Below are 72,089 nucleotides of genomic sequence, written 5' to 3'. Positions count from 1 at the left end.
AACCTGCGAACCCCAGGCCACCGAAGCAGAGCACACGAACTTAACTACTACACCACTGGGCCGGCTCAATCCTTTTATTTCTTTTTCTTGCCTAATTGCTCTGGCCAAAATCTCTAGTAATATTTTGAATAGGAGTGGTGACAGTGGGCATCCTTATCTTGTTCCTGTTCTCAGAGGGATGGCTTTCAGTTTTTCACCATTAAGTATGATGTTGGCTGTGGGTTGGTCATATATGGCCTTTATTATGTTGAAGTCCTTTCCTTCTATACCCATTTTATTCAGAGTTTTTATCATAAATGTGATGTTGGATCTTGTAAAATACTTTCTCTGCATCTATTGAGATGTCATGTGGTTTTTATTCCTCATTTTGTTAATATGGTGTATCACATTGATTGATTTGCGAATGTTGAACCATCCCTGTGTCCCTGGTATAAATCCCATTTGATCATGGTGTATGATCCTTTTAATGTATTGCTGTGTTTGGTTTGCCAATATTTTGTTGAGGATTTTTGCATCTATGTTCGTCAGTGACATTGGCCTGTGATTTTCCTTCTTTGTGCTGTCCTTGCCTGATTTTGGTATCAGGGTAATGTTGGCCTCATAGAATGACTTAGGAAGCATTCCGTCTTCTTCGATTTTATGGAACAGTTTGAGAAGGATAGGTATTAGATCTTCTTTGAACGTTTGGTAGAATTCTCCAGAAAAGCCATCTGGTCGTGGACTTTTATTTTTTGGGAGGTTTTTGATTACTGTTTCAATCTCTTTACTTTTTTTTTTTTGATTACAAAAATCGTTTATTGATGATTTATTGTCTACTACAGGCAGTCAATTTTGGAGATATAAGAGTGAATAGATAACATTTTCCTTTTTTTTTTAATTTTTTGTTTATTGCAGTAACATTGGTTTATAACATTGTAAAAATTTCAGGTGTACATCATTATACTTCTATTTCTGCATAGATTACATCATGTTCACCACCAAAATACTAATTACAACCCATCACCACACACAAGTACCGAATTATCCCTTTCACCCTCCACCCTCCCCCATTCCCTACTGCGTTATTCACAATAGCCAAGACTTGGAAGCAACCTAAGTGCCCATCAAGTGACCAATGGATAAAGAAGATGTGGTATATATACACAATGGAATACTACTCAGCCATAAGAAACGATGAAATCCAGCCATTTGTGACAACATGGATGGACATTGAGGGTATAATGCAAAGTGAAATAAGTCAGAGGGAGAAAGTCAAATACCGTATGATTTCCTTCATTAAGTAGTAGATAATAACAACAATAAACAAACACACAGGGACAGAGATTGGATTGGTGGTTATCAAGCTCTTTACTTGTGATTGGTCTAGTCAGATTCTCTATTTCTTCTTGATTCAGTTTTGGGAGAGTGTATGAGTCTAAGAATTTCTCCATTTCTTCTAGGTTATCTAATTTGTGGGCATATAGTTTTTCATAGTATTCTCTTATAATACTTTGTATTTCTGTGGTATCCATCGTAATTATTCCTCTTTCATTTCTAATTTTATTTATTTGAGCCTTCTGTTGTTCTTTTGGGACTGGCTAAGCGTTTGTCAATTTTGTTTATTTTCTCAAAGAACAACCTAGTTTCATTGATCCTTTCTACTGTTTTTCAGTTTCTATTTCATTAATTTCTGCTCTAATTTTTATCATTTCCCTCCTTCTGCTGACTTTAGGCTTTGTTTGTTCTTTTTCTAGTTCTGTTAGGTATAGTTTAAGATTACTTATTTGAGATTTTTCTTGTTTGTTGAGGTGCGCCTGTATTCCTATAAATTTCCATGAGAGTTGGTATGTTGTATTTTCACTTTCATTTGTCTTCAGGTTTTTTTTTTTAATTTCTTTGATTTCTTCATTGATCCAAAGGTTGTTCAGTATCATGTTGTTTAGTCTCCACATATTGTGACTCTCGTAGCTTTTTTCTCGTAGTTGATTTCTAGTTTTATAGCATTGTGGTTGGAAAAGATGCTTGGTATGATTTCAATCTCCTTAAATTTATTGAGGCTTGCCTTTTTTCCCAACACATGGTCTATCTTTGAGAATGGTCCATGTGCACTTGACAAGAATGTGTATTCTGCTGTTTTTGGATGGAATGCTCTCTATATATCTATTAAGTCCATCTGATCAAGTGTTTCATTTAAATCCACTATTTCCTTGTTGACTTTCTGTCTGGACAATCTATTCAATGATGTAAATGGGATTTTGAGGTCTCTTTTTATTATTGTGTTGCTGTTAATGTCTCCCTTTAGGTCTGTTAACAGTTGCTGTATATGCTTTGGTGCTCCTGTGCTAGGTGCATATGTATTCATAAGTCTTATGTCCTGTTGGTAGAAAGTCCCTTTTATCATTATATAGTGCCCCTGTTTGTCTCTCATTATCTTTATCTTGAAGTCTACTTTGTCTGATATAAGTATGGCAACACCTGCTTTCTTTTGTTTGCTATTTGCTTGGAGTATTGTCTTCCATCCCTTCACTCTGAGCCTATGTTTGTCTTTAGAACTGAGATGTGTTTCCTGGAGGCAGCATATTGTTGGGTCTTGTTTTTTAATCCATCCAGCTACTTCGTGTCTTTTGAATGGAGAATTCAATCCATTTATATTTAGAGTGATTATTGATATATGAAGGCTTAGAACTGCTATTTTATGTCTTGTTTTCCTGTTGTTCTATATTTCCATTGTATCTCTTCCTTTATATTTCTGATGCCATTTCATTTTGGTGGTATTCTGTGGCGGTTTTCTCAGTTTTCTCTTTTTTTTATGTATTGTGGTTCTGCTGATTTTCTGTTTAGTGGTTACTGTGAGGTTTGTATCAAAGATCTCATAGATGCGATAGTCCACTTTCTGACAGCCTCTTATCTCCATTAGCCTAAGCATGTTCCATTCCTCTCTTCTTCCCCCTCTGAGTTATTGTTGTCACAAATTATTCTCTTTTGTACTGTGAGTTTGTGACTAAGTTAAAGTGTTTATAGTTACTTTTGAGGCTTTCCTTCCCTTCATCTTTTAAGTTATCATTAAGTATTTGCTACCCTGTTCTGAAAGAGAGGTGCAGTTTTCTGATTTTGTTTGTCTATTTATTTCCTTGCTCAAAGCTTTATAGACCTTTGCCTTTTTGTTTCAGGTATGAGGGTATCCTTGATCATTTCTTGTAGGGGAGGTCTAGTGGTGATGAACTCCCTCAACTTTTGTTTATCTGGGAAAGCTTTTATTTCTCTTTCGTATCTGAAGGATAGTTTCACTGGATAGAGTATTCTTGGCTGAAAGTTTTTGCCTTTCAGTATTTTGAATATATCATTCCATTCTTTCCTAGCCTGTAAGATTTCTGCCAAGAAATCTGCTGAAAGCCTGATAGAGGTTCCCTTGTAGGTTATTTTCTTCTGCCTTGCTGCCCTTAATATTTTTTCTTCGTCATTGACTTTTGACAGTTTTACTTTTATACGCCTTGGAGAAGGTCTTTTAGCATTGATGTAATTAGGAATGCTATTGGGTTCATGTATTTGTAAGTCCGGTTCCTTCCCAGGTTTGGGAAGTACTCCCAAGTACTATTATTTCTTTGAACAAGCTGTCTGCTCCTTTCTCCCTCTGGAATACCTATAATCCTTATGTTGCTTTTCCTAGTTGAGTGGGGTATTTTTTGAAGAATTCCTTCATTTTCTAAAAATCTTAGTTCTCTCTCCTCCACCTGAAGCATTTCTATATTTCTATCCTCTAAATCACTAATTCTTTCCTGCATAATGTGAGCTGTAATTTTTAAGGATTCTAGATTATTTTTTTTTCTCATTAATAGTGTTCCTCATATCCAGAATTTCTGGGTTTTTTTTTTTTTTTAGAGTTTCAATCTCTTTGGAGAAGTATTCCTTCTTCTCATTAATTTTATTCCTGAGCTCACTGAAGCGTCTGAGTTTTCTTGTAACTCACTGTGTTTCTTTATGACAGCTATTTTGAATTCTCTTTAATTTAGATTGTAAATTTCTGTGACTTCAGGGTTGGATTCTGGGGACTTGTCATTTTCCTCTTGCTCTGAATTGTTGCTGTAGTTTCTTATGGTGTTTGATGAACTAATTCTTTGCTGGTATATTTGTGCTAGTATCAGTTTACAGATTTTACTTCTTACCGCTGGGGGGAAGCAGGAGTTGTGTTTCTGATCCCACTGCATTTGCTGGAAGTGGTGGGGATACGGTGGGCAGTCCCACTGGCCAGAAAAGCATTTGTACATGGGCTCAGTGCTGCTGCTACATTTGCACTGAGGCACGTTCCCAATTGTGGGGCCACAGCAGTTTTATGGGCACTCCTGCCAGCTGAGAAAGCATTCGCAGGTATGCATAGACCTGCTGCTGCCTCTTCTTAAGGTTGCGCAGGATGCTGTGCTTGGTGGGTGGGTCTTCTTCATGGGGTCTGAGCCTGCCACTTGTTGGGACCACAGTGGCACAGGGGGCTCTCCTGCCAGCCGGGAAAGTGTTTGCATGTGAGCTCAGGGCTGCCTCCACCTCTTCTTACAGTCACGCCAAGGCAAGTTCCCACTTGCAGGACCACAACAGCACTATGGGTGCTCCCGGCTGGGAAAGCATTCACATGCATGCACAGGGCTGCCAGGGAAGGGTTGGGGAGGGCTCACCTATCTCCACTATATCCCTGAGGCACAGTGCATCCAGCATCAGTTGTATAGCTGCGTGGGTCTCTCAGGCATTCTGTTGCACTGTGTGGGTATCCTCCATTGGTCAATGAATTTCCACATAGTTGTAGTGCAGAAGGGGAGATAAACGGAACAGCTAACTCTGCCATGTTGCGGACATCAGCCCAAACTCTTGATTGTAACCTAGAGTAGCGCCTCACATTGTAAGTGATGGGATACACATCTCCCTCTCTTCCCAGCTGTGTAGACACACTTTTTGGCAAAAATAGAGGAACATTTCAAATTCATTTCATTCAAAGACAGAGGGTGGATGGGGTCAAAGGGTTTAAGGCAGTGTAATTCATAATTTTTCAAAATCTGAGGGTTTTTTTTGTTCGTTTCTCTTTCATATGCTAAAAATATTCTGGTCAAGGGAAACAGATAAATGCCTTTACAGAATTATTTACAAGTTGACATTGAATACATTTACAAAATTAAGTAAAATGTATTTTGGTTTCTGTAAAAGGACATTTTTTCCTCCTTGTACTTAGAATGAACAGATTCTGTGATTATTTCCCATTGGGCTAAAAAAATTTCCTCACTTTCCAATCACAGCTGCTAGAAGTTAGTGGAAGCTACACAGTTTGATAAAATGACGAGGGAGACATTACTCTACTGGAGTGTACGTCAAAGCAAAAGCCATTAGGAATGTTATGTTTAGAACGGGAATGGTAGAAGAAAACACCAATCACTGAGCAAAGGCAACAGGACTCTGAGTGTCCTCTGATGTTTCCTGCCCACATATCTCAGCTCAGGCCATTGCTTTCTCAATGTTCACTGAATATTTTCCAAAGAAACGACATCTCTGAAAAGAAACACAACAGGAAGCAGATACCTTTTAATGATAAAAGCAAACCTTTCTCTATCTCTTCTCAGAGGGAAACAAATTGTACTTCTCTGTGGCTCTCACCAGTTAGGTAAGTGCTGAAGGGAGGAAGGGAAAAGGGCTGAATATAAAAGTGACATCAAACCCAAAGGCAGCGAGAGTGGCATAATACGTGGGGTCAAATCAACGACAGAGGAGAATGGAGGTAAAGCTGATCATTAGGTTCATAAATTAAGACTTCTCTGATTCTCACTTAGGAATTTGAAACAGGAAGTTTGTGCAATAAGCTTGGAAATCTTATATATTATACAGCAGATAAACCAATTCTGAATTTCTGTGCAATCTGTTTATCTCTGAAACCTTTTAGCCTGAAGTGAATAATGTAAACTCTCTCTCACAGAAAACAGACTGTGTGAGAAGGGGTCCTGGTCTCTAGCACCTTATTTTGAGGGAATACACAGACCATATATTAAATCCATGTAATATTGTTTTGGAAATCAATTTTATGACAAGTTGTACATTTTGAGATGCACCTGGACTTTTGCATTGAGTACAGTTTCTTCCCGGGCCCATTTGTTTTCAACCTGAGGAAGATCACTGTAAAACATAGTATGTGACGTCCCATTTTTCTGGGACAGATCTGAATTTTGTAAATGTGCTATTGAAACTAATTATAAAATCTTTGTTATCTATTAATTTTCTATTAAAAATTTTTTGAAGAGTTTGTTGAATGCTCAAGAATTTGAGAACGAAGTAGAACAATGTTCAAGTTAACTGGATCCTTCAATTTTTTGCTCATTATCATTATACTCACCACCACTTGAAGTGGCCACTATATATATAAACCAAAAAACTTTTGTAACATTCATTTCAGCAGACAGCTTAAAAATTACAAAGTTATTGAATTAGTCATTATTCATATAACATTAAAAACAGGTTTAAGGTATAACACATAATAAATAACCTTGATGGAAAAAAACAAAACCTATTTAGTCACAGGTAATAAAATACATAAATTATGCTAAGAACTCTAAAGAAATGAGTGAATTCTCACTTATCCAGGGATGCTTTAAGCGGAGTAAAGAAAATCATGCATTTATGGAAAAAAATCTTTACAAATAAGTGAAAACATTAATGTAAACTAAAGGCATCTGTCTCTTGGAATCACACAGTCATGACATGCAAAAGAGGACTCAAGCAGTAGCAAAGGACAGGGAAGGGCTGTGGATCCCAAGACTAGAAAGTAGGGTAGAAAGATCAGTGAAGAAAGGACAGCAGAAAGAAAAGGGACGGAGCATGTATGTGGGGCACATTTGAGACCAATTGGGATCTTATTCTATTCTTGGTCGAAGAATAAGAATCAGAGAACTATAGCAGGATACTTTAACCTTGTGACCATTTTTCATCAAGTAATTTAAATATGTTTAATGGTCTTAAAATGACTACTTGTACTATTTTTGTACTGTGCTATGAAGGATGTGGAGGGGTAACTGTGTTTCCAAATCATCGTAAGTACAGTTTACATCAAATCCATTTTGTACCAAGTTATAACAGGAATCTGGGATTATCTATGCCTGGTACCCTGCTTTCAGAAGTACCCCTAGAAATAGAGAAGTAACTGCACACATTTTATAGTCTTGTAAAGGAGTTTCTCAGGCAACAACAGTCAATTTGGGGAGAAGATCATGGACATTACATAGTGCAAAGAACATAATAAAAATCCTGACTTCTTTTAAGGAAAAGCAAATTAAGTTAAGCATTACCCCATACTCTTTTACAAAACATACACATAGATGAGGAGTCTTTAAAAACTCCAATTATCTCAAACAGGAGAAAAATTTGCCAATAAACTGGATGCTGTTTCTTCACATTTCAAGAACATGGCACGTCAATAATAGTCTACACCCTGGATCCCTAAAGTGACGTCCAGGCCCAGCAGCAGCGTCACCTGGGAGCTCATTAGAAATGGACTCTCAGATCACTGATGCTACTGAGCCTTTAATCTGGCGGAACAACCTCAGATAATTGTTCAGCTTTAAAGGGTCCTTTAAGCGGTACCTAGACAGAGTTTGATTAGTACTTAACAAAAAGGACCTTTAAAGATTCTGACGCAGTGATGTTTTAAAAAAAGAAGGAAAGTGAGGAGCAGGAAGCTATTTTGTTTTAGGTTCTTGAGAATTCATTTCTACACAAACACTTTGGACTTGTAAAAGTATTCCACCCATAGTACTTCCAAGTCAGACTGCTGTGTATATGTATTTTTAAAAACACACTACTGATAGAGAAATCAAATATGCATATCATGTGTTCCACAAATATAAGATTTAAGATTCAAATGAAGGCATCTTGGGTATTTTAAAATGACAATGAAGTAATATAAAAAAAAGTCTGAGCTCTTTATGAGTGAAGAATGTACGTGTATTATATAGTCCAAACGTAGTGATTTTTTTTTTATTATTTTCTTTTTTTAATTTTTTGTTTATTGCAGTAACATTGGTTTACAACGTTGTAAAAATTTCAGGTGTACATCACTACACCTCCACTTCTGCACAGATTACATCATGTTCACCACCAAAATACCAACTACAACCCATCACCACTCACATACTGAACCATCCCCTTCACCCCCCTCCCTCCCCCCGGGCAACCACCAATCCAATCTCTGACCCTATGTGTTTGTTTATTGTTGTTATTATCTACTACTTAATGAAGGAAATCGTACGGTATTTGACCTTCTCCCTCTGACTTATTTCACTTTGCATTATACCCTCAATGTCCATCCATGTTGTCACAAATGGCTGGATCTCATCGTTTCTTATGGCTGAGTAGTATTCCATTGTGTATATATACCACAGCTTCTTTATCCATTCATCCCTTGATGGGCACTTAGGTTGCTTCTAAGTCTTGGCTATTGTGAATAACGCTGCAATGAACACAGAGGTGCATGTACCTTTACAAACTGGTGTTTTCAAGTTCTTTGGATAAATACCCAACAGTGGAATAGCTGGATCATATGGTAGTTCTAACCTCGATTTTTTGAGGAATCTCCATACAGTTTTCCATAGTGGCTGCACCAGTTTGCACTCCACCAACAGTGTATGAGAGTTCCCTTTTCTCCACATCCTCTCCAACACATGTTGTTTCCTGTCTTGTTAATTATAGCCATTCTGATGGGCGTGAGGTGATATCTCATTGTAGTTTTGATTTGCATTTCCCTGATAGTGATTTTGAACATCTTTTCATGCGTCTGTTGGCCATCTGTATATCTTCTTTGGAGAAATGTCTGTTCAGGTCTTTTGCCCATTTTTTAATTGGGTTGGTAGTTTTTTTGTTGTTGAGATGCATGAGTTCTTTATATATTTTGGAGATTAAGCCCTTATCAGATGTATGGTTTGCAAATATCTTCTCCCAATTGTTAGATTGTCTTTTCGTTTTGTTGATGGTTTCCTTTGCTGTGCAGAAGCTTTTTAGTTTGATGTAGTCCCATTTGTTTATTTTTCCTATTGTTTCTCTTGCCCAGTCAGACATGGTGTTTGAAAAGATGTTGCTAAGACCGATGTCGAAGAGCGTACTGCCTATGTTTTCCTCTAGAAGTTTCAAAGTTTCAGGTCTTACATTCAAGTCTTTAATCCATTTGGAGTTAATTTTTGTGTATGGTGTAAGGTAAGGGTCTCCTTTCATTTTTTTGCATGTGGCTATCTAGTTTTCCCAACACCATTTGTTGAAGAGACTTTCCTTTCCCCATTGTGTATTCTTGGATCCTTTGTCAAAGATTAGCTGTCCATAGATGTGTGGGTTTCTTTCTGGGCTTTCGATTCCATTCCATTGATCTGTGTGTCTGTTTTTGTGCCAGTACCATGCTGTTTTGGTTACTATAGCTTTGTAGTATATTTTGAAATCAGAGAGTGTGAGACCTCCAGCTTTGTTCTTTTTTCTCAGGATTCCTTTAGCTATTCGGGGTCTTTTGTTGTTCCATATAAATTTTAGGATTGTTTGTCCTATTTCTGTGGAAAATGTTGTTGGAACTTTGATAGGGATTGCATTGAATCTATAGATGGCTTTAGGAAGTATGGACATCTTAACTATGTTAATTCTTCCAATCCAAGAGCACGGAATATCTTTCCATTTCTTTGTGTCTTCTTCAATTTATTTCAGAAATGTTTTATAGTTTTCGGTGTACAGATCTTTCACCTCTTTGGTTGAGTTTATTCCTAGATATTTTATTCTTTTTGTTGCAATTGTAAATGGGATGGTATTCTTAATTTCTCTTTCTGCTACTTCGTTGTTAGTGTACAGAAATGCAACTGATTTTTGTATGTTGATTTTGTATCCTGCAACTTTACCATATTCGTTTATTACTTCTAAAGTTTTCTGGTGGATTCTTTAGGGTTTTCTATATATAAAATCATGTCATCTGCAAACAGTGACAGGTTCACTTCTTCCTTTCCAATTTGGATCCCTTTTCTTTCTTTCTCTTGCCTGATTGCTCTGGCTAGGACTTCCAGTACTATGTTAAATAGGAGTGGTGACAGGGGGCATCCTTGTCTGGTTCCTGTTCTTAGAGGGATAGCTTTCAGTTTTTCACCATTGAGGATAATATTAGCTGTGGGTTTCTCATATATGGTCTTTATTATGTTGAGGTACTTTCCTTCTATACCCATTTTATTCAGAGTTTTTATCATAAATGGATGCTGTATCTTGTCAAATGCTTTCTCTGCATCTATTGAGATGATCATGTGATTTTTATTCTTCATTTTATTAATGTGGTGTATTACGTTGATTGATTTACGAATGTTAAACCATCCCTGCATCCCTGGAATAAATCCCACTTGATCATGGTGTATTTTCTTTTTAACGTATTGTTGTATGTGATTTGCTAGTATTTTGTTGAGGATTTTTGCATCAATGTTCATCAGTGATATTGGCCTGTAATTTTCTTTTTTTGTGTTGTCCTTGTCTGGTTTTGGTATCAGGGTAATGTCAGCTTCGTAGAATGAGTTAGGGAGCTTCCCCCCCTCCTCAATTTTTCGGAAGAGTTTGAGAAGGACAGGTATTAAGTCTTCTTTGAATGTTTGGTAGAATTCCCCAGGGAAGCCGTCTGGTCCTGGATATTTATTTTTGGGGAGGTTTTTGATTACTGTTTCAATCTCCTTACTGGTGATTGGTCTATTCAAATTCTCTATTCTTCTTGTTCCAGTTTTGGAAGGTTGTATGATTCTAAGAATTTATCCATTTCTTCCAGATTGTTGGATTCGTTGGCATATAGCTTTTCATAGTATGCTCTTATAATCTTTTGTATTTCTGAGGTGTCTGTTGTAACCTCTCCTCTTTCATTTCTGATTTTACTTACTTGTGCCTTCTCTCTTTTTTTCTTGGTGAGTCTAGCTAAAGGTTTGTCAATTTTGTTGATCTTTTCAAAGAACCGGCTCTTGGTTTTATTAATTTTTTCTATTGTTTTTCTGGTCTCTATTTCATTTATTTCTGCTCTGATTTTTATTTTTTCCCTTCTTCTACTGATTTTGGCCTTTGTTCGCTCTTCTTTTTCCAGTTCCTTTAGGTGCACTGTTAGATTGTTTATTTAAGATTTTTCTTGTTTGTTGAGATAGGCCTGTATCGCTATAAACTTCCCTCTTAGAACCGCTTTTGCTGTATCCCATAACTTCTGGCATGTAGTATTTTCATTTTCATTTGTCTCCAGGTATTGTCTTTTTTCACTTTCATCCTTATGAGTGTATGGTGAAATTTTCCAGAGGCTACAAACTGTGTGATAATGCAACAGACTGAACCCAGATGTCATCCTTTAAGAAAGATATTGAGGAGATTTGCGATAATGTAAAACACTGCCACTATTACCACTATTTGTTTTGGAAAATTGATGTTTCATAAAAATATGTTGCATATGGTAACACGTATTGAGCTTACTGTTCTTAAAAATGAATTAACAAACAATTATTTAAAATACATCCTAGTTTTAATTCCAATATAATGAATGTCAAGATATAAATGACATAAAGGAAACCTCATTGGGGTCTTTGTTAATTTCAAAGGGGAAAAGGGTTCTGAGGCCAAAAAGTGTGACAACTGCTGCTCGAAATTCTAAAGAGAGAATACACTTACCTTGACATAATGGGGGATTGTCACTCCAACTTGCAATTTCTCCAAGTTCACAATATAGAATTTTTGGTCCAACTAAGTTAAAACTAAAAGAAAAAAGAAAAACTTACCGTGTTCTTTACTAGTTAACAAGATGCAAATAATAATGAACAAAAGTTTTATATGGTTGTTTTCCTGCATGACAATAGTTTGAGAAAAAGTTTGTAAAACAATGAAACTGCTAATAAAACCTGCAATTTAATTAAAGAGTTTCTGCATTTGAACACACATTGGCCAAGAGGAAAAATGACTAAATAAATCTGTCATAGCTGTGCGTCTGCACTCTTTGTTATCTCTGGCAATCACATCACACATTCATTTCTGTGTCCTTGCTCACGCTATCTACTCAGTAAGGACAACAGGTGAGTAGAGGGAACAGGCCCAAAACCTTCCCCCTCTGGATTCAAGTCCCAGCTCCATGACTGACTTGTTATTTGAGCTTGGCCAAGTCACTTAATGTTTCTCTTGCTCAGGTTCCTCATCTATGAAGAGGGGCTATAGTACATACATCACGGGGTGTTCTGAGGACTAGATGAGGTAGCATCTGGCACACAGTGAGTGCCAGGTAAGTTTTAGCTCTTACTAATGTCCCCTTTAGATCAGAATATCTAAGAATAGCTCAGGAATACTACTGAATGAAATCTCTGATGGTTTAAATTCACAGTACTCTCTCCTCCTTCTGGACTCGCATTGTAATGATCATGAGTAATTCTATGTATTTGGTACTTCTCATTTTTGTTTTGCTTTGACATCTTTCTGGTTATATTGTGTTTCTCAAGAAGGCTATAACTTCTTGAGAAAAGTCTCTGTCTTAACCTTTGGTATTCCTCAAAGTGCCCAATAGGCTCTCTCTCTATAAGTATTACCTGGATGTTCAATATCTTTACTTGATCAAATTAAAAAATAGTAACTAAAACGGACTGTACAGACTTCCAGCCGACTCTTCCCCCAAGTCTCACTCATTGATTCTATATTAGAATATATTAGGAGTGGATTCAGGGATGATGGCAAAGTAGGAAGCACCACAAATCTGTTTCCCACCTAGACAACAACTGCACTGGTAGAATCGGCCTGATGTAACTATTTACGAAGTCTGGAGTCTGTTGATAGCTTGCAATTTCCCGGGGAAGACTTAGACAGGTAATTAGCCTTAATGTCCTTCAATATCAACTCCTAGCACAGTGGCAGCTACGCAACCCGACTCCTAACAGGCAACTGTGCATGTGTCCCTGGAGCAGCTAAGAAGCAGCCTGTAGGAGCATGGCTGGGCAAAAAGGACTCTGTCCTCCAATTATCGGGGATCTGTGCTCTTAACACTGAGTGCTGCTTCCGATCACAGAGAAGCTGACAAAGGGGTGGGAAGCCATTGCTGTCACACCTACGCACACTTTTGCAAGCCCCTTCCACGCTGGCTGAAGTGACCTTCAAGGGATTTAAAGATCCAGCGCCTTTTGCTGCCCCCTTCATTTTTCACTTTTTCCCCCTTCAGGAGCCAGACATTACAAACTAGAACATTGACAAGCAAATGCATATGAGGGGAAAATTAGACAGTGACTATACAGGTCCAGGGAAAGGCTCAGAAAAGACCTGAGAAGACCTTCAGTTTATACGTCAGGCTGATCCTCAACACAGAGACACTCTACAACAATAAAAAAATAAAACCAAGAAACAATACAACATCAAGCCTTAGGAAATGGGGATAATCTCTCCAGAGTACCGCATTATTAGATTCCAATATCCAGTTCAATGAAAAATCTAAAGGTATACAAAGGAACAGTAAGTATGGCCCACTGAAAGGAAAAATAAATCAACAGAAATGGCCCCCGAAGAAGACCTCATGGTAGATTTGCTAAACAAAGACTTTAAAATAACTGTCTTACACAGGTGTTCTTGGCCACAAATCAGTCGTTTCCACTACTGCCACTATCTTTTTCTACAGTGAGGGGCTGAGCGGCAGACACACAGATGTAGATCTTTATGAAGACCCTCATGGGCAAGACCATCTCTCTTGAGGTCGACTCCAGTTACACTACTGAGAATGTCAAAACCAAAATCCAAGACAATAAGGGCTTCCTACCCAGCAACAGTGTCTGATTTTTGCAGGCAAACAGCTGGAGGATAGTCGCACTCTCACAGGGTACAATATTCAGAAAGAGTGCACTGCGTACTTGGTGCCAGCTCACCCAGAAATACTACTGCTACAGGATGATCTGCAAGTATTACGCTCGCCTATACCCCTGAGCTGTCAACTGTCGCAAGAAGTATGGACATGCCAACAACCTGTGCCACAGAAAGAAGGTCAAATACGGGCTCTCCACTGGCTCCTCCTTTGCCTGCAGGGTGGCCTCCTGTGTGAGCCCCAAGGACCTGGGGCCTCAATAAAATTTGAAAGAAGAGAGAAAACACTATCTTAAAGATGCTCAAAGAAACAACAGAAGAACTGCAGAAAGTCAAGAAAACAATGTGGGAACACCATGGAAATATCAATTAGGAGATAGAAAACATAAAGGAAACCAAAAGTAAATTCTGGAGTTAGAAAGTACAATTACTGCAATGAAAAATGCACTACAGGAATTAAATGCAGATTTGAGCAGGCAGAAGGAAGAATCACTGAACCTGAAGATAGGAGAATGGAAATTACTGAGCCTGAGGAACAGAAAGAAGATTGAAGAAATGTGAAGAGAGCCCAAGGGACGCGCAGGACACCAACAAGCAGATCAACATCAACACTGTGGGACTCTCAGAAGAAAATAGAAAGAAAGGGGCAAAGAGAACAGCTGAAGAAATAATGGCTGAAAACTTCCCAAGTTTGATGAAACACATGAATATAAATATCCAAAAAGCTCAACAAACTCAAAGTAAGATGAACTCAAAGAGATCCACACTAGGGCACATAATAATCAGACTTTTAGAAGCCAAAGACAAAGAGAGAATCTTGAAAGCTGCGAGAGAAAACTGAATCATCATGTCCAAGGGATTCTGAACAAGATTATCAGAACACTTCTCATGAGAAACTCAGAAGCCGTAAGACAGTTGGCCAATAGACTCAAAGTGCTAAAACAAAGAAAGTGTCACCCAAAATTCCTCTATCCAGCAAAACTGTGTCTCAAAAGTGAAGGAGAAACTCAGGCATTCCCAGATAAACAAAAGCACATGGAGTTCTTGACCACTAGACCTCCCCTGCAAGAAATGCTCAAGGGAGTCCTGCAAGGTGAAATGAAAGGACTCTACAGTAACCCAAAGCCATTTGGATAAATAAAGCTCTCCCTAATGGTAAATATATGGGCAATTATGAAAGCTAGTATTACTGTGACAATGGTTGGTAACTGCAATTTTTGTTTTCTATCTGATTTAAGAGACTAATCTTTCTAAGTAAATAAAGGAATTATTAGTGTAGAAGCTAGTATTAAAATTATACGGGTAGAGGCTAGTATGACATGAAAATCCAAAAGGGGTGGGGATGGATCTGTTGAAGAGCAGTTTTTATAATTTATTGAAGTTACGTTGGTATACATGCAAATTGGAGTGTTATAACTACAGGATGTTAAATGGAATCCTCCTGGTAACCACAAAGAAAATAGACAAAGAATATACACAAAAAGAGATCAGCAAAGAATTTAACCATTTCGCTACAAAAATCAACTAAACAGGGCCGGCCCCGTGGCTTAGCGGTTAAGTCCGTGTGCTCTGCTACTGGCAGCCCGGGATCGGATCCCAGGCGTGCAGCGATGCACTGCTTCTCCGGCCATGCTCGGTCCACGTCCCACATACAGGAACTAGAAGGATGTGCAGCTATGACATGCAACTATCTACTGGGGCTTTGGGGAAAAAAAGGAGGAGGATTGGCAATAGATGTTAGCTCAGAGCCAGTCTTCCTGAGCAAAAAGAGGAGGATTAGCAGGGATGTTAGCTCAGGGCTGATCTTGCTCACACACACACAAAAAAATCAACTAAACACAAAAGAAAACAGTATTACAGGAAATGAGGGATAAAAAAAGCCAGAAGGCATATTGAAATGAAATAGCACAATGACAGAAGTAAGTCCCTCCTTTCAGTAATTACATTAAATGTAAATGGATTAAACTCTCCAATCAAAGACAGAGCTTGGCAGAATGGATAAAAGCACATGATGCAACTATACACAGTCAACAAGAGATCACTTGAGATCCAAAGATGTAAATAAGTTGTAGGTGAAAGGATGGAAACAGTTATTCCACGGAAATAGTAACCAAGAGAAAGCAGAGGTGGCTATACTAATATCAGACAAAATAGACTTCAAACAAAAAAGGTTACAAGAGACAAAGAAGGACATTATATATTAACAAGGTTCAATACTGCAAGAAGATATAACAATTATAAACAGTTCTAAATCTAATGACAGCCTATCAAAAAATATGAAGCAAAAACTGACAGAATTGAAGGGGAAAATACACCTTTCTATGTAATAGGCATTTCTATGATAATAGTTGGAGACTTCAATACCCCAATCACAATAATGAATAGAACAACTACACAGAAGATAAGTAAGGAAATAGAGGACTTGAACAACACAATAAACCAACTAGATGTCACAGACATATACAGAGCAGTCTACCCAACAGCAGAATATACAGTCATCTCAAGTGCACATGGGACATTTTCCAAGATAGACCATATGTCAGGCCAAAAATGAATAAAACAAATTAATGTTATTAATAATACAATTAATTATATGATAAATAACATAATTATGTAGGCTACAAATTAATATAAATTCATTCACAGATTTAAAAAGACAGTTATTGTACAACATATCTTTTATAACCACAAGGGAGGAAGTTAGAAACAAATATCAAACAGAAAACTGGAAAATTCACAGAATTGTGAAAATTAAACAACATGCTTTTAAACAACCACTGAATTGAAAAAAAAAGAAGAAGAAATCACAGGGGAAATTAGAAAATACTTTGAGATAAATGAAAATGAAAACATAACATACCAAAACTTATGGCATACAGCAAAAGCAGTGCCAAGGGAGAAATGTATAGCTAAAAATGCTTACATTAAAAAAATTGAGAGATCTGGATCAGCAACCTAACTCTACAACTTAAGGAACTAGAAAAAGAAGAACAAATCCAAAGCTAACAAAAGGAAGTATATAATAAAGATTAGCGCTGATATAAACAAAATGGAGAAGAAAAAAACAACAGAGAAAATCAATGAAACCAAAAGTTGGTTCATTGAAAACATCAAAAAAATTGACAAGCTTGTACCTAGAGGGACTAAGAAAAAAGAGAAAATTCAAATTACTGAAATCAGAAATTAAGCAGGGACATTACTACTGATTCTACAGACATAAAAAAATATTATAAGAGAGCACTATGAAAAACTTTATGCCAACAAATTGGATAACCTAGATAAAATGGACAAATTCCTAGAAACACAAAACCTACCAAGACTAAATCACGAAAACATAGATAATCTGAATGGACCCATAACGAGTAAGGAGACTGAATGTAATGTAATCAAAAATCTCCAAAAAAAGAAAAGCCCTGGACCTCATGGTTACACTGGTGAATTCTACCAAACATTTCCAAAAAAACAATACAAATCCTTACTGAATTTTTCCAAAAATTTGAAGAGGAAGAAACTCTTCCAAACTCATGCTATGAGACCAGCATTACCGTGATACCAAAGCCAGACAAAGACACTACAAGAAAAGAAAGCTACAGACCAATATCCCTAATGAACACTCATGTAAAAATCCTCAACAAAATCCTAACAAACAACTTTGCAGCACATTAAAAGGATTATACACCATGACCAAATGGGAGTTATTCCTGGAATGCAAAGATGGTTCAACATATGAATCAGTCAACGTATTATGCCACATCAACAGAATTGAGGGAAAAAAACCGATGATCATCCCAATTGCTGCAAAAAAAAGCATGTGACAAAATTCAATATGTTTTCATGATAAAAATACTTAACAAATGAGGAACAGAAGTAAACCACCTCAAGATAATAAATGCCATACATGAAAAATCCACAGCAAACATCATATTCAACGGTGAAAAGCTGAAAGCTTCTCCTCTAAGATCAGGAACAAGGCAAGGATGCCTGCTTTTACCATTTCTATTGAACATGGTTCTGGAAGTTCTAGACAGAGCAATTCGCAAAGAAAAAAAATAAAAGGCAACCAAATTGGAAAGGAAGCAATAAAATGATCATTGTTTGCAGATGATATGCTCTCATATGTAGAAAACTCTAAAGATTACAGGCACAAACAAACACACAAAAAATTAGAACTAATCAATCAATTCAGCAAAGTAGCAGGATACAAAGTTGATAAAAAAAATCAGTTGCATTTCTATAGTGTATTACATTTACCCTCTAAATGCACATTTTTCATAAATGCCCAGTATTCCCAATACATACTATTAAAAGAGCCTCATAGAACAAAGGTTATAAATAAGTATTAAAAGAGCCCCATAGAACAAAGGTTATAATTAGGTGCTCAGTACCTCTTTTTTGAGATGCTCTACTCCTTTGCAGCAGTCTCAAAGATAAGGTTTGCCAACTTAGAAATCTTGATGAACATTATGGTCCAGGCTAACCAGGTCTATTTTGCTCTGCTGACACCTTACACAGCTATCTTGATATAAGAATATCTTTGGATGGCAATGCTACTTGCCATTTCCATAAACCCCACTGCAACTCTGACAGTTGGCCATTTTAAATAGGGTGCACTTTGATGTCAAGGATAAAGTCACCATGGTTACTGCATTTTTAATGCTTGTGACAGGCTTATTATTACATACAGTATTATACAATTTTGCTTTCCTTCAATTTAAATTTCTTTCTATTAATTACACATCTTTTCAGTCTCCATAAAATGCCCAAGAGTTGTCCGGCTACAAGTAGAACTTGTCACATAGTAAGCAAAATGAAATCAACTTTATGGGAATGCTTAAGAAGAGAAGCGAAACAAAAATGGAATTTATAACATTTACCTTATTTCCTCTAAGGAGCAACTTACTTACCCCTCATTACAAACATAGTGAATCTGTGAACCAAACTCCAAAGTTCCATTTACATATTCTACTTTGCCATTTATGGGTTCTCCTGGCTGTGGACATGATTTTCCTAAAAGGTAATTTTCAAATTCATTCTTTTATGTGAATTTTAAAACAGATTTGAATCCAAATCAAAACTCTTCTTTTGAATTCATGGGACTATTATTTATTTTCTTTAACTATTCTAAGGCCAAACTTAAGATTCAGATCTACCTAGGTAACCAACTGCCAAGAAAAAGATTCTCTGGAGATTTTTCAAAGCCTGAAAATATACATTGCTCTCTAAAACCTAAATTCACATGAGAAAACCATCATTGCAGTAGGGGAATATGCACCCTAAAATGTGTGACTATCTCTAAAGCAATAAAAAAAATACAAAATGAGTTTTGTTTGCTTACTTCTACAAGCCTCCTGGAGAGGTTTCCATATGTTATCAGACTGACAGACAGTAGAGGTAGGAGGAGGAGGTCTCTTGAGCACGTATCCTAGACGGCACTCATATTCTATTGTGTCCCCAGGACTATAAGAGGATTGAGCGACACCCTTCAGCTTCATAGAATTGAATCTTGGTGGATCACCACAGGCATCTAGAAAGAAGAGGATAAGAACACAAAAATAAAGCATTTTACCTCTTTCACCAGCCTGGCAGCAGGTAGGTAGCACAGACTAAATGGAAAGGTTCTCGTCAAGACGTTACATGACTGGCCCATGCTTTTACCCAAATGGTGACACTTATAGATGATGTCTCTCGCTTTATTTTAAATAACATTCTATCAGCTTTTGGTTTGTTGGGGAATAAGGTGACTTTTCATTCAACAGTAAATTTAAGAGACAACATCAATGGTTTTAGTTGGAAACTATATAGGTATGCATCCTTCTCCACTTTTTCTAAATTCATTCCAAAACTCACCTCTCACCTAAGTCTTCTATAGTATGTAACATTCTGCTGGGATTACGCTTGCATAGTTGGAAACACAAACTCATGACCACCTGTCACTTCGGGCTCAGTCTCCTCTCACAAGGCAAGATCCTAGAGGTCAGGGACCACATGCCTTCTTTTTCTACTACACCCCGCACCCAGTGGGTGCTCATGAAATGCTACGGTAAGAGGCGAAGATGAAACGAGCATCGTGGATTTCATGGATCAAAATAAATATGGACTGCAGAACTTCCAAATAGAAGACATGATTTCATAATAGTGAAATGAGCGTTTTATAAATGAATAGATGCCATTTAAATATCACAAATGAACTACTTTGAATAGCCTTACATGAAAAAGTTTTGCTTTCTTGGACATTATTTTACATAATTTAATCTTCCTTTGCTGATCTATGGAGCGTGCATTCCCTCAAAAGCTCCCTGAGGTAGCTGTTTGAGCTGTTTATCCAATATATCCCTATAGTAAAACTACTATATTGCTAGGCTTTTACATAAATTTTTTACTTCTGGATTTTTTTTTTTGGAGGGAGGGATTTTTTCTCCTTAGAATAATGTCATTTCTACTTCAGCAACTCCTCACACTGCAACTAGAATAATATTGATGTGATACAGTGACCAACCCTCTTCCAAGTCACATGCCTGTGGATGGCTCCCCATTGCCCTCAAGATAATGTCTAAGCCTCCTTAACACGGCTAACAGACTCTTAAAACCTGTCACTATCAGGATGCTGCTCACTCTTGCACACTATTCTGAAGCCATATTCCATTCCATGTCGAGCCCGTCAAGTTACTTAAATGACATTAGCACTCTCGGCCTCCATGCACCATTTTACTTCAGCTTTGACCAGAGACCCTGCCACTCCTCCCACCCGCTCATCCTTCAGTTTCATCCTAGATGCTACTTCTTCCTCAAACCTCTTGACATCTCTCAATCAAAACACTGGGCTAAGTGTCCTCATGCTGCCCCAATTTACTTCTTTCATAGCATTTTGCATATTGTAATTCTTTATTGTTGATACTCCTTGCGAGACTGTCACCTTCTTGAAGACCATGTCTCACTCATCACTGCATTTCTAGGACCTCGGGCCAGAGCTGACTGAGCACGGGTATCAGTTCTATACACTCTAAGGTCCAAAGTCAATTCTTTATTGTTCAGTCAACCTGTTCCAGAGGTATTCGCAAACCATGACTTTTTTCTTTGCTGCTTTTATGCCTGTCTTCAATTTTATTTCATTGGTTTAGTTATAGAGAAATCCCTTTATCTGAGTTTTAAATTTCTTTCATGTCAAAATATTTATGTTTTATTATTTCACTATGAACACATTTTTCATTACTGCTATTATATGAAATGGTATTTTAACATTATCAAAGGTTAACACCAAATATTGTGGTTTATATTTTTGCCTAAAGTATGGTAATGAAAGATTCCAGTAGTTGATTCTTACAATAGTGATGACAGTAATAATTTTAGAAACAGCAAATTTAAGCACTACTTGGGCCAACCATATTGTATGTGCTTTTAAACTAACTTAATCTTCATAATCATCCTATGAGTTGAGATTACTCTTCCATAATAGTTCCACAGGTCCTATTTCCCCCTCCTTAAGATGCGCAAACTGAGGCACAGTAAGGTGAAGTAACTTGCCCAAGAAACATTCCCGTAGGAGCAGACCCAGGAGCCAAGCCAGGCAGCCTGGTTCCTACCAACACTGCTTCCCGGCCCGGCCTCCCATCTGGACCCTCGCGTGCTTACACCAACACACTCTGTCTGCAAGTTAGTCCTCAAGAAATGGTCTTCTACTGAGTCTGGGAAATTAAAGCAACCCTAGTCTAGATCTGCGTTGTGCTAAGTCAAAGAGAAGGGCTCCAGGAGCCCTAAAAGGTCAGGTAATAACATCGTGTCTGAATTTTATGATGGTGATTGTTCATTCCTGACTATCTTGCTGCTTTTCACAATTATACACTCTGTGATCTAGTCCTCTCCTTTCTTTCGCCTGCTTTGCCCTACTGCTGCCTCACTGCGTAGCCTGGCAGTCCATGAATCCCCGGGCCTTGTCACATCTCTGAGACTTTGCTCACACTGCTCCCTCTGCTCAGGACACCCTTCCTTCTTGCTCAGCAGCAACTCCTGCTCAACTCTCATCTTCCAGAGAAGAAGATAGTCATCTTAAAGCTTTATGCACTGGAGAGAGATTTGGCCACATAATTTCTTCTGTTACCCATCTCCCAGGATTCTGGTAACCTAGCAATTGACCAGATAAGGACTGCTCTCTGCACTGTAATATGCAGAGGAAGGAAACTAAGTAACTACTGTGTAAGCACTTATTGATCTTGGCTTCCTTACTGGAAAGAAAGAAAAGACCTAAAGTAGACGGAAGAGATCTCCCCATAACACGAGATTGTGGGTTTTGTCCAAAAAAGCAGACTCCTTCTGGAGGAATGAGACTGCTCCCAAAATTCGACAAATGTTCCCTTCTGCGACCTCAGATATGACCAGCCTCCCAGGTACAATAGTGTCTGCTTACACAATTTTCTCTTCACGAGCTGCTTCAAAATTGAAATGTTTAGGGGCCACACTTGTGGCATAGTGGTTAAGTTCGTGTGCTCTGCTTCAGCGGCCCAGGAGTGGACCTACACACCACTTATCAAGCCATGCTGTGGTGGCAACCCACATACAAAATAGAGGAAGACTGGCACAGATGTTAGCTCAGGGCCAATCTTCTTCACCAAAAAAAAAAAGAAGAAGAAAATTTTTTTATTTTTCCACATTCTTTCCTGCCCAACATAGCGACTTCTCATTTTTACTCCTCTAAGTCTCACACCTCTCCTGATTTTACCTTTCAACCTTAACCTTAACACTTTGTTTTTCCTCCTCTTCATTTCTAGTTTTGTTACCCTCCATGATGCATCCTATTCATTTCAGTTATGTATTTAACTCTATTTTAAATAACTTTCAAAGTCTCCTTCAACTTCTAGCTTTAAGCCTATTCTAAAAATTATTCTTCGGGGCTGGCCTGGTGGTGCAAGCGGTTAAGTGCGTGCACTCCGCTGCGGCGGCCCGGGGTTCGCCCGTTTGGAACCCCAGGTGCGCACAGACACACCGCTTGGCAAGCCATGCTGTGGCAGCGTCCCATATAACGTGGAGGAGGATGGGCACGGATGTGAGCCCCAGGCCAGTCTTCCTCAGCGAAAAAGAGGAGGACTGGCTTTGGATGTTAGCTCAGGGCTGGTCTTCCTCACAAAAAATAAAAATATAAATAAAATAAATAAATAAAAATTATTCTTCTTTAACAATTACTTTTATGCTCTTTTCACTACCACTGTTCCACCACCCACCCCCCTCCTACATAGAAATGACCTTGTTCATGATCTGTAACAAGCAAGTCTGCAATACTGTGAGACCTGGAGAGTCTACTAACAGGGAAGACAGAGCCTCTCTGACCTCAGCTGTCCCAGCCTTAGCTTTTTGACACCACAGAAAGGCCATCCTAAGCATGGCACTTTAAAAGACCTTCCTCTTAGAGGCATGTTTTCCTGAGCTCTAAGCTCCTGCTGAATAGTATACTTAATTTTCTGGTATTTAATAGTAATAAAAGAATGTTGACATGGAGGCAAAAAAAATGGGCGTTTGCAACCACAAGTGTGACAAGACAGACAAGATCTCTGCATTCTAGCGGGGAGAAAACAGAAAAGATAGTTTTGGAAGGGTGACTACAAGTTAGGGGGGATTTAAGCTGGAGAGTGTGTGGGGGTCCATCTGAGACAGGGTGGTCAGAGAAGGTCCCTCTGAGGGGGTAGCATCTCAAATGAATTTGAAGAATAAGCAGGAGCCACTTATGCAAGAGGCAGGAGGACCATGTTCCAAGGCTGAGGGAATACAAGTGCAGAAGCCCCAAAGTGGCAGAGTCGGCCTGTGTGATGAGCAGAAAAGTCTTCCCTGCCTCCAGCCACTTGTTAAATGCTCTCAGAGACTGGTTCTCCTTTCCTCCAGAGCACCTCTCTTGGGTTATACCATACTCATTAGTATTATGTATTGGTTACTGTCTGCCACTCCCAATAAATTTTAGCAACTATTTCTTGATTACCTACTGGGATACAACAGTGAGCAAAACACAGTCCCTGCTTATATTCGTGTGTGTGCGCACAAACAGAGAAATAAAGATCATGAAAACAGGAATGGTTTGTCATTGTTAACCAGTGTATCCTCAGGACCAGCACAGGACCTGGAGCAGCGAAGGCAGATCTTTGTGGAATGAATCCTGCTAAGGAAACAATTCAGCATCCAAACTATCTAATAGGACCCTGAAAATAAGTTGGGCATAGAAACACATGTGCATATGAAGACAGAAGAAATACACCAAAGTATTAAAAATGGTTGCCCTTTGACTAAGTTTTATACAATAAGCATTTCTTTTTTGCCATATATATTTTTAAAGTACTTATTTCCATTAAATGAAACACGAAACAAAGTAGATGGGCCTTCAGCTATAGTTTTTGAGCTGTAGGGGAAAACCAGATTAACATTTATCGTTCATCTCTTAGGATAATCATTTCTCACTAGGTTTCTCTACCAATGATTTTTAGGTTACTTTGGATATCCCCTCAAATATGATCCAACCTAATGACAAGAAGGGAACAATGCTAAAAAGCCATTCAGTAATAAAATTGGCTGTCTGTACTGGATGGGAACAGGAATATAACTACACGGCCAAAAAAAAAAAAAAGAAAAAAAGCAACAGCTTGCAAACGGATACCAACACGATCTTGCGCAACAAGAGCCTGTGATAGTCAGGTACAAAAGCATGGCGCCCTTCCTAAACCCTCTAAACCCCAGGCCCCCAGAGCCTGCTCTCACCCCAGCGCTACAGGCACACCACGCACTTCCCAGGCCCCTTACAAAGCGAGCAGCGAGCCTCCTTGCCCCACACTCGGCACCGCGGGGCTGGCCACTTCCATAAAGCCCACACCCGAGAACACGCGCCGGGGCTTCCGCAGCCCAGCCCAGCGGGGCACAAACACCCCTCTCAACAAGGCACCACCCTGCCCAGGGAACAAGGACAAACCCTCCCCACGGGCACAGCCCGAGTCCTAGCAACAGCCCCGCGCACCCGGGCACTCCAGAGCAAGCCCTCGCCGCAAGCAGCGGTCCGCGCGCCCATCCCGACTTGGCTCAGCGCGGGCACCGCCCTGCAAGCTTTGGCCAGGGACGCGGCTTGGCCCCGGTAAACGCCGGCCGCACCCACCACCCCGCCCCGCTCAGTGCCGACCACCAAGCACGCCTCCGCCCCCCGCACTACGCGGTCCTCACCCCCCCGGAGCCCCGCACAGCACCACCCGGGGGGAAGCCTGGCCACGGAGCGCCAACTCCGCACGGCCCGGCTCGACCCAGCCCCGCGCCTCCCACCCGACCCACCGAGCGAGGCTCCCCCGCCCTCGGCTCCGGTCCGCCCGCTCCCCGACCCGCTCCGTTCGCCGCCAGAGCGCACACCCTCTCCAGGCTCCTACCGGAGAACACGGGCAGCAGGAGCACTAGGGCCCCCAAAAGGACCCCAACGAGGCCCAGAGAAGAGAAGTGGCTCTCGGGGCGGCAGGGAGGCGCCGTGCGCGGCGCGCAAGACGCCGTCATTTTCGGGGAGATCGGCGGGATTCCTGAGAGCCGGCCCAGCGAACCTTCTGGAGTCTGGTTATGAGACACAATAATCTCCAGGCTTGCAAAGTGTCAAGTGTCGGAACGGCCGGTGGGCGTGGCCTGTGTCGGGCGGGGCCAATCAGCGGGCTGCAAGGCGGGGCATCGACGCGCGGTGACGCGTTAAGCCTGGATCTATAAAGACATGGATCCATTCAAGACTCCAGGACCGCTTATTTAGAAAGTGTCAACGCATGTTTATTACCTTAATAAATTCCTAAATGTCATGCTTTCTTAGTTAATTTGGTGTATTTTGAATCCAAACGAAAGGAAGCTAGTTACTTTTAGTATAAAAAAATTATTCTATTTAAATATTAGTATGTTTTTATACAGAGCATAGATAGTACAAAGTGCTTTGGAAATAGGGCTTAAGAAATATCCACAGTTTAATTTTTTCCCAGATATTTCTCTTGACTCCTCTCCTAAAATCATTTCATGCCTTTTACATAAACAGAAGTTACCTTTTTCCTAGAGAAAGTGAAAACTGATGTAGCATAAATTTTAGTCCAAAAGGTCTAAAAAGAGTGGGTTCGGCCCTATCAAAGAAAAAGAAGCTAAGACAGAAAGACATATAAACAGAAATCCTAAGCAACAGCTTCTTCCTTGAAGTAATGGAAACTGTTCACATTTCCTAAGTGCAGTCTTTTCCCCTGACTAGACCGTGTGTGCTTTCAGCACAAGGAAAGAGGGTGAAGGAGTGACAATAATCCAAACTTGTGCTTGCTGGGTGGGGCTTCTTCATGGGGTCTGAGCCTGGGCTACTTGTTGGGACCACAGTGGCACAGGGGGCTCTGCTGCCAGGCAGGAAAGTGTTTGCATGTGAGCTCAGGGCTGCCTCCACCTCTTCTTACAGTCACCACTTGCAGGACAACAGCACGATGGGTGCTCCTGGCTGGGAAAGCATTCACATGCATGCACAGGGCTGCCAGGGAAGGGTTGGGGAGGGCTCACCTATCTCCACTACATCCCTGAGGCACAGTGCATCCAGCATCAGTTGTATAGCTGCGTGGGTCTCTCAGGCATTCTGTTGCACTGTGTGGGTATCCTCCATTGGTCAATGAATTTCCACTTAGTTGTAGTGCAGAAGGGGAGATAAACGGAACAGCTAACTCTGCCATGTTGCGGAGATCAGCCCAAACTCTTGATTGTAACCTAGAGTAGCGCCTCACATTGTAAGTGATGGGATACACATCTCCCTCTCTTCCCAGCTGTGTAGACACACTTTTTGGCAAAAATAGAGGAACATTTCAAATTCATTTCATTCAAAGACAGAGGGTGGATGGGGTCAAAGGGTTTAAGGCAGTGTAATTCATAATTTTTCAAAATCTGAGGATTTTTTTTTGTTCGTTTCTCTTTCATATGCTAAAAATATTCTGGTCAAGGGAAACAGATAAATGCCTTTACAGAATTATTTACAAATTGACATTGAATACATTTACAAAATTAAGTAAAATGTATTTTGGTTTCTGTAAAAGGACATTTTTTCCTCCTTGTACTTAGAATGAACAGATTCTGTGATTATTTCCCATTGGGCTAAAAAAATTTCCTCACTTTCCAATCACAGCTGCTAGAAGTTAGTGGAAGCTACATAGTTTGATAAAATGACGAGGGAGACATTACTCTACTGGAGTGTACGTCAAAGCTAAAGCCATTAGGAATGTTATGTCTAGAACGGGAATGGTAGAAGAAAACACCAATCACTGAGCAAAGGCAACAGGACTCTGAGTGTCCTCTGATGTTTCCTGCCCACATATCTCAGCTCAGGCCATTGCTTTCTCAATGTTCACTGAATATTTTCCAAAGAAACGACATCTCTGAAAAGAAACACAACAGGAAGCAGATACCTTTTAATGATAAAAGCAAACCTTTCTCTATCTTTCTTCTCAGAGGGAAATAAATTTTACTTCTCTGTGGCTGTTACCAGTTAGGTAAGTGCTGAAGGGAGGAAGGGAAAAGGGCTGAATATAAAAGTGACATCAAACCCAAAGGCAGCGAGAGTGGCATAATAAATGGGGTCAAATCAACGACAGAGGAGAATAGAGGTAAAGCTGATCATTAGGTTCATAAATTAAGACTTCTCTGATTCTCACTTAGGAATTTGAAACAGAAGTTTGTGGAAGAAGCTTGGAAATCTTATAGATTATACAGCAGATAAACCAATTCTGATTTTCTGTGCCATCTGTTTACCTCTGAAACCATTTAGCCTGAAGTGAATAATGTAAACTCTCTCTCACAGAAAACAGACTGTGTGAGAAGGGTCCTGGTCTCTAGCACCTTATTTTGAGGGAATACACAGACCATATATTAAATCCATGTATATTGTTTTGGAAATCAATTTTATGACAAGTTGTACATTTTGAGATGCACCTGGACTTTTGCATTGAGTACAGCTTCTTCCCGGGCCCATTTGTTTTCAACCTGAGGAAGATCACTGTAAAACATAGTATGTGACGTCCCATTTTTCTGGGACAGATCTGAATTTTGTAAATGTGCTATTGAAACTAATTATAAAATCTTTGTTACCTATTAATTTTCTATTAAAAATTTTTTGAAGAGTTTGTTGAATGCTCAAGAATTTGAGAACGAAGTAGAACAATGTTCAAGTTAACTGGATCCTTCAATTTTTTGCTCATTATCATTATACTCACCACCACTTGAAGTGGCCACTATATATCTATAAACCAAAAAACTTTTGTAACATTCATTTCAGCAGACAGCTTAAAAATTACAAAGTTATTGAATTAGTCATTATTCATATAACATTAAAAACAGGTTTAAGGTATAACACATAATAAATAACCTTGATGGAAAAAAACAAAACCTATTTAGTCACAGGTAATAAAATACATAAATTATGCTAAGAACTCTAAAGAAATGAGTGAATTCTCACTTATCCAGGGATGCTTTAAGCGGAGTAAAGAAAATCATGCATTTATGGAAAAAAATCTTTACAAATAAGTGAAAACATTAATGTAAACTAAAGGCATCTGTCTCTTGGAATCACACAGTCATGACATGCAAAAGAGGACTCAAGCAGTAGCAAAGGACAGGGAAGGGCTGTGGATCCCAAGACTAGAAAGTAGGGTAGAAAGATCAGTGAAGAAAGGACAGTAGAAAGGAAAGGGACGGAGCATGTATGTGGGGCACATTTGAGACCAATTGGGATCTTATTCTATTCTTGGTCGAAGAATAAGAATCAGAGAACTATAGCAGGATACTTTAACCTTGTGACCATTTTTCATCAAGTAATTTAAATATGTTTAATGGTCTTAAAATGACTACTTATACTATTTTTGTACTGTGCTATGAAGGATGTGGAGGGGTAACTGTGTTTCCAAATCATCGTAAGTACAGTTTACATCAAATCCATTTTGTACCAAGTTATAACAGGAATCTGGGATTATCTATGCCTGGTACCCTGCTTTCAGAAGTACCCCTAGAAATAGAGAAGTAACTGCACACATTTTATAGTCTTGTAAAGGAGTTTCTCAGGCAACAACAGTCAATTTGGGGAGAAGATCATGGACATTACATAGTGCAAAGAATATAATAAAAATCCTGACTTCTTTTAAGGAAAAGCAAATTAAGTTAAGCATTACCCCATACTCTTTTACAAAACATACACATAGATGAGGAGTCTTTAAAAACTCCAATTATCTCAAACAGGAGAAAAATTTGCCAATAAACTGGATGCTGTTTCTTCACATTTCAAGAACATGGCACGTCAATAATAGTCTACACCCTGGATCCCTAAAGTGACGTCCAGGCCCAGCAGCAGCGTCACCTGGGAGCTCATTAGAAATGGACTCTCAGATCACTGATGCTACTGAGCCTTTAATCTGGCGGAACAACCTCAGATAATTGTTCAGCTTTAAAGGGTCCTTTAAGCGGTACCTAGACAGAGTTTGATTAGTACTTAACAAAAAGGACCTTTAAAGATTCTGACGCAGTGATGTTTTAAAAAAAGAAGGAAAGTGAGGAGCAGGAAGCTATTTTGTTTTAGGTTCTTGAGAATTCATTTCTACACAAACACTTTGGACTTGTAAAAGTATTCCACCCATAGTACTTCCAAGTCAGACTGCTGTGTATATGTATTTTTAAAAACACACTACTGATAGAGAAATCAAATATGCATATCATGTGTTCCACAAATATAAGATTTAAGATTCAAATGAAGGCATCTTGGGTATTTTAAAATGACAATGAAGTAATATAAAAAAAAGTCTGAGCTCTTTATGAGTGAAGAATGTACTTGTATTATATAGTCCAAACGTAGTAATTAACCTCAAAGGAAAATATATCATAACCATAAATACCAAAAGTCTTAACATTCTTAGTTTGATGTCAAAGCTATTTCCAAAGTGACAGGGGAAAAAAAATCGCTAAAAATCAGAAATTCTAAAGCACCTAATCTTGGTCTGTACTCTAGGATTTATTCTAAGACTTTCATTAAATTGTAAATTATCTCATTAAAATTTAAGCTTGCTGTTTAAAAATCCTATTTTCCTTAGAAGATATGTATTTGTACATTTTTTTATATTCTAAGCCCTTCCCTTTTCTCAGTTTTGTAGATAAAAAGACAAAGTTAATGTGCCTTGTAAATCTTACCCCTCTCAGCATCTTTAAGTTTAACCCCATCTGTTTTACTGCAATCTAGTAAATTTAGAGAACATAATAGGGAAATGAAATAGTGTTGCTTTAATTCCCCAGTTTCACATGTATAACCACTCTATGTGGAAAGAAATCAAATTGTGTATCTGAATGAGACAACTACAGAGTTCCTTACGACTACCTACGTTACGCATACAAATGGAACTTGCATCATGAAAATTCCTGTGAATTCAATTGTCAAGTCTCCACAGTGAATTATTTTAAATTTAATCTTGGCCATTAGTCCAATTTAGGAAATAGGGTATACCTAGGGGAGGGAAGGCCTCATGACGGTCCATGATTCACTGCAGAACTTAAACCTCAAATCCCACAGAGATTTTCTGTACAGTCATAATAGCTGAAGCAACTCTGCACAGGTTACTCTCGTTACAATTATATGAATAGTAATCGAAAATATTTTTAGTAAATGAGTGCAACTCATCTGGCACACTCATGCAGGCACTTTTTAAAAAAGAAGGCATGCGATAGAGAGTACAAAGAAAAGCTCCAGAAAAATATGTCAAGAATGAGAAGAACCAGTAAGTTAGAAGAAGCACACTCTTCCTGGTGTGAAGATATTTATACAGGATGGTGCCGATTACTCCAACACTAGGAACTACAAGAAACCAGGAAACAAGTGACATCTGACTGAAAACTAATTACCAAGATTCAAAATCTAGCAGAAGAAATAAATGTTGGTTACGTTTCACTGGCTACAAAAGGTTATTTTATTCAAGCACATATACATTTATATTCCATCTGGACTCTCCATTATCTAAATCCCATTCCCTGGAATCACTTAAACAGTCCATAGTAAGTCAGAGAAGAGTCCTTGCTTAACTTAGAAAACTACCCAAAGCATATTGAGTAAGCAAGCTCATATGACTAATTATCTTGAAAAGACATGTATTATTTAGGGTTTGTCAGTAAGTGGATATATAGAATATAAAAGAACATAAAGTCACCAATACAAGGTAGTATATCATATAAAAGCTCAGGTTTCTAGACTGGTTTACTTATTTGAAGCTATGAAAACTACAGAAACAGAAAAATCATTAAGAAAATAATCCAATTCTTCACAGTAACATTTTGATTTAAGTCCTATCAAAGTTTGGGATACTTATACTAAGGGCACTCAGAGCAATGTTTAGTCCATCTGAGAAAAAATGAAAACAGTTTGAAGATAATTGAGCACATATGGGCCTCCAGATAGCAGCTGCATTGTCATTTTGGTCAGATCATCTAAAAACTACAGCAAAGAAAAAGCTTATCTATCTAGTTTGAGGGTCACCACTAGTGCATCCACGTCATTTTGATCCTAGGACCCTTCTAATCCGATTCCAGATACAGGATCCACCTTGTGAAACTCTTCATGGGAACCTCACTTTTCCTCGTTTTGTGCTGTAGCTACCACACCAGGTTATTTAGTAAAGGTTATTAGAACAATTAGAATTCACTAGATTAGAGGAAAAGTGTTTTAAAAACTAATTGGTTTAGTTCACTATTCATTCTACCATGTCTTATGATTTTGTTAGGAATTTAATTTATATTTTTTGCCCAAAAGTGAGTCTGTGGAAGAAGTCATAAATAAAGCTCCATTAATCGATCACAGAGATGCCATTTGCAGAGTCTTCACAAACAATACATTATCTTATCATCAACCCATTCTTATTCTCCACCCCAACAAAATAATTAAGACATAGTCCAAATTACCAAGGAAATTCTGAGAATGTAAATGAAACACCAGGCATATGGATAAAAATTATGCAGAGAAACTTAAACATGCATTTAAGTTAACATGTTCTAACCGCCCAGAGAGCAATAAATAACACTACAAAACCTTAATGCGTGGAAATGTTGGTCAGTAGTACCACGCTTCTAAACTGCCATTATTTTTATTAACTTTCTATACATCAAAGCGTAAAATGTCATGTTTAACTCTGCTTTTTTAATTTCAGAAAAAATCAAGTGCTTCACATCTTAAGATGGCACTGGAGTTCCTGGCACAATGAAAGTTTGACCACAGTCTTCAAAGAGAAAATATAACAAGTCTAAAGTGCACTTTATAAAAGGATTAACCTTACTAAGCTCGTCTAATGTAAATAAAAGTCATAGATATTTTTCTTCATTTACTTATCAAGACACCTTTATATTTCATTTAACTGTCACAACTAAACTTCATTATTTTCTTTAAGACAAATTGTGTGAACTATGTGAGCCTACACAAAGTGTGCTACACCAGCCTGTTATAGAAAAAAACTCACCCAACTCACAGTATTTTAAGGCTTGTGTATACAAGGTACAAATAGAAAGAAACTTTATCTACAAATTGCCATCTCAAAATAACACTATCATATGGGAAGCAAGTTATCTTTTATATATTTTAACCTACATATAACCATAGCATTTAAGAAAGTTACCTCGCCTGCTAGGAATCCTAATTTGGGGGTCCTCTTAAGAAAGGTATGATCTGCATGTGTCTACACATACTACCGATTCCAGGTGTCATGGTTTCTGCACTATTAAAATAACAACTAATGTCAATTATCACCAATTTGTGACACATCGTTACTTCTCTTAACTACAGAAAACTGAAATATGATATTTCCATGAAGAACTCTAGGGTCTCATAAGGCAGGGTTATTAGTAACCAAAATAATACCTGAAGTCTTCAAGTTCTTAAGCGGTAGTGATTCTCCACTGGGACTGGGATGTCCTAGAAAAAAAAAAAAAGGAAATGGAAATAAGTAAAAAAAAAAGAGAATAAAAAATAATGAGGCTTAAAGACCACTAAATTAATAGGTTTGATTTTTCTGCCTTTGTACTAAAGCCCTTATAACTTAATTTTCCTTATATAAATTATATTAATGCTTCTAATTAAAAGTAGTATCACAAAATATTATAAGTTTATATTTAACATCATCAGCATTCTTCTTCCTGTCCAGTAACATTTCCTGTGACAATTCTGTGGTACAGCAAGCAAATTTATCATTAGTGTATTGTCTAAATTAGCCTATGGATTCAGTATGATTTTTCTTAAAATTAAAAGATATAAGAGGGCTTATTAAACAATTTAGAAGTTGATTGCAATAGAAGGAAACTGCAAAATAGAAGATAGCCATAAAGGTGTCAACAGATCACTTTTAAAAGGAATAAAAGAGCAAAGTTGATGACACAGAAAACATACATATTAAAAAACAGAAGCCATGGACCTTCCTCTCCACTAATATTAATTCAAGTGATGCTATAAGTCATATGAGCAACCTTTAAGAGCTTCCTTTATGTCAGGCACTGTGCTAAGCACTTTGAATACATTCCATTTACACTTTACTGTCACCCAGTGAGGAAGGCATTAAATTATTTCACATATAAGGAAACATAGTGAAAGTTTACATAACTTGCCCAACTTTACATACCTGTTTATATCTGTGGACTATGGCAAATAATTTTAGAATCACTAAGTATAACAACTAAAATGGCTGTAAATATGTCCTTCCTTTCATTACTAAAAAAAATAAATGAGTGTAAGTCACCAGACATTTAAAGGATTTTGAAAAAAATCATCAGGAATTTAAAGGACGTTGAAAAATATAAGCAAGAAGTTACGCAACCTAACACACTGGAAATTGGAGGTTTAGTACTGGGAAAAGTCGACACTGGAAAACAAAATAATGCAGTTTGAATCAGACACTTGGAAGGTATCGCTGGCATTTGCACCAGGAATTGAAAAGATTTTGGAAAAATATAAGCAGGTGTTACTAAACTCGAATGATTCAAAATCAGAGGTTTGGTACTGAGAACAATCAGCACTGGAAAACAAAATAATGTAGACTGGATCACCCACTTGGGAATTAGTGCTTTCTTTTCATTTATCTGAATTATGCCTTTTGTTCTTGACTTATTTAGGTAAAAATTTCCACGCTTCAACTTTCCCAAAAATGGTTGCTATCCATTTTTACACATAAAAAAGTGAAACACTATAAAGTTATATGCCTGTGTGCTGTATATAATGTGCTAAGACTCTATGAAAACACGCAAAATCACAACAGAAGAATTCCTTGTGGATTTTTTTTGTGTGTGAGGAAGATCAGCCCTGAGCTAACATCCATGCCAATCCTTCTCTGTTTTTGCTGAGGAAGATCGGCCCTAAGCTAACATCTATTGCCAATCGTCTTCCTTTTTTTCCCTTTCTTCTCCCCAAAGCCCCAGTAGATAGTTGTATAGTTGTATGTCAGAGTTGCACATCCTTCTAGTTGCTGTATGTCGGACGCGGCCTCAGCATGGCCAGACAAGCGGTGCGCGCCCGGATCCGAACCAGGGCCGCCAGTAGCGGAGCGCACGCACTTAACCGCTAAGCCACGGGGCCAGCCCCCTCCTTGTGGATTTTATGTCATACATGTGTTGTGGAAATGAATACAAGGCAGAGTAAAATAGTAAAATTATCTTTTCACTTATTCTGTACCACTGATATTTAACATCAAAGAAATAAAATCTGAGAAAGAAAGAAGAACAAGAAGGAAGAAGACACTTTGTACCTTTAATGCACGTTGGCATCGCAGGCTCCCAAGTACCGTCAGCACCACAGACCACTGTGTCGCTGCCACTGAGGTAAAAACCCTGGAGACACTCAAATACGACCGTCTCTTTGTAGTAAAATTTTCTTGCAAATCCTGATACCAGTCTTCCATTTTCGAGTGCTGGATGTTCACATTTGACCACTGAAAAGTGGAGAAATTACAGAATTAATGGAAAGCTGCTTTAACAGAGCACCAGAAAAACTAGCACAAAGTAGCAATTTCCAGTGGGAACAAAGAGACAAGGAATGAAAGGCAAGACGTTAATTTAAAAGAACCAAAACGTTATGTAGGCATTTTAATTCCAGGTAAACAGATTTAGAGAAATTAGATAACTTTTCCCACCTAGAATAGACTGCCATTTTAGTTTATTGGCTTTCCTACACTTTTTTCCATTACTGACAAGTTTGGGGAAAACTTGGACTACCAGATACAAATTCCAGGTAAGTTCAAAATCAGCTTTAGAATCTCTTTAGCTCTAGGGATTTTTTCTAAGGTCATGCAAACACCGATTACAGTACCCTGCTTTTTGAGAAAGGTAGGAAAGACTTTTTTGAGCAGGTAATACTTGAGCTCAAATTTAAAAGTAGAAAAGAAGCTAGACATGCAAAGATATGCAAAAAGAAAGTTCATAGGTAGCAACAACATACACGAACTGGGATGTTCACGAAATAGAAAGGCCAGTGGAGTTAGGGCAGTGCTTCCCGAACATTTTGGCCTGCAACCCAGAGACCAAGAAACACACTTTACGTTGTAAACCAGTATACAAGCACACAGGCCTGCAACAAAGTTAGTACTTAGCCTCCATACCAGTGCACTCTGGTATTTCCCATTCCACTCTACTTCTGAAGAAGTAAACGCTGGTCATGACCCTCTAGATTGATTTCAGGACCCATTAATGGGCTTGGCAGAATTTGGAAAAAAAACAAAAACAAAAAAACACTAGCCTAGGCACTGAGTACAGGAAAACATCTTTTGAGATCAAATCTGAGCAATAGCTCAGGGCCAGATGATATCCAGCCTTTTCAGCCAGAAGAGTGCTCTTCATCCTTTCCCGAGGATCTGAGTTTCCATCAGGTATCATTTCCCTTCAGCCTGAAGAACTCCTTTTAGCAATTCTTGTAGTGCAGGTTGGGTAGTGACAAATTCTCTTAGTTCCTGTATATCTGAAAATGTTTTTCTTTATTTCATCTTCATTTTTGAGGATTTCTCCTTGACGGAGAATTCTAGCTTAAGTGTTTTGTTTCTCTTTCTGCACATTAGCAGATATTATTGTCTTCTGGAGTCCACACTTCCTCCACAGTTTCTTAAGGGAAGTCAGCTGTCATTCATACATGGGGGTGGGCAAAATAATATGTTTTTCTCCCTGTCATTGGCTGCTTTTTCTTTTGTCTTTTGTTTCACTAGTTTTACCATGATGTGTTTAGTTTAGTGGGAGTTTCTTGGTAAATTTTAAAAGTTTACTTATCCTGCTGGGTCACTGAATTTCCTGGACCTATAGGGTGGTTGTTTTAGATCTAATTAGGTAATTTTTGGCCTACATTTATTCAAATAATTGTTTCTACTGTTCCTCCTCCTCTCTTTCTGAAACTCCAATTACACGTATGTTTGACTCCTTGCTACTCTCCCACGGGTCTGAAAGCCTGTCTCTTTCTTTAATACTTCTTTCCAAAGCATGTTGGATTTCTATTGTCCTGACTTCTGGTTCACTGAGCTTTTCTCTGTTGTGCTAAACTGCTGTTAATTGCACTAATGATTTGCTTTAAGTTAGATTTACTAGCCGTAACTCACATACAGTAAAACCCACCCTTTTAACTGTACAGCTTATGAGTTTTGACAAATGCAAATAATCATGTAATTACCGCCATAATAAAGATAGAAAAGTTCCGTAAGCCCCCAACTTTTTTTTTTTTTTTTTTTTTTTTTTTTTTTTTGTGAGGAGATCAGCCCTGAGCTAACATCCGCCAATCCTCCTCTTTTTTTTTGCTGAGGAAGACGGCCCTGGGCTAACATCTGTGCCCATCTTCCTCCACTTTATATGGGACGCCGCCACAGCATGGCTTACCAAGCAGTGCGTCGGTGCGCGCCCGGGATCCGAACCAGCGAACCCCAGGCCGCCGCAGCGGAGCGCGCGCACTTAACCGCTTGCGCCACCGGGCCGGCCCCCCCAACATTTCTTCATCCCACTTTATAATCAACACTCCACACCCCCATGAACCGCCAGCCTCAACGAGGCAAACACTGATCAGTTTTCTATCTCTATTCTGTTGCTGTTCCAGAATGTCAGAATGGGATCACAGCCTCTGAGTATGGATTATTTCACTTAATGTAACGCATGTGGATTCATTCCTGTTCCTAAATGGATTAGAAGCTCATTCTGTTTTATTGCGAAGTCGTATCTCATTGCATGGATATATTGTGGTTGTTTATTCATTCTCCAATTGAAAAACATGTGGGCTGTTTCCAGTGTGGGGCGATTATGACTAAGGCTTTCATGAATATTCTCACACAGGTTTCTATGTGAACATGTGTTCCATTTTACTTGGATTGCTGAGTTGTGTGTTAAGTGTACGTTTAACTTGACAAGAAATTACCAAACTGTGTTCCAAAATGCTCATACCACTTTGCATTCTTACCAGCAATGTATTTGAGTTCCCACTGCTCCATATCTTGCCAGTAGATGGTATTTTTACTTTTTCGTTTTTATTTTTACTTTCAGCCATTCTAATAGGAGCATAGCGGTATCTCATTGTGGTTTTAAGTTACATTTCTATGATGACTAATGATATTGAGCAATTTTATATGTACTTTTTTTGCCATCCATACATCTTCTTTGGTGAACTAGGTCTATTCAAATTTTTCCCTATTTAAAAAAAACTGAGATGCTTTCTTATTACTGCGTTTAGAGAGTTCTTTATATATTGTAGACAGAAGTCCATTATCAGACATGTGCTTTGCAAACATTTTCTCCCAGTCTGTGGCTCAGTGTTTTCATTCTTGTGACTGTGTCTTTTGAGAGCAGACGTTTTGACCTTTTTAAGTCCAATTTATTAATTCTTTTTTTTTTTAAAGGATCATGCTTTTAGGGTTGTACTGAAGAAATCTTTGGCTAGGTAACAAAAGTTTTCTACTGAAAGTCTTATAGTTTTAGGTTTTACATTTAACTGTATGATCTACTTTGAGTAAATGTACACACTGCTAACATGGGTTGACTTTTTTTTTGCATATGGAGGTCCAATTGTGCCTGTATTTTACCATTTTTCCACTGAATTGTTTGCATACCTGTGACAAAGTCAACTGGACACTTTTGAAAGGGTCTATTTCTGGGTTCTCTGTTCTGTTCCATTGCCCTATATGGTTATCTTTTCACCAGTAGCACACTGTCTGCATTATATGCTTTATAGTTATGTTTTATAATAAGTCTTGACACCAAGTAGAATGAGTCCTCTAATGTTTTTCAAAACTGTTTTGACTATTGCACTTCTGTTGGCTTTTCATATAAATTTTAGAATTAGTTGGTGAATTTCTACAAAAAGTTCTGCTGGGATTTTTATTGGGATTGTGCAGAATTTCTAGATCAATTTAGGAGAAATGACACCTTTATTATATTGAGTCTTCCAATCCATGACCACTGAATTTCTGTTTATTAAGGTCTTCTTTAACTTCTCTTATAAGTGTTTAGTTGTTTTTACCATTCAAATCTTGCACATGTGTTGTTAGATTTATATGCAAGTATTTTGTGTATTTTGGAGCTGTTGTAAATACTCCTTAAAAGAATTTCAATTTCGAATGGTTTTTTGCTAGTGTATAGACATACAGTTGATTTCTATAGGTTGATCTTGTGTTGCAACCTTGCTAAAACTTCAGTCTTTCGAATTTCCTACACAGACAATCATGTCATAAGTGAATAAAGTCTATTTTATTTCTTCCTTTCCGAAATGTTTATCTATTTCTACGTTTCACCTTATTGTACTATCTAAGACTTCTAAAACAATGCTGAACAGAGTGGTGAAAATACACATCCTTGTCTTGTTCCTACTCTAGTGGGAAATAAACTAGTCTTTTACCATTAAATATAATGTTAGCTGTGGGATTTTTGTAGGCACCTTCTATCACGTTCAGATAGCCTGCTTTTATTACTAGTTTGCTGAGTTTTATCAGGAAAAGATGATGAATTCTGTCAAATGGTTTTTTTCTGCATCTATTAAGATGATCATCTGATTTTTTTTCTCTTTCTAGTCTCTTCATATGGCAAATTACACTAGTTAATTTCTGAATATGAATCATCCTTGCATTCATTGGTTAAATCCTATTTGATTATGATGTATGCTTATATTTATATATGACAGTATTTTATTCGTTAATACATTGATAAGAAGTTTTGGTTCTATCTTCATTACGGATGTTGTTTGTTATTTTCTTGCAATGATTTTGTCTGGTTTTGGTATTATGGCAATGCCCTTCTCATGACATAAGTTAAGAAGTATTCCCTCCTCTTCTATTTTCTTGAAGAGTTTCTGTAGAGCTGCTATTATTTTTTCCCTAAATGTTTGGTAGAATATCCCAATGAGCACGTGGGGCCTGCAGTTCTGTTTGTGATGAGGTTTAAGTTATCAAATTTATAGGCATAAAATTGTTTGTTTTGTTCCTTTATTATCCTTTAAATGTCTTCAGGATATTTAGTGATTTCCTCTTTTTCATTCTTCATATTGGTAATTTATATCTTCTTTTTTTCATGTCATACTGACTATGGGGCTATCCTTTCTTCTGTTCTTCTGCAAGAAAAAGATTTGGTTTCACTGATTCTCTATTTTTTTCTTTTCGATATCATTGATTTCTTTCTATCTTATTTATTTCATTCTATTTTCTAGTTTGGGGTATAATTTGCTCTTCTCTTTATTTTCTTAAGGTAGAAGTTTACACTAGTAATTTGAGACGTTTCTCTTTTTCTAATATAAGTATTTCATGCTATAAATATCCTCTATGCAATGCTTTTGCTGTATCTCACAAATTTTGATATGTTGTCTTTTCATTTTTATTCATTTCAAAACACTTTCTAATATCCTTTGTGACTACTTCTTTGACTCAATTGTTAGTAGTGTTTTGTATAATTTTTATATATTTGGGGATTTTACAGATAATCTTTATTGGATTTTAACATTCATTCCATTGTGATCAGACAACGTACTGTGAATGATTTCAACTTTTTGAAATTTGTTAAAAATTATCTTATTGCCTAGAACATGGTATTAGAGAATGTTCCAAGCGCACTTGAAAAGAGTAAATATTTCATTGTTATTCAGTGGTTCCTTTCTTTCAAGAGTCAAATCCCCTCCATTGTCTCCCTGCTTTTCGTCATTCTCTAGTGCCTGAAATAGTCTTTTTTAAATATTTTTTATCACATTTTTCAATCTTATCAGTAAGACAGCTAGTACTTCACCATTTCCTATAGCCAGAACTCTCAGACTTCTTGTAATACATGATAAAACTTCCTTAAATATTTAAGCCAATGCGTGTTGAGTTTTTGGATATTTTCAAGAAAAAAATCCTAACTCAGGCATGTACACAGTAGTTCAGAATGTAAAATTGAAATGCCAAGAACACGGGAGGTGAGGGGTGGGGAACTCTGCAACGAGAACTGTTTTGACTCAATTTGACCTATATTAAATTAAATTAGAAGTCAATTTAACAGGAGGAGGAAGCACATATGACTGTTTTAATTACCTGTAGGTAGAACTATTTCTAAAGTATATCTACAGTATTTACAAATGAAGATAGAAATAAATGGAAATATTTTTACCTTTACACTTAGGAGGGTCACTACTCCATTTGTCATGCCCAGAACAAACGAGCCTGCTCTCTCCAACAAGTGAATATTCATCTGTTCCATTTGAAGGATCACAACTGTAAGTTACTACATCCTTGTATCTAAATTCCTCCTGGTCGCTTCTGGTGTATTTTCCATTTTGTATTTTTGGAGGTGGTCTACAATAGATCTCTTAAAAAGGGAAAAAAAGAAGGCATGAAAGGCAAAAGGAAAGGTAAAAGATTAAGACAGCATTAGCAAAGTCTTTCAAGAGATTCATTAACATATGATTTGTAAAATCTAGTCATGAATCCAATATCCATTTAGAAGAAGGATTCTATGAGACATCATATCATCCCAAATTCAAACCATTAACATAGAAATCAACTTTCAAAATAAACCTATTTTCTTAAATACCTATATCAAACATCTATATGAAATATCTCCATTTATCTACAAGGTCATGCTGTCTTTTGTTCTCATGATAAGAGATGCTGACAATGAGAAAATATGCTTGTGATTAAAAATAAAACTCAGTGCTACTTGAGAAATGCTTTGTAATTTATAAATATATCCATTTGCTAAATTGGTGGTTTACAATACCAAGATATTATTGTCTTTTTTCACTTTCATCCTTATGAATGTATGGTGAAATTTTCCAGAGGCTACAAACTGTGTGATAATGCAACAGACTGAACCCAGATGTCATCCTTTAAGAAAGAGATTGAAGAGATTTGCGATAATGTAAAACAATGCCACTATTCTCACTACTAGTTTTGGAAAATTGATGTTTCATAAAAATATGTTGCATATGGTAACACGTATTGAGCTTACTGTTCTTAAAAATGAATTAACAAACAATTATTTAAAATACATCCTAGTTTTAATTCCAATATAATGAATGTCAAGATATAAATGACATAAAGGAAACCTCGTTGGGGTCTTTGTTAATTTCAAAGGGGAAAAGGGTTCTGAGGCCAAAAAGTGTGACAACTGCTGCTCGAAATTCTAAAGAGAGAATACACTTACCTTGACATAATGGGGGATTGTCACTCCAACTTGCAATTTCTCCAAGTTCACAATATAGAATTTTTGGTCCAACTAAGTTAAAACTAAAAGAAAAAAGAAAAACTTACCGTGTTCTTTACTAGTTAACAAGATGCAAATAATAATGAACAAAAGTTTTATATGGTTGTTTTCCTGCATGACAATAGTTTGAGAAAAAGTTTGTAAAACAATGAAACTGCTAATAAAACCTGCAATTCAATTAAAGAGTTTCTGCATTTGAACACACATTGGCCAAGAGGAAAAATGTCTAAATAAATCTGTCATAGCTGTCCATCTGCACTCTTTGCTATCTCTGGCAATCACATCACACATTCATTTCTGTGTCCTTGCTCACGCCATCTGCTCAGTAAGGACAACAGGTGAGTAGAGAGAACAGGCCCAAAACCTTCCCCCCGCCGGATTCAAGTCCCAGCTCCATGACTGACTTGTTATTTGAGCTTGGCCAAGTCCCTTAATGTTTCTCTTGCTCAGGTTCCTCATCTATGAAGAGGGGCTATAGTACGTACATCACGGGGTGTTCTGAGGACTAGATGAGGTAGCATCTGGCACACAGTGAGTGCCAGGTAAGTTTTAGCTCTTACTAATGTCCTTTAGATCAGAATATCTAAGAATAGCTCAGGAATACTACTGGATGAAATCTCATGATGGTTTAAATTCACAGTACTCTTATCTCCTTCTGGACTCGCATTGTAATGATCATGAGTAATTCTATGTATTTGGTACTTCTCATTTTTGTTTTGCTTTGACATCTTTCTGGTTATATTGTATTTCTCAAGAAGGCTATAACTTCTTGAGAAAAGTCTCTGTCTTAACCTTTTGGTATTCCTCAAAGTGCCTAGTAGGCTCTCTCTCTATAAGTATTACCTGGATGTTCAATATTTTTACTTGATCACATTGAAAAATAGTAACTAAAACGGACTGTACAGACTTCCAGCCGACTCTTCCCCCAAGTCTCACTCATTGATTCTATATTAGAATATATTAGGAGTGGATTCTGGGATGATGGCAAAGTAGGAAGCACCAGGAATCTGTTTCCCACCTAGACAACAACTGCACTGGTAGAATCTGCCTGATGTAACTATTTACGAAGTCTGGAGTCTGTTGATAGCTTGCAATTTCCCGGGGAAGACTTAGACAGGTAATTAGCCTTAATATCCTTCAATATCAACTCCTAGCACAGTGGCAGCTACCCAACCCGACCCCTAACAGGCAACTGTGCATGTGTCCCTGGAGCAGCTAAGAAGCAGCCTGTAGGAGCCAGCCTGGGCAAAAAGGACTCTGTCCTCCAATTATCGGGGATCTGTGCTCTTATCACTGAGTGCTGCTTCTGATCATAGAGAAACTGACAAAGGGGTGGGAAGCCATTGCTGTCACACCTACGCGCACTTTTGCAAGCCCCTTCCATGCTGGCTGAAGTGACCTTCAAGGGATTTAAAGATCCAGCGCCTTTTGCTGCCCCCTTCATTTTTCACTTTTTCCCCCTTCAACAGCCAGACATTACAAACTAGAACATTGAAAAGCAAATGCATATGAGGGGAAAATCAGACAGTGACTATACAGGTCCAGGGAAAGGCTCAGAAAAGACCTGAGAAGACCTTCAGTTTATACGTCAGGCTGATCCTCAACACAGAGACACTCTACAACAATAAAAAAATAAAACCAAAAAACAATAAAACATCAAGCCTTAAGAAAGGGGGTAGTTTCTCTAGAGTACTGCATTATTAGATTCAAATGTCCAGTTCAATGAAAAATCAAAAGGTATACAAAGGAACAGTAAGTATGGCCCACTGAAAGGAAAAATAAATCAACAGAAATGGCCCCTGAAGAAGACCTCACGGTAGATTTACTAAACAAAGACTTTAAAATAACTGTCTTACACAGGTGCTCGTGGCAGCAATTCAGTGGTTTCCACTACTGCCACTATCTTTTTCTACAGTGAGGGGCTGAGCGGCAGACACAGAGATGCAGATCTTTATGAAGACCCTGATGGGCAAGACCATCTCTCTTGAGGTTGACTCCAGTTACACTACTGAGAATGTCAAAACCAAAATCCAAGACAATAAGGGCATCCTACCCACCAACAGTGTCTGATTTTCGCAGGCAAATAGCTGGAGGATAGTCGCACTCTCACAGGGTACAGTATTCAGAAAGAGTCCACCACGTACTTGGTGCCAGCTCACCCAGAAATACTACTGCTACAGGATGATCTGCAAGTATTACGCTCGCCTATACCCCTGTGCTGTCAACTGTCGCAAGAAGTATGCCAAAAAAGAACAATGAAATTCATAACATTTACCTTATTTCTTCTAAGAAGCATCTTACTTACCCCTCATTACAAACATAGTGAATCTGTGAACCAAACTCCAAAGTTCCATTTACATATTCTACTTGGCCATTTATGGGTTCTCCTGGCTCTGGACATGATTTTCCTAAAAGATAATTTTCAAATTCATTCTTTTTTTTTTTTTTTTTTTGTGAGGAAGATCACCCCTCAGCTAACATCCATGCTGATCCTCCTCTTTTTGCTGAGGAAGACTGACCCTGAGCAAACATCCGTGCCGATCTTCCTCCACTTCATATGGGATGCCGCCAAAGCATGGCCTGACAGGCGGTGCTTCGGTGCGCACCCAGGATCTGAACCCGGGCTGCCAGCAGTGGAGTGCACGCATTTAACCGCTATACCATGGGGCCAGCCCCTCAAATTCATTCTTTTATACAAATTTTAAAACAGATTTGAATCCAAATCAAAACTCTTCTTTTGAATTCATGGGACTATTATTTATTTTCTTTAACTATTATAAGGCCAAACTTAGGATTCAGACTTACCTAGGTAACCAACTGCCAAGAAAAAGATTCTCTGGAGATTTTTCAAAGCCTGAAAATATACATTGCTATCTAAAACCTACATTCACATGAAAAAACCTTCATTGCACTAGTGGAATATGCACCCTAAAATATGTGACTATCTCTAGAGCGATAAAAAAAAAAAAGTTTTGTTTGCTTACTCGTACAAGCCTCCTGGAGAGGTGTCCATGTGTTATCAGACTGACAGGCAGCAGAGGTAGGAGGAGGAGGTCTCTTGAGCTTGTATCCTAGACGGCACTCATATTCTATTGTGTCCCCAGGACTATAAGAGGATTGAGTGACACCCCTCAGCCTCATAGAATTGAATCTTGGTGGATCACCACAGGCATCTAGGAAGAAGAGGATAAGAACACAAAAATAAAGAATTTTACCTCATTCACCAGCCTGGCAGCAGGCAGGTAGTACAGAATAAATGGAAAGGTTCTTGGCAAGACGTTCAATGACTGGCCCAGGCTTTTACCTAAAGGGTGATACTTACGGATGATGTGTGTTGCTTTATTTTAAATAACATTCTATTAGCTTTTGGTTTGTTGGGGAATAAGGTGAATTTCCATTCAACAGTAAACTGAAGAGACAATATCAAGGGTTTTGGTTTTAAAATATATTTATAGGTTTGCATCCTTCCCCACTTTTTCTAAATTCCTTCCAAAACTCACCGCTCCTCTAAGAAGTCTTCTATAGTATGTAACATTCTGCTGGGATTACGCTTCCATAGTTGGAAACACAAACTCATGATCACTTGTCACTTCAGGCTCAGTCTCCTCTCAGGAGGCAAGTTCCTAGAGGTCAGGGACCACATGCCTTCTTTTTCTACTACACCCCGCACCCAGCGGGTGCTCACGAAATGCTACGGTAAGAGGCGATGATGAAATGAGCACCGTGGATTTCACGGATCAACATGAATATGGACTCAGGTACTTGAAAATAGAAGACATCATTTCATATCTTTCGTATTAGTGAATGGAGCATTTTGTAAGTGAATAGATGCCATTTAAATATCAAAATGAACTACTTTGAAAAGTCTTACATGAAAAACGTTTTGCTTTCTTGGACATTATTTTATATAATTTAATCTTCCTTTGCTGCTCTATGGAGCGTGCATTCCCTCAGAAGCTCCCTGAGGTAGCGGTTTGAGCTGTTTATCCAATTATCCCTACAGTAAAGCTACTATACTGCTATGCTTTTAGATAAATTTTTTACCTGTGTACATTTGTTTTTGGAGGGAGGGATTTTTTCTCCTTAGAATAATGTCATTTCTACTTCAGCAATTCCTCACATTGAAACTAGACTAATATTGATATGACCAACCCTCTTCCAAGTCACATGCCTGTCAATGGCTCCCCATTGCCCTCAAGATAATGTCTAAGCCTCCTTAACACGGCTAACAGACTCTTAAAACCTGTCACTATCAGGACGCTGCTCACTCTTGCACACTATTCTCAAGCCATATTCCATTCCATGACGAGCCCGTCAAGTTACTTAAATGACATTAGCACTCTCGGCCTCCATGCACCATTTTACTCCAGCTTTGACCAGAGACCCTGCCATTCCTCCCACCCGCTCATCCTTCAGTTTCATCCTAGACGCCACTTCTTCCTTTAACCTCCTGACATCTCTCAGTCAAAACACTGGGTTAGGTGTCCTCATGCTGCCCCAATTTACTTCTTTCACAGCACTTTGCATATTGTAATTCTTTGTTGTTGACACTCCTTGTGAGACTGTCACCTTCTTGAGGACCATGTCTCACTCATCACTGCATTTCTAGGACCTCAGGCCAGAGCTGACTGAGCACGGGTCTCAGTTCTATACACTCTAAGGTCCAAATTCAAATTCTTTACTGTTCAGCCAACCTGTTTCAGCGCTATCTGCAAACCATGATTTTTTTTCTTTACTGTTTTTATGCCTGTCTTCAATTTTATTTCATTGGTTTAGTTATAGAGAAATCCTTTTATCCCAGTTTTAAATTTTTTTATGTCAAAATATTTATGTTTTATTATTTTATCAAGAACCCATTTTTCATTACTGCTATTATATGAAATGGTATTTTAACATTATCAAAGGTAAACTTCAAATACTGAGGGTTATATTTTTGCCTAAAGTATGGTAATGCAAGATTCCAGTAGTTGGTTCTTACAACAATAGTGATGATAGCAATTACTTTAGAAATAGCAAATTTAAGCACTACTTGTGCCAACCATATTTTATGTGCTTTTAAACTAACTTAATCTTCATAATCATCCTATGAGTTGGGTCCTATTTCCCCCTCCTTAAGATGCGCAAACTGAGGCACAGTAAGGTGAAGTAACTTGCCCAAGAAACATTCCCGTAGGAGCAGACCCAGGAGCCAAGCCAGGCAGCCTGGTTCCTACCAACACTGCTTCCCGGCCCGGCCTCCCATCTGGACCCTCGCGTGCTTATACCAACACACTCTGTCTGCAAGTTAGTCCTCAAGAAACGGTCTTCTACTGAGCCTGGGAAATTACAGCAACCCTAGTCTAGATCTGCATTGTGCTAAGTCAAACAGAAGGGCTCCAGGAGCCCTAAAAGGTCAGGTAATAACATCGTGTCTGAATTTTATGATGGTGATTGTTCATTCCTGACTATCCTGCTGCTTTTCACAATCACTCTGTGATCTAGTCCTCTCCTTTCTCTCGCCTCCTTGGCCCTACTGCTGCCTCTCTGGGTAGCCTGGCAGTCCACGAATCCCCGAGCCTTGTCACATCTCTGAGTCTTTGCTCACACTCCTCCCTCTGCTCAGAACACCCTTCCTCCCTGCTCAGCAGCAACTCCTGCTCAAGTCTCATCTTCCAGACAAGAAGATAATTATCTTAAAGCTTGACGCACTGGAGAGAGATTTGGCTACATAATTTCTTTTGTTGCCCATCTCCCAGGATTCTGGTAACTTAGCAAATGACCAGATAAGGACTGCTCTCTGCACTGTAATATGCAGAGGAAGGAAACTAAGTAACTACTGTGTAAGCACTTATTGATCTTGGCTTCTTTCCTGGAAAGAAAGAAAAGACCTGAAGTAGACGGAAGAGATCTCCCCATAACAGGAGATTGTGGGTTTTGTCCAAAAAAGCAGACTCCTTCTGGAGGAATGAGACTGCTCCCAAAATTTGACAAATGTTCCCTTCTGCGACCTCATAACATTTGGCCACTACCTCTGAGATGACCAGCCTCCCAGGTACAATAGTGTCTGCTTACACAATCTTCTCTTCATGAGCTGCTTCAAAATTGAAATGTTTAGGGGCCACACTTGTGGCGTAGTGGTTAAGTTCACGTGCTCTGCTTCAGCGGCCGGCGTCTGGGTGTTCGGATCCCAGGAGTGGACCTACACACCACTCATCAAGCCATGCTGTGGTGGCAACCAACATACAAAATAGAGGAAGATTGGCACAGATGTTAACTCAGGGCCCATCTTCTTCACCAAAAAAAAAAAAAAGGGAAATTTTTTAATTTTTCTGCATTCTTTCCTGCCCAACATAGCGACTTCTCATTTTTACTCCTCTAAGTCTCACACCTCTCCTGATTTTACCTTTCAACCTTAACCTAAACTTTGTTTTTCCTCCTCTTCTTTTCTAGTTTTGTTACCTTCCATGATGCATCCTATTCATTTCAGTTATGTATTTTACTCTATTTTAAATAACTTGCAAAGTCTCCTTCAACTTCTAGCTTTAAGCCTATTCTAAAAATTATTCTTCGGGGCTGGCCTGGTGGTGCAAGCGGTTAAGTGCATGCACTCCGCTGCGGTGGCCCGGGGTTCGCCCATGTGGAACCCCGGGTGCGCACCGACACACCACTCGGCAAGCCATGCTGTGGCAGCGTCCCATATAACGTGGAGGAGGATGGGCACGGATGTGAGCCCCAGGCCAGTCTTCCTCAGCAAAAAAGAGGAGGACTGGCTTTGGATGTTAGCTCAGGGCTGGTCTTCCTCACAAAAAATAAAAATATAAATAAAAATTATTCTTCTTTAACAACTCCTTTTATGTTCTTTTTACTACCACTGTTCCACCACCCACCCCCCTCCTACATAGGAATGAACTTGGTCATGATCTGTAACAAGCAAGTCTGCAATACTGTGAGACCTGGAGAGTCTACTAACAGGGAAGACAGAGCCTCTCTGACCTCAGCTGTCCCAGCCTTAGCTTTTTAGACACCACAGAAAGGCCATCCTAAGCATGGCACTTTAAAAGACCTTCCTCTTAGAGGCATTTTTTCCTGAGCTCTAAGCTCCTGCTGAATAGTATACTTAATTTTCTGGTATTTAATAGTAATAAAAGAATGTTGACATGGAGGCAAAAAAAATGGACGTTTGCAACCACAAGTGTGACAAGACAGACAACATCTCTGCATTCTAGCGGGGAGAAAACAAAAAAGATAGTTTTGGAAAGGTGACTACAAGTTAGGGGGGATCTAAGCTGGAGAGTGTGTGGGGGTCCATCTGAGACAGGGTGGTCAGAGAAGGTCCCTCTGAGGGGGTAGCATCTCAAATGAATTTGAAGAATAAGCAGGAGCCACTTATGCAAGAGGCAGGAGGACCATGTTCCAAGGCTGAGGGAATACAAGTGCAGAAGCCCCAAAGTGGCAGAGTCGGCCTGTGTGATGAGCAGAAAAGTCTTCCCTGCCTCCAGCCACTTGTTAAATGCTCTCAGAGACTGGTTCTCCTTTCCTCCAGAGCACCTCTCTTGGGTTATACCATACTCATTAGTATTATGTATTGGTTACTGTCTGCCACTCCCAATAAATTTTAGCAACTATTTCTTGATTACCTACTGGGATACAACAGTGAGCAAAACACAGTCCCTGCTTATATTCGTGTGTGTGCGCACAAACAGAGAAATAAAGATCATGAAAACAGGAATGGTTTGTCATTGTTAACCAGTGTATCCTCAGGACCAGCACAGGACCTGGAGCAGCGAAGGCAGATCTTTGTGGAATGAATCCTGCTAAGGAAACAATTCAGCATCCAAACTATCTAATAGGACCCTGAAAATAAGTTGGGCATAGAAACACATGTGCATATGAAGACAGAAGAAATACACCAAAGTATTAAAAATGGTTGCCCTTTGACTAAGTTTTATACAATAAGCATTTCTTTTTTGCCATATATATTTTTAAAGTACTTATTTCCATTAAATGAAACACGAAACAAAGTAGATGGGCCTTCAGCTATAGTTTTTGAGCTGTAGGGGAAAACCAGATTAACATTTATCGTTCATCTCTTAGGATAATCATTTCTCACTAGGTTTCTCTACCAATGATTTTTAGGTTACTTTGGATATCCCCTCAAATATGATCCAACCTAATGACAAGAAGGGAACAATGCTAAAAAGCCATTCAGTAATAAAATTGGCTGTCTGTACTGGATGGGAACAGGAATATAACTACACGGCCAAAAAAAAAAAAAAGAAAAAAAGCAACAGCTTGCAAACGGATACCAACACGATCTTGCGCAACAAGAGCCTGTGATAGTCAGGTACAAAAGCATGGCGCCCTTCCTAAACCCTCTAAACCCCAGGCCCCCAGAGCCTGCTCTCACCCCAGCGCTACAGGCACACCACGCACTTCCCAGGCCCCTTACAAAGCGAGCAGCGAGCCTCCTTGCCCCACACTCGGCACCGCGGGGCTGGCCACTTCCATAAAGCCCACACCCGAGAACACGCGCCGGGGCTTCCGCAGCCCAGCCCAGCGGGGCACAAACACCCCTCTCAACAAGGCACCACCCTGCCCAGGGAACAAGGACAAACCCTCCCCACGGGCACAGCCCGAGTCCTAGCAACAGCCCCGCGCACCCGGGCACTCCAGAGCAAGCCCTCGCCGCAAGCAGCGGTCCGCGCGCCCACCCCGACTTGGCTCAGCGCGGGCACCGCCCTGCAAGCTTTGGCCAGGGACGCGGCTTGGCCCCGGTAAACGCCGGCCGCACCCACCACCCCGCCCCGCTCAGTGCCGACCACCAAGCACGCCTCCGCCCCCCGCACTACGCGGTCCTCACCCCCCCGGAGCCCCGCACAGCACCACCCGGGGGGAAGCCTGGCCACGGAGCGCCAACTCCGCACGGCCCGGCTCGACCCAGCCCCGCGCCTCCCACCCGACCCACCGAGCGAGGCTCCCCCGCCCTCGGCTCCGGTCCGCCCGCTCCCCGACCCGCTCCGTTCGCCGCCAGAGCGCACACCCTCTCCAGGCTCCTACCGGAGAACACGGGCAGCAGGAGCACTAGGGCCCCCAAAAGGACCCCAACGAGGCCCAGAGAAGAGAAGTGGCTCTCGGGGCGGCAGGGAGGCGCCGTGCGCGGCGCGCAAGACGCCGTCATTTTCGGGGAGATCGGCGGGATTCCTGAGAGCCGGCCCAGCGAACCTTCTGGAGTCTGGTTATGAGACACAATAATCTCCAGGCTTGCAAAGTGTCAAGTGTCGGAACGGCCGGTGGGCGTGGCCTGTGTCGGGCGGGGCCAATCAGCGGGCTGCAAGGCGGGGCATCGACGCGCGGTGACGCGTTAAGCCTGGATCTATAAAGACATGGATCCATTCAAGACTCCAGGACCGCTTATTTAGAAAGTGTCAACGCATGTTTATTACCTTAATAAATTCCTAAATGTCATGCTTTCTTAGTTAATTTGGTGTATTTTGAATCCAAACGAAAGGAAGCTAGTTACTTTTAGTATAAAAAATATTCTATTTAAATATTAGTATGTTTTTATACAGAGCATAGTACAAAGTGCTTTGGAAATAGGGCTTAAGAAATATCCACAGCTTAATTTTTTCCCAGATATTTCTCTTGACTCCTCTCCTAAAATCATTTCATGCCTTTCACATAAACAGAAGTTACTTTTTTCCTAGAGAAAGTGAAAACTGATGTAGCATAAATTTTAGTCCAAAAGGTCTAAAAAGAGTGGGTTCGGCCCTATCAAAAAAAAAGAAGCTAAGACAGAAAGACATATAAACAGAAATCCTAAGCAACAGCTTCTTCCTTGAAGTAATGGAAACTGTTTACATTTCCTAAGTGCAGTCTTTTCCCCTGACTAGACCGTGTGTGCTTTCAGTACAAGGAAAGAGGGTGAAGGAGTGACAACAATCCAAACTGGGAGGAGGGAGCTTTACCAGATCCTGGGAGAGCTTCAGCATCTTCAAGTGCACATATTTGCATCTCTGTGAAGTCACTTCAAAGATTTTATGAGTCTCAGATATTCTGTTGAAATGCATTGGCTCCTTTGCAACTAACCTTTTAATTCGAGGTGTTCTCCAGCTTTATAGCACACTGTCAAGGAAGGACACTGAAATAACAGGATATTTTGATTTAGATGGCAACCTGGTTGACAACTGAACTACTCAGAATTTATATGCTGATAATCATGATGCTAGCATTACACATAGATTACAAGCTCAAAAAAAGTATTTATTGCTCTCTGTTGTGGTTGCTTTGTTGCGCACAAGAAAGTATGGCATAAACTAAGACATTGAGTAGGTAAGAGAGAGACTAATGTAACTTGACGTTTCCTCATTGCTCTTTTGCCAAAGGAAAAGTGTTCTCAGAGTTGAGCAACTAAACCAAAAGAGCCTTGTTCCAGAAAACATACAAGTCCCTCATAACAGACAAAATATTTCCTTGAGTCTCTTTTCTGAACCATGATTATGACAGGGGCCCGTAAACAGGAGCTGGTGGTTTGGAGGAGGGTCAGCTTCAGATAGCATGTCCTCCTCCCATAATCACAGTCAAGATGCAAAGAAGGGTTGTACACTCCAAGACATGGCAGTGCTTCCTTGGCCACGCTGAAGCCTCTCTTCTTCCTTAAGGAGAAGGCTTCAGCATGGCCTCTCTCCTTAAGGAAGACAGGTAGAGAGGCTCCCTTTCTACCTCACAGGACTTCCCCACATCGTCTGTTACCTGCCTCATCTTTGAACCGTCCCATGACCTTCAGCACACGGCTGTGTCTTCGGAGTCTGCTTCTTTACCTGCATCGCCCTCTCTGCCCCTGCATCTGCCCTGGGCACACAGGTCTTAAGCTTGGTACAGACTCTAGCTCATTCCTCATCTACCATATGTTGCCACAAATGCTTAACCTTGCTCCTGTGGAGCAGTGTGGTCAAAATTCCAATCTTAAAAGAGAAATTTGAGACTAATTCATTAAGAACTTCCTCCTTTTATTAAAAGGTGGTCAACAGAAAATGTATACAATTTGAGATGTACCCTGATGTTTTCAAAAAGGTTAGGATAAATGAAATTTTGATAAATCAATTCTCAAATGTTGACTGTACACCTCTCATTTGATTAGGTCTGTACTCAAAAATTTTGGCAAATTTGAAAAGGGGAAGCCATCCCTGACGGTCTAGTGGTTAAAGTTTGGTACTTTCAACGCTGCGGTGGCCCAGCTTTGGTTCCTGGTCGCAGAACCATACCACTCATATGTCGGTAGCCATGCTGTGGTGGCAGCTCACACAGAAGAACTAGAAGGACTTACAACTAGAATATACAACTATGGACTGGGGCTTTGTGGAGGAAAGAAAGAAGAAAGGGGGAAGATTGGCAACAGATGTTAGCTCAGGGTGAATCTTTCCCAGCAAAAAAAAAAGGTCTCCTTCTCTCCGATGCTTAAAAGAATTTAAAAAAGGGGTCCTTACTCTTAAGTTAATTTTGCATGGGAAAGAAAACACATAATCACAATGTTTGGTACATTATAAGTGACTAATCAATCTTTAAAGAATGAATGAATGAGCAAGTGAATGAATGCAATAAAGTTAATAGGCAAAAAACAACACATGAAATGTTGACTCTTATGGGATGTGTTTAGATATAGCTTCTAATGACAGGGGAAATGGTTGTCATTTGATGACATAAAAACAGGATTTAATATTATACAGACAATGTAATCTGAAGGTACAACCCTGCAAATGTAAAGTGATATGCAAAGAAGCTTAAGAATACTAAGCACTGGGTGGAGGCTATGACAAGTAATTTTAATATTCTTTATATTTTTCTGAAATTTCTGTATTCTCAATAATGAGCACATATTACTCTTAAAAGAAATGGTTTATTTAAAAAATGGTACAGACAGGAAGTGCTGTGAGTTCCACAGAGACGTCCCTTTGGACTGGAGTTCTTCGGGAGAGCTCCTGGGAGAGTGAATCTGAGCTGGGTTAAGCAACTTGCATGGGAAGAACGGGGGCAAAGTGTTTTCAGCACGTAACCTGGCAGGAATAAGGTGAAATCCAGTCATATGGAATATTTTTAGGTGAACTTTTGTAAAGACAACCATTGCCCTCACAGCCTGCTGTTGTTGTGTCTAGTTATATGTGGTGGCAGCACGGCCGGCTGTGAATCAGTTTTGCACAGCTTTTCCATCATAGACCCCACTAGTAAAGGGAAGCGAATGCATCACCCCAAGAGCCCTGGAGGCAGAACTTAAAGCATTCCTGAAAGCACAGTATTCTGTCTGATTTTATCTTGACATCTCCTGCATCATTGGACTTCTGCTCCCTTATCTATGTTTGTGTTAATATAGAAATAATGCTATTTTCCCTTCAAACTATTGGAATAATGTTAGAAAAAATGTTCTCCTAGGAAGCCATGCCATTTTCACTCAAGACTTCTGTATCCCCTTGGTAAACTAGCCACACATCCCCAGACATATGCAAACGCCCCTTTGAGAAGGGTCAGGCTAGATGATCATTAAACCTTCAACAAGTAAATTACCAATTCTGAATTTTTAAAAAGCAGTGGACATTTCATTTGCTTTCATAAACAATCATGAAAAACAAGCTATTAGACAGAAGCAAAGTGAGCAAAAGCCAGACAATAAATATAGGGCTTTGTAAATTCATTTCATTTTAGGAGAAAATAGGACATAATCTGTATTTGTGTTGCTTGGAAAAACTTGAATTGCCTATATCTTGGTTAACTCTCCAATGCCTCTCCTATCCCCTTAACCTTTTTCTGTGGCCACTTCCACTGTACTCTGTTGAATTTTGGATTTCTGACATGTGTAGATATGAAATGCCACGTTTCTGTTAATGCACATTGATGTGGGAAAGTGGTAGCATAGAAAGAAAGGAAATTTACCAAAAATTGTGGTTTTTTTTTTTTTTATTCTGCTTTCTACAGGAGAGGACTAATCTCTTTTGAGGGGTTTTGGTGTTGTTGATTCTGACAATGCCCTGAGGATCTTCTGGATGGGAAGTTTAGGACTCCTGGGCATGGCCAGAGTCAGGAAGGCCCAGGTGAACTGCTCTGTAAGATAAAGAAAAATGAAGTTCTGAATCTACAAGAAAACCCAGAGTGGAAGTGAGGTACCCTGAGAGTGCATTAAAGGTTTGAACAAAAGGGACAAGTGTCTAACTTGAGAGACGCCTGGAGAAAGGCTGGAACGCCAAGGCCTAAAGAGGGACCAGCAGTGAAAAGATCCTCACAGTGTGGTAGGGTTCGGGGTCAGCAAACTTTTCCTCTTAAGGGCTAGAGAGTAAGTATTTTGGTTTTGTGCACCACACAGTTTGGCATCTATTCAACTCTGCTGTTGTAGTGTGAAAGCAGCCATAGACTGTAGGTAAATGAATGGGTGTTGCTGACCCAATAAAACTTTATTTTCAAGAACAGCTACTTTTCAGTTCAGGGATTTCTAATATTCAATTCGATGTCGTGTGCCACTTGGGTTGAAGTATAATTTCCCTTTTCACCCCAAACCTTTAGCAAACAGCTAAACGTTTACTACACAACAGCTTGTGGTAAGGCTGCTGTGGATAGGTGGAATGAGGGGGTAAGGAATGGGAACCAGTCCAAGTGGAGGAGGACAGAAAGGAGAAGCAGTCATAGGAGGCTGGGTGAGGTCGAGAATTCTGTGAAAGTGGGAAAGCAGAGGAGGAGGTAAAGTCAAAGTCTCCCCAGGGTCCCTAAGAGATGCTACACATCTAAGGGGAGCTGGAGGACGTGGAGGCACAGCCACGTGGCAAATGCTTGGGTTCCACCAGAAAAGGAAAAGCTTGCTACTTCTCAAAGGTTCACAGCATAAATGCACAAAAATATAGGGAGGCTTTGAAAAGATGGTGCCTGTGCACCGCACTGACAGAGTCATCACCCCAAATCACTGGAAACAACATAATGCAAGAAAAAACAAGGCGTTTACAGCTCCTGAAGTACTTTCTAACTTCTTTGGTATCAATGATCCAACTAGTGCAATATCATAGTCAAATCCTGTTTCCATTTTCGATATTCCAGCTGTTGAAAACATTTTGAATTTAACATGTGTATTAGGTACCTGCGATTTTCCTGATTTGTTTGCAAAGTTTGAGGATGAACAAAGTTGCCTTCTTGGGGATGTAAATGTATAATCACTTCTTGAGATTTTTTCATCTGTATTATTGCTAATTGGTAGAGGAAAAAAATCGGAAAATAATTATGTAAGTTTCAATCACTTCCTTAGATTTTTTTTTTTTTGCTGAGGAAGACCAGCTCTGAGCTAACGTCTATTGCCAATCCTCCTCCTTTATTTCCGTTTTTCTGCGCAATGCCCCAGTAGATAGTTGTATGTCATAGTTGCACATCCTTCTAGTGGCTGTATGTGGGACTCCGCCTAAACACGGCTGGACAATTGGTGCATCAGTGCGCGCCTGGAATCCGAACCCAGGCCTCCAGCAGCGGAGTGCGCGCACTTAACCGCTAAGCCTCGGGGCCGGCTCCCCTTAGATATTTCATCTGTATTATCGCTAATTGGTAGAGGAAAAAAATAGGAAAATATCTTAATTATATGTTTCAGTTTTGAAAGAAATTAGTAGCTTTCATTTTGAAATTTAGGGCATAATTTGCCTCAAGTTTCTGAAATCTTTGCAAGATATTTAAAAGGAAAGACATAACAATATTCCCACCTTTGAAGACTAAGTAAAAACTTGGATTAGAAAATAATACTAAATACTAAGTAATACTATCCTGTACATTGTGTCAGAAGACTCTAAATTGCTTATAGACAAGTGCCTGTGCCTTAAAATGACACAATTCACTATTTCCAAAGTAAATTGATTAGTAAATATTGTTTCCACAAGACTGTGACATTTAAGCTTCACAATATAAGTAGCTTTGCACTGCAATCTTACACAAGGCTTCTTTTTCCACTTGCAGTGAAGAAATAAGTTCTGTTTTCTGTACAGTTAAAACCTACAGTTAGGAGATCAGCACTAGTTGTCATGAGGTACATGAGAACCGACAGTAAAAGGAAGTATTTAATTACTTTTAAATGTCAGTAATAACAATCATGTGTAAGTAACAATAGCTGACATTTTCTGACATTCATCATAAGCATGGCGCTGTGTTAAGTGAGGTAGGAACTATTATCCCTATTTTACAGGCAAATGAAAATGAATTTTAGAGAGGATCAGTATCTTGCTCAGGGTCTCAGAACCTGTGAACACAGGTCTAACTGATTGCAAAACCCATGGTCTCACCTGGTCTGCGACTCTGCCTCTGTGGGTGTTATTTAATAAGCACTTCATTTTACATAAATGAAATGACAAATAATACAATACCAGTACCTTTAGATTTCAGGTATGCGTTGGTTTTAGGGATTTAAGAATGGAAACACAAAGAGCTAACTCACTAACCCCTTACCAGTACCTCCTCATTACTCAGTCCCTCTTTACCCTCCAGGGACATTAGAAGGACAGCACCACTTGAGGCAGAGGAAGACTGTGAGTCAGGAGCCAGTGTTCACAGCATGAGGAAGTGCAAACTTGAGATCCACGTATCAGGCAGAGTAGCGGGTTGTGCAGCCAGGTGGCATGGGCTTCCAGGGGGCAGTGACTAAGTGGTTCCAGGAGGAATGGCCTGAAAGTGGCCGTGGATGATGAGTGGTACATGGGGAGCGAGAATACCACCCTAGTGAGTGGATGCTGAAGGAATGGCTATCCAGTTGATTAATGGTGGTTAGTGTGGACACAGGGTAATGCAGGGAGGCTTTACAGAGAGTGGATGTAATAGTGTTGTCACTCCAAGCATCATACCAGTGACATCTTTAAAGTTTTATCTATGAACAAGAAGGCTGTTTTGTATAGAAATGGGAATGGATGAGAGGCAGGAACAAGAGGCAAAGATAAATGGGCTCTGAATGGAGGAGGCCAATGGTATTATTCCTCAGTGACCAGTGCAGATTTATCTTTTTTAACGTTTGTCATGAATTATTGATGTAGTAAATACACAGTGAAATATCCAATGTGCAGATAACAGCATTTTTGTCACTAGTGAAATGTTAAGCCAGTGAGGTTAAATTATGGAAAGAATTGGCAAGTCTGTGTGAATGGACCTGCAAGATTTCACTAAATCTTAATATGGACAGAGGCCCTTACAGAAATATTGTAATTTTCTTTTAGCCTAATTGCTCACAATAGAGTAAAGAAGGAGAGATTGCATACTGTTCTCTAGAAGGATACTACCTCCATATACCAGAGTAGCCAAAACAAACTCGATAAAATAGAGGGAGAGGGCCAGTCCTGGTGGCCTAGTGGTTAAGTTCGGTGCGCTCATCTTCGGCAGCCTGGTTTTGGTTCCCAGGCGTGGAGCTACACTACTCATCTATCAGTCCCATGCTGTGAGGGCGGCTCACAGACAAAACAGAGGAGGACTGTATACATGTGTTACCTCAGGGCAAATCTTTCTCAGCAAAAAGAGGAAGATTGGCGATGGATGTTAGCTCATGGTGAATCTTCCTCAGGGGGAAAACAATAGAGGAAGAAAAAAAGGAATACTGAAAGAAAAAAGGAAATATTCTAGCTTTCTACTGTATGCACTTCAGGATACTGAATTTCGATGATACAGAGTAAGAAATGAACAACTAAAATTATCAACGGAGTAGCCGAATACGTTCAAGATTTTGAGTCAAATAATTGGGACTAAAGCCCTAACTCTTAACAGCTTCTAACTAATAGATTTTGAACAAGTCACTGAATTTCTCTGCACCTCAGAGTCTTCCCTGCTTTGGGATAACCACATCATCGGGCCTGCCTTCCTCGCAGAGTTGCTTTGAGGACCAAAGAAGACAATAAATGGTAAAGCATCTTGTAAACAAACATGTTAGCTGTTGCTGTTCTCACTAATCTTGACTACTGTACAAGTGGAGATAAAAATCACTAAATTTGAGTGCCTGCAGGTGGTCCTCGCTCACAAGGAGCTCATTGTCTGGGAGGGGGATGGTGAGGCCTGTCGTGGAGACCAAGACCACAAGAGATCTTTTAATAGCGTGTGACAAAGCCCCCTGCGGGGGAGAGGGAGGAAAGGCACCGGCATCCTGAATCTGCGGAACCTGAGGATTGAGGAGCCATGTGAAATCATCAGCAGTGTGATATTAGTCTAAAACAGACTTGCTCACCAAGTTCAGTGTCAGGATCCTAAACAATGAGCATCCTTGAAACCTGGGGTAAGTTTAGAAGTCAAAGACGGACTATTTGACTTGGTAGAGAGTGTGGCAGAACTCCCTGAGGGGAAGAGTGGCAGTTATATCCGTGAGAGTCCTTCAGTCTCAGGACTCAACACACCCCGGAAGATTTCACTGACTGGTCACAGCCCTGCTTTCTGCTGGCTCCTAAACACCACCTCAGCCGATGACGAGTATTTGTAGCTGCTATTTCCCCTGCTAACATCCCTTCCTGGCCACTTCTTTCCTACTCCCCTCTCTCAACAGGGCATAAAACATTAATCTCCTTTTTTTTTTCAAAAAATTAAGCAGTTTTAAAATTTACTAAGAAATTAAAATGAGACAAAAATAGAAAGAATACAGACATAGAAATGATCTCACTTTAAAACCCTCCTCACTGAGGCCCACTCTAACCATCCTATTACAGATTGCATCCACCCCACACCCACATTCCCAATCTGTCTTACTTTGCTCTATTTTTTCATAGCTTTTATCCCCTTTAATATAATGAATAAATAAATGAATGAATCAATAAATGAATGAATGAACTGTGTTGTTTATAGTCTCTCTCCCTCCACTAGAATGCAAACTCCAGAAAGGCAGGGATCTTTGTCTATCTTCCCTGATGGATACATAACAAGCCTTATTACTGTCACTGGCACAGAGAGGTACTCAGTAAATACTTACTAAGTGAAATGCGTGCGCTAAACACCTCTTTGAAGTGTTACCACCAAATGAAACATCGATAGTTTCTGAATTGTCTCCTGCATCAGAGGTAGACCTCAGCTTGCGCCCTTCCAGGCCTGGTTTGATCCTGTGTCTCCCCCAGAGCAGGCCATCTCGTTCTACACTCTTCTATCTCTGTCAGTCTTTTGGCTCTGAGATAAACTGCTCCTCTGGCTAGACAGCCACTAAGGTCTTCTCCGCTCTACGTCCTGTGTCTCTCACATGGCTTCCTTCTTCCTTACTGTGAGGACTTTTATGCCCTTCTCTTGCGGTGAGGACAGCTTGAGCTCCTGATAATAAGAATCAATCCTCCCCAGGTAGCTGCACCTACTTAGTTTATCAGCTTCACAGACACGTGGACGTTTGGTTGCAGTTAGCAGCTTCACTCACACATGGACACATGGCTGAATGATTAATCAGCCCAGCTGCTTCTAGAAAAGGCACTTCTACATTCTGTCTTGGTAAGCTTAGTACCTCCTCCCCCTAATTTTGGTTGCACATTATTTCTAACACAAAAATAAATGGCATTTTGTTATAGTGATCCACTTGTTATCTGAACAAGTGAAACAGGCCAAAAACAAAAGTTTAGACAATGTTTTGAAATTTTCATGGATTACACATGTATAACAGATTTAACTGTGGCTTACTTAGATGTTTGGGTGGTTTGTTCCCTGACCTTTAACGTTAAAGAGGACCTTGATCTTTTCTTGCCACGTGCTGGTTGCCGCTGCTCAGAGAGAGAATGGTTGTGCCACGGACTTGACACTTTTAAAGATCGTGGGAAAAGCAGGAGGCAGGTTTAAGATGTGGAATACGTCTAGAAATGGTATATGGTCTGAAATTGTTTAGATAACACAAGATAATCATTTCTGAAGCAATAATTTTTATGAAATTGTATTGAATTTTAGTTATGCCTCAGGATGACTAATAAGAGGAAATGATCTTAAATTACATGGGTGAAACAAATCAATAGTTAGTCATGGGAATTTAATCCTCTGGTTGATTAATAAGGAATAGACTGTACGGATGAGGAATGAAGTAGTTGGGAAGCAGAAGGTGGAAGATCATCGTGAATATCTCTAAGAGGAAGAGAGAGTCATTTGCCCTGGGTGTTTTTAATGGGAGACTGGTACAGAAATAGAAAGGTAGAAGCCCCAACTACTTTAATTCAGCCTTAATTTTAAAAAAGTCTAAAAGTAATTCATAAATTACAATGGCACTAAATGAGTAACTTTAAGGGGAAAAGGTTATTGACACAAGGACTTTTACTAATGAAAAACATCAAGCTACTTTCATTTTCTTTTTGCAATGAAGAAAAGCAAAGTGTACTTACATGTCAAGTCACAAAATATAGAGACATTAATTAGGAAGGATAAAGATTTAACTTAAATTTACATCATTTACATCTCTCAATTATTTTATCATGAACTTGAGTTCCTGACTAGATTGTTTGTAAGAAGTTCTGCTGTGATATTCTGCTTTAAAAGTTTATTTTGGCATCCTCTGTGAAATTTCAAAACTTCAATTTCTGTAAAGCTTGTTGTAGGAGACTGCCTTTGTTTAGAATGTTTGCTATAGAAAACTGTTCACCTAAAGTTATAGACTGTTTCCCATGGGTATAGAATTTGCTCCTGAAACTTGTAATATTAATCTCGTTAACATCAATCTCACTGATTTTTGTTCTAATTAAACCAGCTAGTACAGAAGCTGTGTGTGTTCTCTTCCCAGTCAAACATGTTTCTTTATTTAGATCTTAATCCTTGCAAGGTTTTTGCAAGTTTAAAAAATGGTGTTTATAAAAGATTTATTTATTTTTTTAGTACTCAATGCAAAGCCTCAATTCTTCCACACTGGCAGCCTGTGATGTGTGCCAGTGGGACCCACTATCAAACTTCTAGAGGGCTGATAGGGTCTATGTATAGAGGTCGGAGTCTGGAATGTCTCAGCAAGACTGGGATACCCAGTATCCCAAAAGTGGGATACCACCGGCCTCCTCAACACCTTTGTGAAAATTCCTTCTGCCCATTTTCTCTTTTGTGTAATTTTCCCCTTTTCAAATTTTTTTTTTTTTTTTTTGGTGAGAAAGATTAGCCCTAAGCTAACATCTGTGCCCATCTTCCTCTATTTTGTATGTGGGACCCCTCATGGCTTTATGAGCAGTGTGTATGTCCATGCCCGGGATTTGAACCTGCAAACCCTGGGCAGCCAAAGTGGAGCTCGTGAACCTAACCACTACGCCACTGGGCCAGCCCCACCCTTTCAAAAAATTTTAAGTTTTTAGAAAACGTGTTCTTAGTATCATATATATTTCTTTTAGTGTGAGTACTTCACTATCCATAATGTACATCAAGAGCCTTCTTTATAAGAACATTGCAACGGCTGGCTTAGCAGTGGAGTGGGAAGAATCCACGCTGGCACGTAGGGACCAAGAAGAGGCTTACAGTTCTGAGAGAGGAGCACAGAGGAAAAATGAAGAGGGACGTGTGACTGACTGAGGTTTAGAGAGATCCAGTAATTAGTCCATGGTCCACAGCTCACAAGTGGTGCTGCCATCCAGTAGAGAGCCGTGAGTGCTGGTGGCTTGTTACACTTCCTAGAAAGGTAGCCTTTCTGGGAACTACAAGGGACACCTTTGCCCAAGTCTCATCTAACAGACCCCCTCACCTAGCTCACTGTACAGCCATTTCAGCACAAGAGGACAAGAAAAGCCATCAAGAAGAAAATTCCCTTAAAAGATCAAGGCTATAGAATGTTTTGAAGAGAGAACATCTTGCTTAGAGCATATTTTGACTCAAATTTTGGCTGCCTCCATCCATAGCCCAAGTGATGTGTGCTCAGGCCATCAGAACACGTTTGAGTCTCAATCTGAACCATATATACAGTCATGAGTCACTAAATGATGGGGATACATTCTGAGAAATACAATGTTCGGTGATTTATTGTGCAAACATCACAGAGTGTACTTACACAAACCTAGAGTCATTGTGCGAACATCACAGAGTATACTTACACAAACCTAGAAGGTATAGCTTACTATAAATGCAGGCTGTATGGTACTAATCTATGGAACCACCATTGTATATGAGGTCCATTGTTGACCGATATGTCATTATGCAGCACGTGATCGTTAAGTGAATAAAAATGAAAAAAATACTTGCTTGTATTTGAGCAAATCATTTACCCTTTCAGAGCCTCAGAGTTTTCAGTAATAACATGGGGAGTTTGGAACAGAATGACTGAAGTTTAAGGCCTTTGTAATCTGATGCTATTGTTTAGGTCTCAGGGCTCATTTGCCTACTGATCCCCTCCAATGATAGATCTATGTCACTGTTATCATACATTATATTCCTCGTACATTTCACTATATATTATCATTAGCCTCTGCAATCAGAAAGACTCTTGAATTCCAGGCCTCATTCTGTTATTTACTAGCTCTGTGACCTGTGAAAGTTTATTTAACATCTCTAGGACTCAGATTTCTCAATGTAAAATGGGAATAAGACTCTTCCTACCTCAGATGTTTGCTCTAAGTATTAAATTAAGCAATGCATATAAAATGTGTGTGTTACAGATGACACAGAGTGACCCAATACTTTTTGACACTTATTATTATCAGAGATAACATAGTAGAGTTAGCGTTATGTTTAGAGTGTTTATACCAATTTCATAGTCCTTGTGCATGCACACACACACACTCACACACAAATCTTCCTTAATTTCAACAACTCTGATCTTTTACATTCCCCCTCAAACCCCTAGCAGAGTCTCAATGGATGAAACTCACCCCTGGAGAGGCTCGGCAGCTCAGGCACCCATGTGTTTTTGACCCAGCACTGCAAAGTGTAGGGCCCTTTCATAACAAAGCCAGACTGACATCTAAATCTCACAATCTCATTTAAGGAAAATAAACTCCTATTTCCAGGTAGTCTAATTCCATTTTCAACTTCTAGAGTTGTGCATTAATTAGCAGGAACACACTAAGGAGGATGGCTGCTCAAAACACCCAGTTGATCATCTTGGCTGGTACAGGATATTGACTATTCTCCCACGAGGTCAAACAGCTTTTCTCCATGTGGCCCAGTGAGACACCAATAAGCGACCACTGTTGCATATTGGAAAGCACTTCTATTGCTGCTGTACTGGTCTCCACTGGATATGGCTGGGGATGGCTCACAAGATACACCTGAACTAAGGAAGAGTGTGGTAAACCACAGCTTAGCTTTTAATTTTTTTAAGACAATTTATCTTTTAGAGATCTTTCAGGTTAAGAGCAAAATTGAGAAGGTACAGAGATTTCGCATATACCCCAGCCCCTATACATGCATAGCCTCTTCCGTTATTGATGTCCCCCATCAGAGTGGTACATTTGTTACAATTGATGAACTATATTGACACATCATAATCACCCAAGTCCATAGTTTATATCACTCTTAGTGTTGCACATTCTGTGTGTTTGGACAAACATATAATAACATGTATCCATCATCACGGTATCATCCAGAGTATTTTCACTGCCCTAAAAATTCTCAGTGCTCTGCCTATTAACCCCGCCCCCACCCCAAACCCTGGGGACCACTGATGTGTTTACCGTCATTTTGTTTTGGTGAATACTTGTGAATACAATGAATACAAAGAATACATTCTTTGTAGGAAATTTAAAATATATATACAAACAAAACGAAGAGACAGTAATGGTCCTTAAATAACTATTCTTAACAATTTAATGTATATCATTTCAGATATTTATGTGAGCTCATGCATGTGTTTCTATGGATGTATTTTTTACAACGTCATATTTGGAGGCTGAATAACATTCAGGCATGTAGATATATAGATCCACTATCTATTTCCACTTTGATGAGGCATCTTCATCTCTAATTCCTCATGGTACACTTTATACCTTTCTTAAAAACTTATCATACCTATTTTTAACAAGCCTTGTTTCTTCCATTAGCTATTTTTAAACCATGGTGAACATTTAGATTTTTAACTTTTTCCACTGTCATGAATATTGTTGCATTGAGTGCCTCTGGACCAAAATCATGGGAAAATTCCATGATTATGTTCTTGGGATAAATTCTGGGAAATAGAATTGCTAGGTCAAAGGGTATTTGCATTAGAAGTTTCTGCCCACTTTTATTGCCATCAACTCTGCATGTGATGATGATTTCTTCACAGCCTTAACACTTCACCAATTTGCAATCAGTCATTCTTCCATGCTTCTTAAAGTTTTGAGGTTCACTTTACAATATCCCATTGACAAGATGGATAGTCAACTAATCAAGAACAAATACAACTAGGGCATGAGCCTGGAAGAATTTGAAGGAAGAGTAAAATGCAGAATGATGAGATGCTTGGGGGAATCGCTAAGAATTATAAGATCTTCTTTCATCATTCAGAGTAAGAATAACAAGGAAAGAAACAATCCACTTTCTGGGATTGTAATCTGCTATTCAAGGGTGGCAGAGACGAATTTAATTTTCTCTAAAATCTTTTCAGTTTAGTCACTAGGAGAATGATCTTTATACTGGAAAGAGTTTACTATCAAAACAGGAAAGTAGGGCAATTTTACCTGAGTTCAAGTCCACATTTTCAGGTAAGTTACCTCCTAAAATAGAGATCACCAGAAGAACCATGCAGCATGTGACTCCAGTTTTCAAATATCTGAGAGACAACTCTGTGCGAGATGGATTGGATTTCTTCTCTGTAACTCCAGGGGCAAATATGGATCAAATGGAGGGAATTACGGGGAAAAATATTTCAACTCACTCTCACAAAGAGGTGTCTCCTGATCCCAAGTGACCTGATTGCCTGAGAGGAGACAAGCAGCAGATGGGGAGCCAAAGAGTCGATACCTAGAAGCAAAGAATGAAAAATGATTATACTCTACACATATTTCCCACTTAAGTCACCATGAGAAAATAATAGCAGGTAGATGTTACAAATTACAGGACAGATTAAAACATGGGAGATCTCAAGAAAGAAACCCCATCTCCATCTGCAAATTAGTCCTTTCTTTCTATGGACAAGCTTAAATTCTTAGCTCTTTAACCCGTCTTCATTCCTTGTCCCTCACAACTCAATGCAACAGTTCTCTTATTCACAATGCGACATTTTTGTACTTGTCTTTCAGAAACCTCACAGAGTTGTTTTATCCATGTATACTTCCATCCAGGAATTAGAAGCTCCTTAATTAGCAGAAAACATGTCTTATTGAAATATATACACTTTTTAGCACCTTGCCTAGGAATTTTAAGCATGGGGTGCTCAAAAAATATTTGTTGATTGAAAAAAAGAGTAATCACTTTACCCTGAAGATTCAGTAAATGAGAGCCAAAGGAAACACCTAATCATCTTCACACTTGAAATAGGGGTACTTACTGTGCCATAAAATCATTCCAAGTAGGCCACAAAATTTGGAACACTTCATCATCCTTTATTTTTCATTTATTAGGTATCTATACTGTTACTGTGAGAAATATCACAAAGGATGCTCAGCTAAGCTATTGACATGTTCCAATGTACAGCAGGACTAAACTTGATCAAGCAAAAGCTAAGGAGTATAGTGTAATGTCATATAACAGTGAAGTAGGTACTGGAACAGCTAAGAACTTTGCCTCCTTATTACCTAAGACATGTGATCAGGGCAGTAACCATTTGTACCTGAGACTACTACTATTTCCAGTATCCACTTTCCTCTCCTTCGTTAGTAACAGAACCCTGTATTTTTTACTGGCTCAGTGGTCACCTTCAGTAAAACCTTCATTTCCCAGCCTCCCTTACAGCTGGGGATAGCCATGTGATTACGTTCTGGCTAGAGAGATGTAAGTAGAGTGTCTTTAAAGGGATGAGTGTTCCCTTCTGTCATTCTTCCTCTTTCTGGCTGGAGTTTGGACCATGAGATGAGATGGAGAGTCAGATGGAAGGATCCCAGGTTTCTGTGCATCCTGGAGCTACCATATGAGCCTTGGACTACCCATGGTTCTTAACCTGAGAGAGAAGTAAACTACTATTTTGTTTAAACTCCTGTTATTTTGTGTTTCTCTATCTTTTCCAGCTTAATCTAATCCTAACTGCTATACCAGCTCTTCCCAAAACAGTGACGTAAAGATGACAGGAACCATGTGGGTATAGCAATGACAGTGAATATTTTTGTAGATGTACTGAGTCTTCTTTATTTAGTAGTGATTGAATTTTACTTACTGTTAACTTTTTTTATTGGCTATGTTGTAAAATCTTTTCAAGTTTACAAGCAAATATTTAACCTTTAAAATTTCTGCAAGCAAACAAGTTGAGATCCACTAGAGTAAGGAAGAAGATAATAATCCCGCACACTACATGTGTGTTTCCTTCTGTCTGTCTCTTATCATACATTTAAAAGTTGCCTTAACAGCACCGGATCATGGATGTCTTCTGACTTTTGACCTTAGAGAGGTTGCCCTTAACATGGTCACTATGACTAATTGGAGTAAAATTGCAAAGCAGTTTCCAGCCTATGTATAGCTTCAAAAAATTGTGCATATTTTTCAAGGTGTTATAAGACATGAATATGCTGCAGTAGTGATTATGTCATCCTGACCTGATTGCCCATCTCTGTGAGGTTCTTTCATTCGAGCCTACTTCTTAGCTCCCCTGGGCATTAGAAATTTGGGTAGTCATGAAGCTAAACCAATGTCCAAGAAGAGTCATGAGCTTCTTTGCTTATAAGCATCATACACACTTTGGAGAAGTATGATGAAACATATAGAGCCCATTAGGTAAGGTCCTGGATGGGAGAATTAGGGGCTGGGAATGGTGCTATTTCTATCTTTTTGTTTTGTTCATGCATTTTGAACTATTTTGCAATAGAAGGAATCCATGGAGACATTTAACAGGCTGAAAATTAATAAAGGTAGCTCACAGATATGATTCTGCAGCAGGCATCACTTTTTTAAAGAAATTTAAAATAGAATATTATGGGATTATGGAAGTTAACATGTATTCATTCTAGGCCAATTTGGAAGTTATGAATAACCCAAAGATCAAAAAAGTCACCATCCATATTTCTACCAGTAACTACAGTTAATTTTTTGCTATGGATCATTTTAGTCTTTTTATCTAAAAATACACATGTAACCCAGATGTCAACTGGGCTGTTACCTTTAAAGCAAGAGCTGGTTAAATTGAACACAGGCACCAATTCCAGATCTGTAAAGTACAGATTCCCATCTGCCCTCACCACCCCTCCAGCCAGGAGTTCTCAGGTTTCTTGGGGCTGACTTCCTCATGTTGCTCTCAGTTTCTCCACCTCTGTGTCCACGTCTGCTGGCTCAGGGTTGTATGTAGAACATTCAGCTGCAGAGCCAAAGCCCTTTGTGGGTTTCTGTAAAACATCCACTCACATGTAAGTATTTTATGACCTTATTTCCTTTCCTGAAGATTTGGAGGGAGCATCTCTAGCCATATTTTTGGCTCCTCTTTCCAAACCCTCCCTCTCTGGAATACTAAATATCTTACACCTATCCATAACAGAACTGTTCTACCTATATTTAGTCCCCACTTTTTCTTAAGTAGTTTCCCAAACTAATGCAGTTTTCTTCTCAGAGGATGGGTAAAATTTTAACCTCTTTAAACCTTTATACATATATAGTTACAGTTTAAACCAAAATGTTTAAACTCATACTGTATGTGGTTTTATAACTTCTTTAATAATTACAGACTATATTGTGAAAAATTTCTTAATTATTATATATTACTTCACAACATCATTTTTAGTGGTGTTTATTAGTTATTACTTGGATGGTCCATCATCTATCTAATTTCCTATTCTTGGAGGTTGGTTTGTCATTTTGACTCTTAGGAAAAAACACTACAATGCACCTTCTTGTACACACGAAAAGAAATGAGACAGAAACTTCACTGACTTCAAAGACTTCAAAGAAAGCTTGAGGATTCAGATCTTAAGGGCCACCCAAGAGAGATTTGTAGATTTGGGTGAAAGGCTATGCACAGTTTTAAGCCTTTTGGCACGTTTCCAGATTGCTCTCCACAAAACTTTGACCATGACCTACTAGTAAGTCATGGCAGTGCACCTTTCTCTGAGCCTATATTACTATGAGGTTTTGTCAGTTTGCCAATCTAATATGCAAATATGGAATTCCATTTTTAAAGAGTATTTCTCATATTACCAGCAAAGCTAAACTTTTCCATATGTTTATTTGACTTTTTCCATTTTGCTTTTGTAAAAATTATTTATTCATAATTCTTTACTATTTTTCTACTTGGGTATTTACTTTTTATAATTGATGTATAAGACCTATTTTTGTATTTTTCCCATTTGGTGTTTATCTTTAAGTTATTTTTGTATGTACAAAGGGATTTGTTTTTTGGTATTCAATTTCATCAATCTTGTCCATAGTAGAATTTTTCCTTACTATATGCCTATAGAGGTTTCAAATCAGAAACATATTTGCCTATATACTCATCTAGTTCTTTTATGGTTTTATTTTTAATGTTTAATTCTTAATCCATATGGACTTTTCTTTGGTGTATGACATGAGGCAGGGATCTAACTTGTCTTTTCAGATATTTGCCTTGTTAATGAATAGTTACAGTTTTCCATGCCTTGAAATGCCATGTTTATCACAGCCACAGTCTCACAATAACAGGTGCTATTTTTGGGGTTCTGTGTTTTGCTCTATGGTTCTATGTCTCTATTCCTGCATCATATCAATTATCTTATTCTTTTAAATAAATTTTAGCATCACTTCTGTTTTGTAGTATGTTCTGTTAATAAACACCCCATTTGTTACTATTTCAGGAAATTCTGTTCCTCAGTCACATGACACTTACAATCATCTTGTCAAATTACTAGAAGAATGCCATTGGAACTCTAGTTGGAATTACATTAAATATGCACACTAATTCTGAAATAATTAACATCTCCACAACATTAAGTCCTCTTTTAAGGAAAATTTTTATTCTCCATTTCTTCAAGTATTTTTTTGTCTCCCAAAAAGTGTTTAAATCTTCGACTTACACATCCTGCCTACTTCTTGTTAAATTTGTTTCAAGATGATTTTGTTGCTATTGTGAATGGTGGTTTTCCTCGCTATATCCCTTCTTGGTTGTTAATTATATAAAGAAAGTAACTAACTTACGAATGTTTATTTTTTACTAGACATCCTGCTGATGTCCGCACAACAAGAAAATTGCCTACAGACACAGATCTCAGAACATATCCTCATCGTTAAGTGATGCGTGACTCTATTTAACACTTGATTTAGGATTTTACCATTTATATTATTAAGTGAGCCAGAGATATATTTTGTTTTCATTTGCAGTCTTTGGCAAACTTTAATATGGGCATAATTGTATTTCTGAGCTCTGTAACAGTTTAATATTTTTCTTATCTATTTCTTGAAGTTTAAAAGAAGTGACAAACTGAGCCATTTTCTTTATTTGACGCACTTCTTTGTGGTGGCTTTAAATATGCCCACAAATTCTTTGCTGCATCTCCCTTCAAGTTGTGCAGCCTAATTCCTCTCCTCTTGAATATGGGCTGGGCTTAGTGACTTGATTCTAGTGAACAAAGTACCGCGTAAGAGCCAGTGAGCAGCTTGAGAGACTAGGTCAGAAAGGCACTGTGATGTCTTCCTCTGTCTTTCAGATTCCTCATCTAGGAGAAGCCAGTGCCCTTAGAAGGGGCCCCTGAGGTGAGGAACTGAAGTCTCCTGCTAACAGCCATGTGAGTGAGCCTTCTTGGAAGTAGATCCTCCAGCCCCAGTCAAGCTATTAGATGACTGCAGCCCCAGTTAACATCGAAGACACTATCAAGAAAGTAAAAAGACAACCCATAGAATCGAAGAAAATATTTGTAAATCATTTATCTGAGAAGGGTTTAATGTACAGAATTGTAAAGAACTCTTGCAACTCATCAACAAAAGACAAACAAACAACCCAATTTAAAAAATGGCGAAAGTATTGAATAGACATTATCCAAGGAAGATATACAAATGGCCAATAAACCCATGAAAAGATCCTAAACATCATTAGTCATTAGAGAAATCCAAATCAACCCACTTTGCACCTTCTAGGAAGGCTATGATAATAATTTTTTTAAAATGGAAAATACTTAGAATCATACAACTTCCCAAAACTGAATCAAGAAGAAATAGAGAATTTGAATAGACCTATCACAAGTAAAGAGATTGAAACAGTAATGAAAAACTTCCCCAAAACCAAATTTCAGGACCAGACAACTTTTCTGGTGAATTCTACCAAACACTTAAAGAAGATTTAATACCTATCCTTCTCAAGCTCTTCCAAAATATTGAAGAGGATGGGACACTTCTGAATTCACTTTATGAGGCCAACATTACCGTGATACCAAAATCAGACAAGGACAACACAAAAAAGGAATATTACAGGCCAATATTGCTGATTACATTTGAAGCAAAAATTCTCAACAAGATATTAGCAAATTGAATATAACAGTACATTGAAAGGATCATACACCAAGATCAAGCGTGATTTATTCTAGGGATGCAGGGATGGTTGAACATCTGCAAATCAATCAATGTGATACACCACTTTAACAAAATGAAGAATAACAATCACATGATCATCTCAATAGATGCAGAGAAAGCATTTGACAAGATTCAACATCCGTTTATAATAAAAACTCTCAATAAAATGGGTATAGAAGGAAAATATTTCAACATAATTTAAAGGCCATATATGACAAACCCACAACTGACATCATACTCAACAGTGAGGAACTGAAAGTTATTTTTCTAAGAACACAAACAAGACAAGGTGCCCACTGTCACCACTCTTATTCAACATAGTATTTGAAGTCCTAGCCAGAGCAAATAGGCAAAAAAAAAAGACAATATTATCCAAAAGAGAAAGGAAGAAGTAAAACTGTCATTATTTGCAGATGACATGATTCTATATATAGAAAACCCTAAAGAATCCACCAAAAAACTTTTATAAATAATAAATGAATACAGTAAAGTTGTACATTTTTGTTTGTCCATCACCATATATATGTCTCCCTTCACCCCTGGTGCCCACCCCCTACCCCCTTTGCCCCTGGTAACCACAATACAGTTTTCTCTGTCCATGTGTTGGTTTATATTCCACATATGAGTAAGATCATACAGTGTTTGTCTTTCTCTTTCTGGCTTATTTCACTTAACATAATACCCTCTAGGTCCATCCATGTTGTTGCTAACGGGATGATTTTGTCTTTTTTATGGCTGAGTAGTATGCCATTGTATATATATATATATCACATCTTCTTGATCCAATTTGGTTTTCCTCTTTTTGATGATGGACAGATTTATTTTTTGTTATTCTGCGTAAAGTAATTGAATATTCACATCCAAAATTTTGTGGAGATAGCTACTTGTTTCTCTGGGTACCTATACCTAGAAACACAATTGCTTGGTGAAAAGATAGAAACTGACATGGACTTTTGCAAAGTACTTGTATTCTTTTAGCTTTTTCCCAAAGTATAGGGCAGTTCCAGTTTTTCTAGATTCCCACTCACTTAGTATTTTCAGTCTTTTTAATTTTAGCCATTCTACTGGCTGTGTAGTGGTTTCTCACTTTGCTTTTCAAAGCTTACTGGTCATTGGAGTATCTTGTTTTGTAAAGTACCTTTTCTAAC

General features: G+C 39.0%; 1 protein-coding gene across 1 annotated transcript; it reads right to left on the bottom strand.

Annotated features, from left to right (window-relative positions):
- Positions 1-33,643: 33,643 nt before the first annotated feature.
- On the bottom strand, positions 33,644-50,674 carry LOC131401794 (membrane cofactor protein-like). Its single transcript, XM_058536938.1, has 7 exons — positions 50,515-50,674; positions 44,463-44,651; positions 43,784-43,886; positions 41,419-41,501; positions 40,384-40,581; positions 34,538-34,727; positions 33,644-33,665 (listed from the first exon to the last, which is right to left on the bottom strand). Exons 1-7 carry the CDS (start codon positions 50,633-50,635, stop codon positions 33,644-33,646), a joined length of 906 nt encoding a protein of 301 aa, XP_058392921.1. The 5' UTR covers positions 50,636-50,674.
- Between the last annotated feature and the right edge of the window lie 21,415 nt (positions 50,675-72,089).

This window comes from Diceros bicornis, chromosome 4 (assembly GCF_020826845.1).
Source record: "Diceros bicornis minor isolate mBicDic1 chromosome 4, mDicBic1.mat.cur, whole genome shotgun sequence".
Taxonomy (NCBI): Eukaryota; Metazoa; Chordata; class Mammalia; order Perissodactyla; family Rhinocerotidae; genus Diceros; species Diceros bicornis.
Note: the sequence above shows the minus strand (reverse complement) of the source record. Positions and strands in the feature narration are given on the sequence as shown.

Bases quoted from the DNA above. Each gene is read 5' to 3' on its own strand.
- LOC131401794 (XM_058536938.1), bottom strand. From the start codon at position 50,635: ATGACGGCGTCTTGCGCGCCGCGCACGGCGCCTCCCTGCCGCCCCGAG. The intron at 41,502-43,783 runs GTAAGTAAGATG...TTTTTCTTTTAG, and splicing joins CACTATGTTTGTAATGAGGG to TTTTAACTTAGTTGGACCAA. The intron at 34,728-40,383 runs GTAAAAATATTT...TCCACTTTTCAG, and splicing joins TGACCCTCCTAAGTGTAAAG to TGGTCAAATGTGAACATCCA.